This window comes from Cavia porcellus, unplaced genomic scaffold (assembly GCF_034190915.1).
Source record: "Cavia porcellus strain 051 isolate PalLab524CR breed Dunkin Hartley unplaced genomic scaffold, mCavPor4.1 scaffold_15, whole genome shotgun sequence".
In the NCBI taxonomy this organism is placed as follows: Eukaryota; Metazoa; Chordata; class Mammalia; order Rodentia; family Caviidae; genus Cavia; species Cavia porcellus.
Genome location: NW_026947498.1, coordinates 6,668,417 through 6,738,753, shown reverse-complemented (window position 1 = coordinate 6,738,753; position 70,337 = coordinate 6,668,417). Strand labels below are relative to the sequence as shown.

Here is a 70,337-nt window from a genome sequence, read left to right as displayed (position 1 = left end):
ATGCTGAATGAACAAAGCTAGACAGGTCTGCAGACACCTGGGCACAGATGAAATGCCCAGGATGGGGAAATCCACAAGACGGAAAGAGGACTGAGTTAGCAGGGCCGAAGCGGGAGAGGATGGGGAACTGCCCTGTATGAGGAACGCTTGAGGCTGGCGGGAGGCGATGGTGGTACACACAGCACCTAGTGCACAAGGTGCCGGGGGGCTGTGCGTTTTACCATGGCAAACTGTATGTGGGGTGAGCCTGACTTCAGTCTCCAAACATTGATGAAGGGAAGCTGGGTGTCACGGTGCACACCTGTACTCCCAGTGCTCTGGGGGGCTGAGGCAGGGTGAGCCCAGCCTGGGCGAAACAGTGACTTTGTGAGGTCCTGTCTCAAAATTAAAATTTTTAAAAAGCCTGGGGATGTAGCGTAGTGCAAAGGCTGTGGGTTCATTCCCTACTGTTGAGAAGGAAAAGTGGGAGGCAATCAAGGGTACCTGGGAAGTACAAGAACCAGGACTCACGGTTACCATGAACCTTCCTGCACACTGCGTGTGGCTGTCCTGTTCCCAGGGGGTCTGTTTGAAGCCTAGGCTGCTGTCCGCTCACACTTTAGGGACCTTCAACATACCGTGCCTAATATGTTAGCATGTACCCAATTCCTGTTCTAAATGTTTTTTAATGCAAAGCAACTAGAGGTTACAAAAAATCCCTTTAAAAATGAGTTGGCCAAAAGTGGCCCATTTCATCCATTGTACGTACTTGAGGATTCTGCGTTTAGGTGAAGTGAGAGAGCGGAGCTCACAGATGGTTTTCCGATAGAGGAATCAGCATGCATGCCAAATTCAATGCCTAATAAACTGAGAAATGTCAAAGTTTGCAAACATTTCCCTGAAACAGTCTTCGGTTCACAGTTTTCTTTCTCATCGAAGGAAAGGAATATTTCCTTTCTGATATTTTTATAAGCTTGTGGGAAAATGGGAAGGGCAAAGTACCAGCACCTCGTGCCTAATGGATGAATTGGTCTCGTATCAAATGCCCTTTGATATTGGTCCTATTAACTGCACATTTCTTTGTATAGTAAACTCTTTCAGCCTTCTGAGTAGAAATATTTTCCCGTTCATATCGTAGCGGTCTCTGAAGCTTCCCACAGCCCTGGTTCCTGAGAACTGATGTTTGGTCTTCCACCTACAGGACTCACATTGAGCTACTTTGGTTGTTAACATCGGCACCATTCAGGTGGTGCAGGCAGAATCCTGTGATTACAGTAAAAGAATAAACCTGTCTGCAGCCTTAAACCAAGGGGGAATATAAGAAAAGCAAGATGTCGGTTGTGTCACTATTAAACATCACAGCTTTCAGCAAGGCTGGCAAACCTCTTTGGGCGTTTAGTGATACAGGCAGCCTGCTGCAGTGTGTGTGCCTCGGGTTCACCATCACTGCTTAAAGGGAAGGAGAACAAAGCAGATTCTGGGAGGCTTCAGGAGAGCTGTGTGTGGGGAGGGGTGTGCAGAGGAGATGGCATTTGTCCTTGCTATGGAAGGACAGCCAGGCGATTTCCCTCTTCCACATTTAGACATCTGTATGATCAGACTGATCTCCCCCTGCATAACCAGGGTAATCCTGTCATCTCAAAATCTTGCCATCTGATTAGCAACCTTAAACTCATTTACCACCTCAAATTCCCTTGGCCATGCAAGGTTCCTGGGATGAAGATGTAGACATCCAGAGACAGTCATTATTCTGTCTACCAGACAGAGGAGGGAAGCTGGCAGTCCCAAATGTGACTGCATGTCCCACATTGACTCCCCTAAAATATCATTCAACATCCTGTGGCTAGGACAAAAAAGTCTGGGTGGTGTCATCCAGAGGGAAAGCCAAGCTGAATATCTGTAAGATTTGCATGTGGCTGGTCTTGCGGTATGGAGAAAGCTGGGTTAGGATTGGACAAAGACCCTGTCATGATGGTTTAGGAATGAAGCCAACAGAGAGAAAATAAAGATGAGGTTTTCAAGAGCCTCAAGAGTAAGTAACCCTCGGTCACTGCACTGCAGAATCGAATAGCTTGATGGTCATAGAAGTGGATTTTTTTGGCAAGTTCATGAAGTTAACAATGAAGTTAGTCCTTTTTGTTTTCCTGGGCAAGGGCTTCTTAGCCTAGCAAAGCAATGCTGAGTGTGCAGGTCATAAGGCCGTGTTGGGATGGCCTGCTTACCAGGGAGGTGGTATCATCCTGGGAGGGAACCAGAGGTGGGGATGACTTTTGCTACAAGGGAGTCTGAGGCCCTGCAGGGTTTAAGTGGTGCTTTGAAGAATTTGGACTGTATTTGGCTGAACTCCTATAATCAAAGGTTGTCTTGGGGAACAATGCACCTAGCAGCAACTGGCATAGACACGAGATGAAAGGCAGAGAGGGCAGGTTGGAATAGTTTAGGTGAGAAGGAGCAAGGAATTTGATGACAGTGACTGTGGCACCACTGCACATGTGTCACACATCCTGATGTTCTGCTGGGCTTCCTCAGCATCATCCTGCTGGGGTACTTGGGGATCAGCACAGGTAGGACCTGTTTCTACGATGCTAAGGTGGGCCTTGTACCATGTGCCTAAGGAGAATGGGTGACTTCAGCCTCTGCTCAAAAGCCATCTGAGTCTAGGACTGACTATTGTGGCAAGTTAAGTGTCATCAGGCTCATAGTAGAAGTCATCTGTGTCAGTGTTTTAAGCCTGTTGGGACAAATGACAACAAACTTTATGGTTTAAAACAGCATGCTTTTAGTATCTTAGTTTGGGAGGTCAGAAATCCTAAAACCAAGGTGTCTGCAGTACTGCGTTCCTCCTGGTAAGTCTAGTGGGGAACCCCCGTCTTCACCTGGTCTAGCACCCAGGGTCAGTTGCATTCCTTAGCTTAGGACCCTATTCTGTCTTCTAGAGCTTTGCTTTCTATCTCTCCCTCCCTCCCTCTTTCCTCTGTCCCCATCTTCAAGTCTTCCCCAAGTCTGCACTCTAGTCTTGTAGAGATGTAATTCCACTTAGGGATCACCTTGCCTAACCCAGGGTCACCCCCATCTCGAGGCCTTTTGTTCCATCTTACCTGCAGAGCTCCTTTGGCCACAGAAGGTAACAGTCCCAGGTTCCAGGGATTAGGGCGTGGATGCACTCAGAGGACCATTTCCCCACCTGCACCTTCCTCCAGGACTCTGCCTCCTGCTTCTCCCCTGAGCCCTCTTCCCCTTCCTTCTCAAAGAAGTTTCCACTCCATCCATGCTGGTTCTGTCTGCCTCTTGCCCCACGCTCTTCCTGACCTTCAGAATTCTCTCCAAACGTCGTTCCTCTCTTGGCTTTTCCAAGTTCCAATCATCATTCAGGGCCCCTCAAAGAAGCCCAGCTCCCCTGGGAAGCTCCCGCAGAAGTTCTTATGCCTTCCTTCTCCCCAGGTTGCTGGCCTTCATGGGAGCAGGTACCAAGGTCTCATTAACACCTGAATTAACATATTATCTCTCCTGGGGGCAAAACTGTGCCCCAGCCCTCCAGCCGTGGAGTTGAGTGCACCATCAGGAATTGATGCATGCAGTAAATAAATTTGAAAGGAATGTCTTTACCTGGAGCATCTTTAGGGTGGGGAATTAATGTGATTTCCATAACCAAATAAATGAGGACTTGCAGAGTAGAAACTGTACCAGAGAACCGAGGGAAGATACAGCCCAGCAATGGCCTTGGCGCCACGCTTGAAAGGAGCTCCTCCTTTGGCCCCCATGTCTTGAGTCACCAAATTACTTGTCAGGGCTGAAGAATGTCACGGATGGTTGCATTTAGGAATAAGGAACAGACGCTCGCTCAAGGATGATCTGAGAACAGCTGTGCTTAGAGTTAAGGAAGGCACTGAAATATTCTTGATTTCTTTCGCCCCAGGAATCCTACATGACACGGTCCCCAAGGGAGCCTCACTTCTCTCTCCACTTCTTTCCTTCTCCACAGCTGTGCTCTTTTGGGATTGATTTTGAACTACACACCTGATCAGCAAAATGCCAGACAGCAGAAGTCTCAGAAGCAGCCGTATGGGTGGCTTAGCTAGAATCCCAGCAACTAGAGGGCGAATCAGGACCACACACACAAGCTGCTATAACAAACCGCTGAGTGGCTCAACAAAGGTTTGTTCCCACTCTCCACAGTCCGGTGCAGTCTGAGGAGTTCTCTTGAGCTCCTGTCAAGTGGAATTCTGTCGCCGTATGCCTTGTGAAGCCACTATCTGCAGTATGTGACCTTTGAAGTCATCCTAGAGCAGGGAGAGTTTGTTGAAGGTCGCTCAGGAGCTTTTTGGCCGAGCCTCCAAAAAACCCCCATCACTTCTGCCTACTTCCCACGGGCCAGAGCCCAAAGCAGTGGCGGACTTTGTTGCAAGGAAGGCTGAGAAATGGGGTCCTCCTGTCTGTCCAGGGACAGCGCAGAGGGCTGCCCATTGCTTCTCTGCCAGGTCTGCACACACCAGCGTGGGCCCATGGCTTCTTTGCAGTGCCTGGTTATTGTGGCGTTTAGCTTCAACCAACCAGAGCCTGATAGCATGGAGACCACACCTTCAGCTTAGGGACTGATTTTGGCTTCCCAGTGACACAGCTAGCAACCATTTGCAGTTGCTGATGCTTTGCCCAGCCTGTCCTCACAATGGGTGGCAGTGTCCTATCAACAGCAACACTCGGGTGCAAAAGAGCGGAACCTTCCTCCTCAAGTGATCCATAACCTGTGCTTTGTTGGAGGTCCTTTTCGCAAAGTTCAAAAAAGAACTGAATTCCAGATCCTTTGGCTCTATGACACACGACACAAAAGCCAGGCCTTTGGTTGACCATGGCCAGGGGCGCATTTGCTGGTCAGAAAGGCAGGTGACCTTGCCCTGTCCCGGTGCTCCGAGTCCTGGTTCTCCGGGTCCCAGTTCTTCTTCGCCGGCCTGTGCTGTGGAACCTGGGAGACTCTGGCAGAAACACGCTTCCAGCTTGTTCCTCTTCTAGCACAGGCACCGCTAACTCCTCTGTGCAACAACAGCGTCTTCCCTCCCTAAGCTAATCCCAGGAGTCGGGGAGGTCCTCGTTACACTCTTACAGAAGGCAAGGGAGAGAGCTGCTTCGGAAGGAGCGGAAGGAGCGGGTAGAAATGTTCACCATGTGAGGTGTGGCATGATGGTAATTAATGTGCATGGCCTTTGTCTAATGCCTCTGCTGTCAGTGTGTGTGTGACATGTCTCCAGCACCGTGTCTGCCACACCAACAAGTGTGCATTTTTCTATTTATAAACAACACTTTCTGCCCGGTTCCGGTTTCCTTCATAATCTCCCTGAGAACGTTCCTCCCACATAAAATGCAGATTTGCTGGTTGTTTTCTGATTCTGGGTCCTTGCGTGGAGAAATGAGAGGTGGTGGGGTTCCCCCCCCCCCCGCCGTCTGCTCCCGCTTCAGAATCTTGCTTGCTTCTGGGTCCTTCTCTCATGCATGTCAGCCTCACTTGACCCCCAGTTTCCCGTGACTTATTTCCCAATGCCTCCCACTTAATTCTTCCTGAAATAATATTCCGAGGCGGTCTGGGCAGAGGAGTCTTCAAATAAATCAGTGCATGAGTAACAGGGCGGCTCATGGCTCAGGCCTCCAGAGTAGCTTGAGGGAGGTGAGTGGCCACCCCCGGGGCTATGGGTGCCCCCACACCTGCGCCCCAGCACTGCGCCTTTTTATTGGGGAACAGAATGTTCTTCCTTCCACCCGTCCTCGTCATAGCCCCATGGAGATTCGCTTACGGGGGAAGACTCGAAAGCCAAGATGTCTTTGAACTCAACTGTTTGGTGTGTTTTCTTAGTATTTGGGTCTGGGACATCTGTCTTTGTTTAAAAGCAAATCTATTTATATCAACAGCCATTTACACAGGGTCCTTGGAGACCGACTCACGCAGATGTTGCCTGCTGTGAATTTTCTTTTTTCTTTTTCTTTCTTTTCTTCTGTTTTGTACAATTCACTTTGGGAAAAATGTGGAATTTATGTCTGCCCTGTTCTCTTCTCAATAAAATAAAATCCCAGAAACCTGCAAACCTTCCGTTCCTGTGTACACAAGAGGCGACCTCTTCCATGGCATGTGACTCATAGTAGAGTGATGGGGGCCGGATGAATCATTTTGGGACCATGAGGGCTGGAGACTGAGAGTCTTAAGGGAGTCCGCCGGTTTCAAAGGTTGGCAGTGGGATTTCTCACTGCATGGAGGCCAGCAGGAAGGCTGGGGTGAGCATGCTGGATGCCAACTTTGTGCAGCTACTACCTTGGCTCAAAGCAAAGGATGTGGGCAAATGGGATGGGATCGCAGAATACCGGGGGGGGGGGGTACATTATGGAGGCAATGATGTCTGGGCATCAGCCTCTCGTCTCCAGGAGGGTTGTTCCAGCAGGAGACTAGGCTCCATGTCCATCTAGAAGTCACTCAGGCTCTCTGCACAAGACTTGGAGCACTTGAGCGGAAACACTGTGGTGTGTCTGCTTGGAATGTGTTGGCTTCCGGTGGGAGGGCTCAGGGACCCTGGGCAGGGGTGGGGGGCAGCCTCACGGACCGTGCCACCATGGTTGTTGCCCGCTTGAGTCTTCTTTTCACTTTCTGTTACATTCATCTTCCTCTTCTCAGTTGTCTTATTGGTGGCATCAGGACAATTTCACCCCACCCAGCTTGTATTTGCTTTGTGTTTGTCCCTAAGCGATGGAATACAACCTGTGAAGACACTGTTTTCTTTTTCTGCAAAATGGGACATGCGAGTCTCTCCTCCCATGACTTGACTCCCAGAGGATCATTATACCAAGGAAAGTCCACTTGCGGTGAGTTGATTTCCAAGGGGATTGTGATCAGTGAGGAGAGAAACAGGATGGCTAGAGCTAGATCTTAAAAAACAAAGCTTTAAATTATGCAGTTTAAGAGCCTAGGAGTTTAAGGCTCTGACATTAGCCTTCTGTGTTTCCCATATTTGGCCTTGCCCTGGCCCAAGACTGGTGTGGGGTGTTCGTGGGGCTCCGGGTCAGCTACTTCTCTGCATTGTTGGTTTGCTATAGAGTATTTGACAACTACAGCGGCTTTGCTAATGCAATCCTATCAGAATATCCTAACTTGAGAAAAAATGCTCACATAAAAATGGCTTCTCCTTTTGCCTTTCAATTGGGGCTTATTACATGAAGACACTTTATCACCATCCATTCATTTAAACTCCATGGCAACCCAACAATTTAAAAACCACAGCCCACTTTTACAGATGCAAGTCATTCACAGCTCAGAGAGGCCCAATAATGTTTTTTGAAGCCACATAGCAAATCGTGAGGGAGACATTCCTGATTCTAAAGCCTTTAACCCTAACCTACCTACTTTGCCCAAGTCAGCTATGCTGGGTGACTAAATACCTAATGGTCACATCTGTCCATAGACTGTGACCATGTCTTGATTCTCGAACTTTCCAACCTCTGACCTTGGGAAAAAAGACATCCTTTTCCATGCAGCAGAAAGTGAAGGTCAAGGAATGGGACTTAACTTAGGTCACACTGGAAATGAGGTTGAATTTCAGCCCCATCTCCTGCCAGTTCTCTTCCCCTGTCACGGAGCAGTTTAGTCTGCACACCAGAGAGCCAGGAACATATTCTCACAGGGAGAGTTCGTTAAAAAGAACAGAGTCCCTACTCCGGAAAGGACTTCTATGAGGCGTTGATTTTTCACCACTGCGCCTCAGCGGGCTGAGGTCTGCTCTGACCGCTCCAGCAGTGGTCAGACCAACTCCCCGATGGTGTTGTGCTGTCATGCTGTGACCAGCCAGCGCAGGAGGCAGTGTGCAGCCAGGTGGCATGTGACAGGCCTTGGGAATAGCTTCAAGTCCTCTGTGACTGTGGAGGGTGCATGTGCACTGCAGATGGGCTAGTGGAGGTGGGCAGGTACAGGGCTGAGTCACGGTGTGTAAGGGCGGCCTCTGATTGGTTGTAGGTTGCCCCGCCCATGTGGCCTGAACCAGGCTGTGGGAAGAAATCAGATTTCCATTCTTGCAGATGCAATCCTAAGCAGATTCGCCTGAAGCCCACTTCTGCCCTGCGAGACCTTGCACTGGCCACCTAGCATTTCAGAGCTCCATGTCCTCAGCTCTGATGTGTAAGAAACAGCAACACTGGACTGGGCTGGGTAAGGACTGAAGAATGTACTGTCAGCGATACAGCGCTGATACCTAGTGAAGGGCTGCAGGGAGAGGTTGGATTCTGCAGAGGAGATGGGTGCCTTGTTTGTTTTTACTTAGGATTAGCGCTTCTGTATGATAAAATCATTTTGCCATGTTAGAAGACGACATCTGGGATTACAGATCCAAAAGAAAATCAAAACCAGCACCTCCAGCTCAGAGCATGAAGGAGACAGGCTTACAGGGAACTTGACAGCACTCCTGAGAACTTACCCCCCGGGGCTGGTTGGGCTACATCCCAAAGGACTTTGACAAACAGCCCGCTTCACCATCTGGGTTATCAGAAAAGAAATTTCTTGGATGCGTTTCGGCTTGGTGTGCACCATCATCCCATTACAAACCCCTACTTAGTGATCTAAATTCCAAGCCCTGTTAATCATCAAGTAAGGGTGTATATTTGGATGTGACGTATCTACAATTAGGCCTAATTAAAGCCACCCACTTTGAGCGTGCTGAAAGACCAGTATTTAGAAAGAGGAGCTGAATAATTAGGGTCATTAATAGGAACCAATCATTTAGTTTATGATAGCTTAAAAATAAATAAGGATCAGCAGATCTCTCGTGTCTAATGGGACCTCAGAGGGCAGAGCTGAGCTGATTTGGAGGGAACCCTTCATTTACCCCTCTCCCTCATGGTTACCATGCTGCAGGCCCCCACCCCCGCCTGCCCCCAGCCTGTTCACCTTTGCTGTTGACAGGTAAACTGCTGCAAAGCTGCTGTGGCTGGTTGGGGTGGAGGAAAATGTTCCACCTTGCAAAGTAAGGCCAGGTAGGGACAGACTGGATTCATTCCCCAGCCCCAGGAGGGGTTTTCTTGTCCCAGTAGAACTGCACCCTGGAGGCGTTGGCCCTCCTGGGGTGGAGGCCTCCTGCTGAGAATTCCCATCATCTCCATTCTGTGGTGACCGCAGGATTATTCTGAGGTCTCAATTTATCATCCATGCAACTCCTGGCTTACCCACAGTCTATTACTACCTGCCTTTACATAAACAGTTTATGCACACCCTGCTGTGTTTCCCCAGGGGGCTCCCAGCACATCCCAGGGCGCCCTCAGACAATGGCAACCTTCTGGGCAGGTTCTGGATGAGGCAAGGAGACATCTAGCAGGCTCTGCAGGGGGAAACCCAGGCTATGGGTGCCAGCTGGGGTGTGGGCCTGCTGGGAACTGGGTAGGAGCCAAGCAGGACTCAGGCATGATCTGAGACCAGTGTGCACTCCACGAAAAACACAGGATGATTTTGGGGGGTCATCTGAGCCTTGAGCTGGATTTTATTCCTAAGAATCTAGTGCATGCATGCAACCCATATACATGTGTGTGTATCTTACCAGGCTACTAACCACAGGAAAAGCTGAGATCCTATGCCTGCCCTTTAAGCCTGTGGTCTCGGCTCAGGACACAGCTTGGACTTTCATGCTCCCAGCAGGTTTACAGTGAGTTGAGGGTGTGTATGTCTTAGTTACCTGGAAGCCTCCCCCGCACCCTGGGGTCTGAAGCCATCTCTTTCCTGCCTAGAAGATAGGGTGCTATTGGTTAACCTCATCTGTGGCTTTACACGTGAACTCACTCTCTTAAACATTTTCACTCTTGCTTTTCTTGGGGGAGGGATTAGAGTGGTTTAGAATCATTGGTTATGTTTCACGAGAAAACAATGCAAGCTCAGTTTCAGATGTGTCTTCTGAGTGACTGCATAGAGTTTTGGAACTGCTAGGAAACAAGACCCGACCGACCCCTTGAGAAGCGAGGCCACTACTGACCCTGGGGCTGGGTCACTCCGTTTGCCGGTCCATTGTGTGTGGCCTCTGCCCACCGACAGCAGCAGCACCCCCTCCTTCCCACCCCCAGATCTGACAGTCGGGGATGTTTCAAGACACTGTCAAACGTTCCCTGGGGGAGAGCAGGCAGAATCGCCCCCGGCTGAACCTCTGGCATGACATGATTCATCAGAGTGGGAGAAATGAATCCTGCCCTGCTAAATGTCTACAGCCGCTAGAACAAAAAGAAATTTTTGACACCTGTAAGGAATCACAGAATCTCTCCGCGGTGTATTTCTCGCAAGATGACAGTCTCTTCTTTCATAATCCCCACTCCTTTGGTCTTTTTGGTTTTCTTCATGATTTGCCTTCAACAGTTTTCAGACTGGAGAATTTAATGGTAGCTTGGTCTTTCTTGTAGGATGTACATTAAGTCTCTCTTGTGATGCATGATAAAAATGTATGATTTCCACCAGCTTTTCCATTCCTTCTTGTGGTGATACTTTGTGGTCATCTGCAATTAGTGGATATCACCCAGACTTCCCCAGTGGCCACTTTCTCCCAGTTGCAGCAGAGACACTTGACACATTTATGGTGAGGAACTTCAGCTTTAAAATTAGCTAGTGATTTTGCATCCTTCTTCAGATCTGCTGATAGCGCTGTTCTGTGATGTGCAAATCAACGCCGTGCCAGCTGTGTGGCAGAAACAGGTGACTGCGGATGACAGCAAGCTGCACTCATGGTCATTTACATCACCCCGGGGCTCACGGAGTACGCTCAGGGTACTTTACTTGGGATCACTTTCTGAGCTAGAGTTGAATTTCTCCCCACACAACTCCTTTTTTGGGTATGAGGATTAAGCCCAGAGCCTCCCCACTGAGCTATGTGTCTAGTCTTTTTAATGTTTGTGATTTTGTGGCAGGGTCTCACTAAGTCACTCAGTTTCCCAGGCTGAGCTCTACCTTGCCATCTTTCTGCCTCAGCCCTCCCAGTGCTGTGGTTACAGGCATGGGCCATTACCCCCAGCCTGGTGAATCTGTATTTCTGATGCAGAAAGACACCTGCAGTGAAGGAGAAAGCAAGTTCTCGAATGCTATGATTTTAAACTAAAATGAAACAAGGCCAGAGCACTGTGCTAGGCGTCTTGGGCAGCTCGGCCACTGGCACCCAGCACTGTAATGACAGCTGTGCCCGGGCCAGGCTGAGGAGGTGGGGGGACAGCAGGGGTGGGGCACAGGGCCTGGGGCATCCTGGCCGTACTTTCACGTGCTGGGTAGTTTTAAGGTTTTGAATCAGCAGTCCTATCGTGAAGCTTTAAATGAGCGAACCTGATTTCCCCTTCTTTGCGTGCCCTTGTGAGGCCGTCTTTCGGTTTCCCTCTGAACTGGAGCTGTTTCATTCTTGTCTTGCCTTCATTGGTGTCTTAGTTGGAAACTCTGGAGTTTCCCTTTGCCCTGCTCAGCCTGCCCTGGGTGTCACTGCCCTTCAGGACTAAGCCTGACAGCGCTCTCTAACTTCCTTTGCAGGTGGCAGCTGGGATTGGCACATCCCTGTAATCCTAACAGTCTGGGAGGCTGAGGCAGGAGGATGTCACATTTGAGCTGTGCCTGGTGACGTAGCAAGATCTGGTCTCAAAAAAAGATACAATATAAAAGGACTTGAGGAGGTAGCTCCATGGGAAGATCCTGGCTTCAGTCTCCAGCACTGAGAAAAAAATAAAGGAGGAAAGGTCCAGAAGGAAGCATGTTGAGGCTCTGTGTAAAGAAAGTCACAGAACCCTCAAGAACACTGCTCTCTGGAGCACTCACAGCTGCACGCCTTGCTGGCCTGGTGTGCACCTCCTCCTGCACAAGGACCCAGCCACCATCAGAGTGGTCCTTATCCCCGCTGGCCATCTCTCCCCTCCCAGCCTCACTAGGCCATGCTGCAGGGCCACCTGTGCCAGAGCTGCTGTGTCTACATACAGTCGTTAAGGTGCGGGCTCCACAGTGGGGAACCCAGAGCCCAGTTCCACGTGGTCCCCTGCAGGTGGGGACAGGTTACTCTGCCTGGTAGGTAACCATAGCAATGTCCCCTCCATTCTGAGGAGGATTAGCAGAGTTGAGTTAAACATGACTTTCCATATTCGATGCAAAACACCACTAGAAAGCATCCCAGGTAAACGGCGAAGAGGGACATCTGTGCATCCTCAAGAAAGCCGAAACAAAACTCGGTAAACTTCCCAGGCCTGTGGCAGGGAGAGGGAAAGGGAGAACAGATTCCAAAGGCCAGAGCCCAGGTGGGTGCTGGGCTTGACGCCTCAAAGCCACAAGCTTTGCACAGGAAGTGCAGAGCGGCTGGTGGGTTTGCACCCGGAACATCTCCAGAAGCAGGGCTGGGGAGCCAGAAAGGTTGCTGGAGAGGTAGTGGGGTCTCTCGGTGACGCGGCCCTTGCTGCTGGAGAAACTAGAGCTGGAGCTGCTGAGCTTGGGCACAGTGGCCTGGGACACGCAGCAATAGGACACCCAGGGGAAAATATCCGGGGTGCAGAGCCCTGTGCTCCCCAAATTGGCAGCCAGGCACTCAGCTACCAGGCAGCGGACTGGAGGTGCCTTTTCCGGACCCCTAACCCCTCCCCAGTGATAAAACACAACAACCATGACAACAGCAAACAGAATCACATGGAGCAAGCTCAGGAGTCCCCTACCACAGGCCAGCCAGACACGGGACAGGTGTGGCCTGGCAGATGGGTCCTCAAGGGGGGCCCTATGCCAGTGTGGGAGACTCCAGCCTGCTTCTGAGTTTGCCCAGATTAAAAACGAGCACAAAACCAAAGCAGCAAAAGACTGACTGAGGACCAGGCACTCATGGCGTGGGGTGGGGCGATGAACATGGGAGTTGACTGCACACTTGAAAATTTGAAAATCCATGTGAACTGAGTCTAGAAAAAACGTGCTCAGTGTTTTTAGACCACAGAAAAGTGCAAACCAAAGCTACACTGAGCTTGCACACCTAGACCATAGCAAATTATTCCCAGTAGCCAAAATGTGGGAGCAATGCAGTGTGCTTTGATACATGAGTGGAATTTCATCAGCATCCAAAATGGAATATTACTTGGCCCTAGAGAGGATTGGGCACACAGCACTGATTTCTCTTCTAAAGAGGAGAGATCAGGTAAGTTTGCAGAGACAGAGAGGAGAGTGCTGGTTGCCAGGGGCCAGGGAAGGAGGGAACAGGGAGACAGGGTTTAATGGGGACAGAGCTGAAGTCGAGGAAAGGGACAAAGTCCTAGAAGTGGATGGTGGGGTTGAAGGCACGACCATGTGAGTACTCACAGCCCTTGGACTGTGCACCCAAAATGACTACAGTGGTCAATGTTCTGCTATTATATATTTTAGCACAACAAAAACATGTTGAGATACTATTTTGCCCCTCAAGGTAACCATCATGAAAAAGACAGAGACAAGCAGTTGTTGACAGGATGTAGAGAGACCAGAATATTCCCCCACTGGGGACAGGGATGTGACACAGTGTGACATCCTTGCAGGACTGGGAGGCATCCGATAGCTCCTGAAACGGTTAAACCTGCAGCTGTCGCATGACCCATGTGACCCAGTCTCGCTGGACCAGAACATGCACTGCTGACCACCAGGTAAAATAATACAATACGGTGCAGCTCCTTGAAGGAGCTTATGTCATTCTGTCACCTACCAAAGGAACAAAGTACGGATCCCCACCCCACCGCGGATGAAATCTGGCAACAGCCCACCCTTGAGGCAGCCCCTCATGAAAGACCAGCTCGACTGATGGCTCAGGAGAGACAGAAGTGGGCCTTCAGGGTGGCCAGGGACCGGAGCTGGGTGGAGGGCAATGACCCTGACAAGTTGGGGGCTTCTACCTGAGGTCCTCAATGGAGAGTCCTGCGGTGACACAACCCTAAAAAAGGCCGAGTGGGGTGCCATGAGAGTTATAACCCAAGACAAATGAACAACCTGCAGGCTTCTTGGGAAAGCCGGGCAGATGAGGGCTTCTCCTCAGGGGTCAAGGATGGGAGACCTCAAAAAGGCTACGGAGACTCCCCAAAGGGACAGGCAGGTGCTGTGGCAGTGAGGAACAGACAGCGTGGCTGGAAAATAGGGTAAAACAGCACAGAGAGGAGGAAAGGGAGAGAGTGTAAGGGCTGGCAAAGCTGCTCCCAGGGCACAATTTCCAGGAGGATGAGCAGAGGAGATGAGGGCTTTGGAACCCAGCTCAAGACCTCTGTCCAGAGGCAAGTTCAGCAGCCTGGGGATCAGAGGGGCCAGGGCAGGGCAGGCAGGGGGACCCACACTGAGGCACCCTGCTGTGTGACTTTGGTAATGTTTAAGGGTTAGTGGGGCAATCAGAGCTGGGTGTGATGGTGTGGTCCTGTAACCCGAGCTCCCTGTGGGGCTGGGGCAGGAGGACTGCAAATTAGAGCTGAACTGGGCAATTTAGTAATTTAGACGCTGTAGCCAAAAAATTAAAATGAAAAACAGCTGGGGAGGGAGCACAGCGCCTCAGCCTTGGGCTCAATCCCTTGTACTGGGAGGGGAGAGGCTCACAGGGATGACAAAGAGGCAAAATGTAAGGATGGGGTTTCCCGGGCAGCCCTGGGAGGTCCAAGATGTTTGGAGCCAACTTCCCGCCTGCAGTGCTGCGTTATAGAAAGGCCCGAAGGACAGACAGAAGGAAGGACGGAAGGAAGGAAGGAAGGAAGGAAGGAAGGAAGGAAGGAAGGAAGGAAGGAAGATATTTTCAGGAATTTGGGGGCAGAGATTAGAAGGGAAATAGTCACTCTGCAAAGAGGCTGGGTCTAGGAAAAATGGCCCTGAGGCAAAGAGGTGGATGTGAAAGGAAGAATACAGCAGCGGGAGACCTCATAAGCCTTCCCAGATGGGTGCCAGAGGGAGAGGAAGAGGAAAGGAGACAGCGGAGGCAAGGTGAGGAGGGCGGGGAGGAAGAGGCAGAGCCCAGTGGCTCTGGTCCCATCCCTGAAGGCATTCCAGGAAGTGCGGCCCACTTCCCAGAACCTGAAGATTTCCCCTGAGAAGTGAGAACCCGCTCTGCCCCAGGCCCCTTGCATAGGCCTCAGTGTCCGCTGGGGTTACTGAGACAACCACAGATGGGGGCTTAACCATCAGCCATTTTTACTTCGTTCATTTATTTTAATTTTTATTGCTGTGTATTTGCAGCACACAGTGATTCCCCTCCTCGTGGGGGAGGTGGTGCACACGCAGGACACCTCTTCCTTCCTTTTCCACTCTCTTTCCATTTCCCCCCCACCCCCTCCAGCTCTTGGTCCTCTTTCCTTTTGCAAAAGATCTACCTCACTGTTCCTGTGACCTATCTTTGATTTGCTATTTCGTTTATTTACACATTGGGTTTCTCATATAAGAGAAACCACATGATATTTAAACTCGTGTGTCTGATTTACTTCACAGCGTTCTGGTCTCAAGGTGCCTGCATTTGCCTACAGATGACTCGAGCGCAGGCTGCTTCACGCAGAGTGGTGCGCCACGGTACATAAACAGCACACTTTTTATGTGTCCATCTGTCGATGGACATCTGGGCTCCTTCTAAGACTGAGCTGTCAGGCCACTCGTGTGAGCTCTAAACATGGGCGTGCACATCACTTACACAAAGTGACTGCCTCATATTCTGGAGGCTGGAAATCCTTGTCTTGAAGATGGCATGTCTTCCCGTGTCCTCCCATGCTCATCCCAATCTCCTCCTCTTCGAAGGACATCAGTGAGCAGGGTCAGGGTCCCAACCTCATGACCTCTCTTAGCTTAACCACTGGCTGTGTATGTACCTACAGCCAGACAGGCCAGGATTCAAGCGCAAAAACCAGGGGCGGGGGAGACCCTGGCCCAGGACAGTGAACCTGATAACCCAGCAGGGCGTTCTGGCTTCCTGCATGTTCAGTGCACACCACTGAGTTCCCCAGGAGGCCAGGGGCAGCAGGCCAAGGGAGGTGAGTGCCTGCCGTCCAGGGAGAGAGCACCAGGTGTGTGTAGATTGTGATTTCTGCACGCCGAGGAGGAGCCGGCTTTCATCCCAGGTCTCTGTCCTATGCACTGTTTGACTTTCATCAGAGTAGAGCATTCCTGGAACCCTCCTGGCTTCTAGCAGAAACCGCAATAACAGGGTGTCTACAGAAGAAATGTCTCCGCAGGATGCACCTCGGAGCATTCCCTCTGGCAGTGGGCCTCGCCTTCCGATGAGCATGGTTTGCTTGCTCTTTCTAGGTCGAAGGAGCCTCTTGCATGATGTACTCACTGGACACAGCTCGTCACCTTCTTAAGACGCCTTTGCCCAAAGGAAACTGGGCTTTTCCTTCAACATAAGCAGATGCACCCATAACCATTGGGAGCTTTTCCGTAGGTCTGAAGCAAAGGCGCCTGTTTTTATTTTTGCCAAGCCTGGCATTTATCTGGGACCATGAAGAAGCCCCTTTAGTTAGCTGCAGAGGCGTCTCCCAGGCTGGCTCCGGGTTCTGCTGTGGAATCTGGTACCCAGGAGGAGTTACTGGGGAGTCTGTGGGGCTGTGTGAGGGGACCTTTCTCTCTCTCTGTCTCTCTCTGATGTGAAACGTGTCAAAGTTGCCTGGCAGTGTGGACGGGGCTGTGCTTATATACTAACTGGAAACTGGACCCAGCCAATAAAGCAGCTGTCCAGGGCCCTGTCCTCTGACGTTCTGCAGAGCAATACCAGGATGGCTTTTAGGAAGACCCCTCAGAGCACTGGCCAGCAAGATGCAGACTGCTTCGGGCCAGCGGGGGCCTCAGAATGTTCGAGGTATTTCCAGAAACAGCTGATCAGCCACATGCAATGCATGGAGAACCCTGAGAAGAGTTGCTGTGCTTGATCAAAATTGTGCCAGTCCTACATTTGTGTTTGGCCTCGTGGGAGCACAAGCTCCCCTATTTAATAAGGACACCCGGTGAGACAGATATTGTCACCATCATTGGGGTCTCCAGGGAAAAGGGTGTGTGCTGTGTGAAAAGCTTCAGGCAGACAGGACAGTAGGGGGCTTTTCTGATGGTAACACAAGGCAAGGCGGGGTGTGTATCATTCTCTCCTCCACAGCCCTTTCCTGAGTGGACTTTGCCCCTCACTGTAGACTTTATTTTTCTTCAGGATTTGCACCGTACACGTTTGTCTGTTTGTCATGAGCTGGTTTTCTGCTCCACTGGGCAGGCAGCTCACCAGAACTTTTCCTCATTCCCAGCACTTGGAACCATGCCCAGCACTTGTTGGGCACTGTAAAGTCAAGAAGGAGGACTAAATAGACCAGTAGAGGGGTGAAGCCCTGCGAGAAAGAGTGAGAATTTCAGGAGCCCTCAACTCGAGGTTTCTAAGCTGAAAACTCGCAAAACCACAGACCTGCTTGTGTGCCATGATGAGAGATAAAATCTCAGATTATCCAGAGATTGATTCCCAAACCACACTCACTAGGTAAAAAACACGAGCGGTCAGGGGCATGAGACAGAGAGAAACACATTCACAGACTCAGGCAATCGTGTTAAAAATCCTGACCACTGTTTGATCCCTTTCAACATGAACCAAGTGCATAGGGCTATGAGCAGTGTGGACTGTGGCAGAAGCTATAAAGTAATCATTAAATAAAATGGGTATTTAATGCTAGGGTGCAAAAACCGCGTCCAAGGAGGAAGAGGAATTCAGGCCACCTGCCTTCTCTACTTCACCCACTGGAGCTCTTTAAACTTGGTTTACACAAAATAGAATTAAGCAGTGGGCAATAGCATATATTATTTTCTAAAGCTACCATATTGAATCATCGACTTAATTAGAACCAGGACCCAGAAAAAAACTGCAAGAGATAGAAATCATTCATTTTGAAATTGTACCCCAAAATTCTGAGCAAACTTTTAAAGAAAGCAGAAGTGCAGTCAGTAAGAATTTCATGAGAAATATTCAGTCCTTTCGACACTCAAAGAAAGGGGAAATTAAGGAAAGACCGGTTTTTACTGTAAAATTCATAGTGGCAACAAGAATTCAGGTGTCCTTTCTCCATACTGACCGGAATGAGGTAGAAAAATGCTGAAAGTAAAGGTAATTAGCACTGGGCTGTGGGGTGCTGATGGAGCTATCGATGGTATTTCTTTTGTTTGGTCTTTATGTATTCATTTTAGGGTTTTTCCCCTTAAAAGTGGGCCTTGCTGCATAGTTTAGCCTGGCCTTGAGCTCAGTTCCATCCTCCAGCCTCAGCCTCCCGGGGCTGGGATTACAGGTGTGCACCGCCAGGCCGGGCTTGCTTGGTCCTTATGAACTGTTTCATTTTGTGTATGCACAGGTACGGAGATGGCACCAGCACCTAGGGGAACTCCCATCTAGGCTGTGGCAGGAATCTGCCAGCAACAGCAGTGCTTCACAGGAATAAGGGAGGCAAGGACACGAGCAGAAACCTCCTGACCTTTCTACTATCTTGAAAACAGTAACGTGGTTATGCTATGGCTCACGGTGAGACTGACGTCTCTAACTGTGGAATCTGCTGTTACTTTTTGGGAATTCCTGGCACTTGTGCTATATATGTATATACATATATATATATATATATCTCACTATGTTGCCCCCAGACTCGCCTTAGACTAACAATCCTCCTGCCTCAGCCTCCCAGGTTGTTGGGATTGCAATTGTGTGCTGCTGTGCCCAGTGGAATTTCTGCTTCTTAAGTTTACTCACTAGCTTGTAAGAGCATGAGACAGACTGGGAGAGTGACCCTAATACAACAGCAGCCCTAGAAAGGTAGGATTGTGTCCCTAGTGCAGAAAGTGAACTGAGACCAGAGCCAAGTTCCTTGGTCGGGCCGATGCGGTGCTGCCCTGTGCTCCTGTTTGGGTGGTGGTGGGAACCCACTTTCAGCCTGGCTCCCATTTCAGAAGTGGCTTTTACAACCCCAGGGGTGAACTCAAACCACTGCCTTCCCCTGCCTGTCACTGAGGCAGCAGAGAGCACCACTGGCTCAGGGTTCCTCAGTTTAAGGGCAAAGCCTCTTTCTCACTTGAGGACCTACTTACAAGAACACATATTCATGAAAGTCAATCAGCGAAGACTCGGTCACTGGAGTGAACGGCAGTCAACGGCATTAGCAGAGTCCAAAAATACTCTGCAAGCAGAGGTGGTGGATCCTTACAGGAGAAAACAGGCAGAGCCAGTGCGTGGGGCCCAGGGGCGCTCGGGGTTCGGTCATCGCCCAGCTGAGCCCGGTGAGGAGCAGGGAAAGGACACCGTTCGGGCTCCAGCAGATGGGTCTTAGCACTGGCGCCCCGGAACACACAGGCGCACACACGGGCGAGACCTGGAGGTGCAACGCGGGGAGGCAATTTAGGGTGCTTAGAAAATCTGGTTAAAGTAGTGAAGAGCGATCGTCTTGAAAACATTACGAAGGATTCAGAGCAGAGAGTAAGGAGGCCTGGGGGCCACAGCGGGCTTAGGGGGCTGGGGTATCTTTTCCTGCTTTGCGCAGGAAATCCAACTGGCTGAGGCGTGAGCTTGCTCCTTGATGGAGTGGTTGGGACTCAGGGCTTGGGAAGAGGACGATTAAAAATCAGGGCAGCAGTCAGGGAATGCGCACTACGGCTGGGTAACAGCACTCAGTCAGGGAACTGCATAAAACCAAAAGGAATTCTTGTGAAATTGATAGATTCCTTTTAAGACTATTGCAGGGGGAAAGGGAAGGAAGAGAAAAAGGAAAGGAATTGCAAATAAAAACATCAGGTTTTAATTAATTAATTTGGTACCAGGGATCGAACTCGCCACCTTGTGCTTGCTTGTGCCACTGAGCTAACTCCCTGGCCCCACATCAGGATTCCGAAGGGAAGTGGTACTGTGGGTTTCACAGTGGGGGATATGATGGCTAATTTTGTTGCAAAACATTAGAAATAAAGACAATAATGGACAAATTCCAAGAAAAATACAACCTACCAGAATAACATTTTTTAAAAAATCAGAATCAGGCTATTCCTATTAAAATAACGGAATCCAGAATTTAACACTGCTCCCCCCAACCCCAATCCCCGGGAGCAGATGGCTTCACCACTAGCAGATCTAACAGGTATTTAAGGAAGGAATAATCTAAAATTAAACAATGGCTCTGTAGAACAGAAAAAGAGAATCACTTCTCAACTGCCCGTGGGAGCAGATGCCTGATATTAAAACTGGACAAAGACCTCACACTTCATGAGAAAAGAAAGCTGCAGGTTAACTTCATGAGCGAACAAACACAGATGAAACAGTCCAAAGCCAAATCTTAATAAATCATGTTCTGCAGTGTAGAAATAGGATTGCACATCATGACTAAGCTGGGTTTAATTTAAGAATGCAAGTTTGGTATTTTAGTCAGCTTTGCATCATGGTGAAAAAAATACCTGAGATAATCAGTTTAAAAGGAAGAAACGTTTACTCTGTCTCCTGGCTTCAGAGGCTTCAGTCCATGGCTGTTTGACCCTTCCGATTCGGGCCTGTGGTGGCCCAGAACATCATGATGGGAGTGCGTGGTAGAAGAAGCCCGTTCATCTCATGGCAGCCAGGAGGTAGAGTGAAAGAGACAGGAAGGGATCAGGGCCCCGCATCTCCTTCAAAGGCACACAGTCAGGGACCTAAATTCCGCTTCCTGGGACTCACCTCTCGAGGGTTCCATGGTCTCCCAATAGGACCCTGGGCTGGGAGCCAAGCCTCCAACCCATGTGATTTAGAAGACATGCAAACTACAGCAGCTGGTAAGCACTTGCAAAGTCAACCATTGTCAATTTAGTGCATTAATAGAATAAAGAAAGAAAATAACATGAACCCAGTAGACGCGGGGAAAACATTTATTACAACTCAACACCCATGCATGAGAAAGTCTTAGCACACCAGGGTGAACAGGAGTGGGGTCTTGGGTTGTCAGTGGACACCGGCAGAAAGCATCCAAGGTGAAATGTTTGAGATTGACGATAAACCAAGGACATCTACTATTGCTCCTCCACTGCACTGGCAGTCCTGCAGGTCCTGCCCAGAAACACAAAATGTAAGATTTAGAGGAGAAGAAACAAAACTGTTAATATTCACAAGTGATGTGATTGTACATACAGAAAATTACAGAGGAATTAGGATTCAGCTGAATTACTCATGTCAATAAGTAAGTTTAACATTTCTTGGTATGAGATTTATATCCAAAACTTCTAACCAACAGGAAAAGGGATAAGACTTAAAGATGTTGACAAAGAAGAATATTCCAGTGGCCAAGAAATACAGGACAAGGTGCCCAGCCCCACTGCTAATCACATGTTCGGCCTCACTAGTGATCAGCAAGTGCAAATCAGAAACATACTGAGCTCCAACACCACGTTCACCTGAGTAGCTAAATTAAGGTATGTCCGTGTCATGAACTGGTGAGGGCTGGCGGACAGTCTCCCCGTACCGGGTCCCAGGAACTGCAGGAAGAGGCGTGGCATTATCTACTAAGCCTTGCAGGTGCAGGCGTGCCTTCTTAGCCATCCCAATCCTACCAGGAAAGCATGGCTGTGTTTACCAAGTGACAGGCGCTGGGAACTTTGTGGCAGCATCATTCACAGTAACTTCAGACTGTAAACAGCCCAGCTGTCACCCACAATGGGATGGACTCAGTAAGATGCTGGTTTCATGGCACGAACTCTTGTACTGCAGCAAAAATCAAACCACAGCTCCATGAACATGGATGTCCCTCACAAGCATCATACTGAGCAAAAGAAAGCTCAAAAAAAAATACACTGTAGGACTCCACATATATAGGTTTCAGGAAACTGAAAGGGTAACTTAGAGTACTAAGGGCACCACACTCAGGATAGAAGAACAGAGAAGGAAGAGGCGCGGTATTCACTGAGTCATACATTTCTGATCTGCACAATTTGCTGCTGGTGTAGTTCACGGCAGAGGAGCACTGCGCCCTTTCTGAATTTTGAAGTGCAAAGTTATTTGAGTCTGTGATTGGTGCTTGGGCAGGGAGTGGTGACCCTAACTGCATAAGCAGCAGCGGCATGGCGGAAGGGAAGGGTGTTGAGGGTGCTGGGTGTTACGTTACCATGGTGATCAGAAGCCCCTTTCATTGATTGGAGCAGGGGGTCCTGGGTCAGTCCCCAGGCTCCTCCTTTGTTTTTAGAACACTGAACAGAAAAGGAAGGTCAGAGACAAAACGTTTCCAACACAGTTGAAAACTGAATCTGATCTAAAGGAAAAGCAGTGTTAGTGTGAGACAGCTTCACAGAGTCTGGTAGAGAACAGATTCTGAGTCAAGGCCACAACTCTCAAGGCAAAAGGCACACATTCTGCAAGTCGCTGAGCCGACCCTGCCCCAATCTCATACCTATAGGCACAGGAGCAGGTGGGCAGTCTACACTCGGGGCAATTCCTCCCAGGGGTTCCTTGCACGTGAGACGCACTTCAGATGCCAGGGAGGCAAGGTTCTTGCTGTAACCCTGGTGACGGGAGACTGGGGTGATCAAGGTGACTAAAGTCACAGGCAGCAGGGCCTCTGTTCTCTTGACCACGTATCATTACAGTGGCAGCTGTGGTCTGCGTGTGCGTGGCCCTTTGGAGCGTGGATGTTTGTCTGCATACATCATCATCTTTCTCTGATGCTGCCTTGTGGGGGAGGAGATGAGGTATTATTTCCCTCACCTGCTACACAGGTAAACCAAGGCTCAGGGAAATGAAGTGGTGCTGGCCAGGCTTACATCGATGGTGCAGGGTCAAGCCTACAGCTGTATGCTTAGGACTCCAGGTCCTTGAAGTTATTCCTAGGGGCTCTGGAAATTCTAACGGTGATTAAAGGATATCTTATATACATATGTACTCTGTTTTTAATTTTTATTTTGACACAGGCTCTTGCTAAGCTACTCAGTGGTGCAAGCTTGGCTCAAGCCTCGGTGGCTGAGTACTGGAATGACAGGTGTGTGTCACCAGATTTTTATATGCATGAAAGTATTGCATATAATAAAAGACAAAATCTCCCAGGGTCATTCCTGAAATCACAGACTCTTATCACCAGGTTCCTTGACAGATTGGTAAGTATTACTGAGTACCAAGCACGTATGTGCTCAGTGCTCTGGGTTAGGGAACTGAGTAAACAGACTCAGCCCCTGTCCTCTTGGAGTTGAGTCTTTGTTAAGAGACAACAAATGAGTCAGATGATAAGGAAAAAGAGGCCATCAGGGAGGGGGTGTTAGATGGCTGCTTCTCCCCAAAGCAGAGAACTCCAGAAACCTTGGACTTCCCCCAAGTTCTGGACGGCAGGAAGGAGGGCCGGTCCCTGGGAAACTGCTTTGAAAGTAGAGGCAACAAAAATTGTCATAAAGCACTTTTTCTTGATTCTGCTAAAACTGTAGTCCGAGCTTAAGAAGCTTGAGACCTGCATTTGATAAACCAGGGAGAAAATTCATAGAATTTGGATTCATAGAATCCAAACGCTTTTAATGTGTAAGAGCCCTCAAAACTGTTATCTTAGGTGTTGTCAAAAAAGAACTGCTTTTACAGACAAAACTGTCACCGTTCTAAATTTAGGACCTTGAACATGCTTTAAATAAAGAAAATAAACCTTACTGAGCAAAATGTCAACACTTGCAGTATTTGACTTTCTTACCCGGAGAGCACCGGCACTTTCTCAGCCTAAGGATCATGCAGCTGACACCTGGCCGAGGAATGCACGAAAGAAACAGCCCCATTTAAATTTTGCTTAAGAACAATTCAGTGCAGACCATCTTTGCTTTCAGCTACAATCTCCCAGCCCCAATCTTCCCTAATTGCATAATAAACCAGAGGGGGCGGGCTGCGTGTGCCTCATACTTGAGATTATTGCCACATCAGGTTTACAAGCTATAGCTTGTCTGCTAACGTAAAGCACATTCGGTTGTAAACTGAAGCTGTACGGAATGTTCTCTGGACTTAGAAACTCAGTGTACTTTGCTTCCTTCCTTCCCTTTTTAAAAAAACTATTGTAGAGCTTGTCTAAACAAATTCAGCACGGTCTCTAACCCCAGCTAATACTGGGGAATGATTAAGTTATGCGCTGTATTAAAGGAAGAGGGAATCTTATTTTAGTAAAAATTAACCAGACAGCCCCTCCCCCCAAGTCTTCTGCAATTGCCCATTGTGAAACAGCCCACAGTGGTAACAGCGGGGATTGTCACACTGTCCCTTTCCAGAAGAGGTGGGGCTCCTCCCCTCGGCCCCTTCCCCTCCACGCGCCTCCTGGTTTCGGCCGGCCCGTCCTCTCCTTGCACTGCCAGGGACTTGCACTTGCTGCCGCTCTGCCAACCACACCTACTCACGTGCTTTCCCAAAAGCAAAAGCTATTCATTTTCCCCAGCGATGGAAACAGCAGATTCTGGGTGAGGTGTGTCTTGGAGTCCCCTCTGTGGACCACTCCCAGGGGGAGGTTGGGTGGGGCTTCAGTATGGCCCAGCCGGTAGTCAGCACCCCGGCCTCCGGGAAAGAGTGCCCCCTGCTGGTGAATTGGGGCTTGGCCAGATCTGAGCAGGGGGCAGCTGCTCTCTAAGGATGGCCTTTGAGGCTAACCAGGGAGACAGTGGGCACACAGAGGTGACAGTCCTGGAATTGAGTCGGCACTAGTCAGGGGCTTCTCCCTGTCAGCCATGCACACAGGTTTATCTGCTCATCCCAGGGAGCCTTCGCCGCACCGCGGGTGTGTGTTACCCTTGTTTCAGCTGGGGGAAACTGTGGCTTCCTGACAGGTAGGAGACCAGGGGCATCTGCAGGCCCTGGGATGGAAGCTGCTATCCCAAGTCGCATCCAGTGGGATCTGCAGCAGCAAGGCCCCCCGTGCAGGGCTGAGACGGGGTGCAAGGAGAGACTGGGGGTAACGATCTCATGTACATGCCCACCTTCCTGGCCACAACCATGGATAGCAGAGAGTAGCTGGTGGCTTGGGCTTTCCCTGCAGCAGGTGACAATGTGCTTGTCCTGGCCTGAGTCCTCCTGGGTGTGATTAGGTACGGGTCTCCACTGGCCTTCTACAGGCTCCCTGCCAGCTTCCCCTCTGCCAGTGGATGGTGACGTGTGTGGATGCCATAACTGTGGCACCTGGAGGTTAGGAGATGACGCTTTGCAGAATGGGATGCGTTGGTCCAGTGGAGCTGAGTTGCAAACGCTGGGCTGGGCTGGAGAGTGGGCGAGCAGGAGGGGAGCCAAGAAGCCTGAGAGGGGCACGGAAGGATAGGGTGGAAGTTGAAGGACTGAGGTATCCCAGAAGTCCCCAAGTTGGCTTTTAAGAATCTGACGAAAAGACAGAGGAATGAAAGAAACAGAGTATCGGCTCTGTTCTGAATCCCTGGCCCCTGAACACACCTGCAGTATTTCTGGTTCAGACTCCCTGTGTAAACCTCCCTTCCCCTCTGCTGGGCCTTTGCTCTCTGTCATGGGTGGAACTGAGACCTCCCAGATTCATAAACTGGATGCAGGAGGTTTGGGAGAGGCCAGTCCACTGTGCCAGTGGAACACAGTTCCCTAGCCTTGCCATTGGGACCAATCAGAAAGCATGAAATAAAGCCGATTTCTGATTGGATAGCATAGAGCCCACGTCAGCTTGAGGATGGAGGGGGAAGTGGGTGGGGCTACAGACAATGGCTGCCCTTAACCTGTCCTGTGGCGTGGTTGGGTGTCACCCTGCTTGGCCTGCTTCTTTTCATACTGTTAACAAATGTAGAACCTCACTACTTTTCCTCTGTGTTTTTTGTCCAGTTCTCTGGGACACCAAGAACCTGGGAAGAATCTCTAGAAGTTGCCCATAGCACCCCAGATGCCAGTACCAGGTTGAATTCTAACTTAGGCATTTAAGAATGTGATTCTGTAAAGGTGTGAGCAAGGGAGCCGGGGTCTAAGGGTGGATCCTAACCAGCACGACTGTGTCCTCACAGGAAGCAGAGGTCAGGACACAGGCATACTCACAAGACAACTCTGAGGACCCAGGGAGAAGATGCCCTCTGCAAGCCAAGGAGCGAGGGCCCTCCTAGATCCTGGCTCTTGGACTTCCAGCCTCCACAACTGTGAGACCATCAATGTCTGCACCCCCAAACCAGCAGTGGTTTGTTACTGTGGCCCAGCAGAGTTATGACCTGGTTCTTATTCTGCTCTAACCACATGGTTTCTCAGCCATTCCCAGACAGCCAGGCACACTCCTGCCCCAGGACCTTGGCACAGGCTGTCCCCTGCCTGGCTGCTTACAGCTCTGGCCCTGCCTGCTTCAGGTCATTCTCAGATACCTTGCCCTTCCCCAATGCCTTCCTTGGTCCCAATCTCTGCTCCTTCCTGACTTCTTGGCATCTTGTCTGTCTTCTTTTGTTACTGTCTTCTTCTCACCAGATGTGGCCTCTACAGGCAGTTTTGTTTGCATCCCGGGAGGGGAACAGGGCTGAACCATCTCATCACTGCATCATTTTTTGTTGCTGAATGAAGGAACAAATGAATGGAGTGAGCTGCTCGGGCCGTGGATTAACTCCTTCCTCACAAGCAAGCATCCTTGTCATCTCCTGGGAGGAAATAAAGGTTAAGTGAGGAGCCCAAGGTGACACCTGCCGTTGGCATGAGAATATGGATGAGCATCCCAGCAACCTGACCCTGCACGTTGGTCCTGAATCCCCTCTGTCCCTGGGCCAAGGAGGGGGGGCCTGTGCACTGCCATGTATGGAAAATCAGCCAAAGTAGCCCCTGGGTGGATCTTGGGCTCCCTGGTTTGGAAAAGCAAAGATCCTTCCTGCACTTCAAAAGGAGGCCATAGCTCCCAGTGGATATGCATATACCCAGTTACCGATTAATGGGAAGGAATTGGTATGTGTGTGTTTAAAAATGAGTTGTTTTATGTGTGGTGGTGATGCTGAGTATTTCTGAGTGTGCAGACAATCAGCCTTGGGAATGCTTTCAGAACCAGGAAACTACAATGCACACTATTTGAAAACATGATGGGATTTTTCTGAACGCCAAATTTGGTTGTTTCTGAAGTCAATAAATACTGTGTTTTGTACAGAACTAAGTAGATAGTTTTGTTTTTATAGTTTTCAGCCTTCGAGGGAAGACCACATTCCTTCATCTAAAGTATGTTTTTGTATTTTGTGAGTAGCTTGTGACCAAGCCCAGTGGCTGAGTGGACCCTAGGTGGGGACATAGAGGGTTATCGTGGGGAGAGGCCAGACCACCCGGCTCTGACCCTCACACCAAGTCTTTCTGGTGACTGAGGGAGGGATCCACTCTCTGTGTCTCAGTTTCTTCAGCACATTGATGGAAACACTGCTTTCTCCTCCCTGTGGGAGCTGTGACAGGAGGATACAGAGGGTGACAAGCAAGCAGGTGCTCTACACACGGAATGCTCAAAGCTGGATACAGGGAACCAGGAGCAGCTTGAGTGGTGCACGTGGTTCAGGGGTGTTAGAAAGAAATGGAGCCCAGAACCGGAAATAGGGAGGCAGGAAGCTGGGTATAGAAGCCTGGCTGTGAGGAAGGAGGGTGCAGGAGAGAGAGACTACTTCCGGAGATGGGAGCCACCCCAAGGCGGGCGGCCAAATAGCAACCACCAAGATAGGAACATGGGAGGGGATGCTCTGGTCTTGTATCCAGGTCTGCTGTGGAGGAAATGAACCCATTTCAAGTGTACAGATGTTTAGCTTAGAGGGCAGTTTGCGAAAGTCACAGGACCATGAAAATTATCATGCCATTTGGTATGGTGGTGTAGGACTGTAATCTCAAAAATCTCTGGGAGGCCGAGGCAGGAGGATTTCTCTAGCCCAACTGGAGCAAGCTAACAACTTGGTGAGACCTTGTCGCAAAATGAAAAATAAAAGAATGGCTGGGATGCAGCTCAGTGTGAAGAGCTTGGGTTCAATGCCCAGTATCAGAAAAAAGTCATGCAAGCTGAAACTATGCAAAATGACCTCAGTAATCTGTGGGAAATGTTACAATCGTTTTGTGACCTTGAAAACATTGGGTCGTGACACTGAAACTTGTCATAAAAATTGTTTTAATGTCAGTTGTAAACAGGAAAATGTAAAAATTGTAAAATTAATGTCTTTTATATGCTGTAATTTCAGCACTGGAAATGCTGGAGATTAAAGCATTTTGTGTTTTCTTTGTAAAGAGCTCAGTGCGAGTGCTCTGAGTAGCTCACCCGCTCTTCTCCTGGGTAACTCGCACCCCTACCCTGGCCTCTGCTCCAGCCTTGGGGACGGAGCTCCTTTCTAGCTTGGGACAGCTCCTGCATTGTCTCCTTTGTGCTGTCAGTGTGGCAAAATCATTCAGTGTGAGCCTGGTGGCCGATGCCACCCTTCCTGCAACGGCCATTCCTGGGCTGAGTCAGTCACCCTTGCTTGGCTCCTTGGGCGGCACACCTGCACATGTGTTCCAAACCACGGCAACGTCACGTCCCCAAGGTCAGCTAGCTCTTCTGGGCTCCATGTGTGAGAGGGGATCAAAAAAACAGCAGAGGGGCAGGGATATAGCTCAGCGGCACAAGCATACGCCTGGCAAGCACCAGGTTTGATTCCAATACTAAAAAAAAAAGAAAAAAAAAAAAAACCCCACAGCAGATGTTTAAACTGAAAATAAAATTTTATAGTAAAAGATGCTTTGCCATGAATCCCTCTCAGTGTCTTCTTCCTCCTTGCTTCCAACATACTCATCCCACTATCCTGGCCACTTCCTGCAGCAGCTCCAGAGTCCTCTTTCCTGAGGGTCTTTAGTTGCGCTGTCCTGCTTGGCTCAATGTTCAATTCAAAATGCTTCCCTTTCGCGATCATTCTCACTTTGGGGAAAAGCCAGAAACCGCACAGCGCCCGATCCAGGGACTAAGGTGGCGGAGGACACGGTGTCGTGCTTTTAAGAGCTGTCTTTCTCTTGGATTGTATGCCGAGGCAGCATTCACTGTCTTTTTGATCACAGCTCATACGGACATTCAGGAAAGAGGACTGCAGAGCTGCTTGGGAAAGCGGCAAGCAGGATGAATGCGTGTGCTCAAAGATAGGGAAGGAATCTGAGGAGGATTCACGGTAACGTAAATTTTCTTTGAACATTGAGCACGTGTTTTGATCAGACCTCACACAGCTCATTTGAATTTCACTGTCAGCCTTATTGCTTTTATCTTTCTTTGCTGTGCTGTCATTATTTTAGCCATGCGCCCCAGGTCCCGCCTTTGTTTTCTGTAGACCCTTGCGGGCTTTGCCCAGGAGAGACCCAGGAAACAGGACCTAGCGCTGCAAACCCAATCAGCACAGGCAGCATGAAAGCCGCGACGTGATTGGCCACTGATCCGAGAGCACCTGTTACCTCGGCGGGGATTTGCTAACTACAACAGCAAGCTGCGGAATTGTTTTCTCTATTACAAGCAGTTAGAGAGCTGGCCAGTTCAGATATAGCGCGCGAGACTGAATTCTGCAAAAACAGGAAGGAAGGGAGGACTGCGTGCACGCCTTCTCTATGTGGCTCTGAGGATAAAAATTAAGGGCTTCTCGGCTGGCTTGGTGGTGCCCTCCTGTCATCGCAGCACTGGTTGGATCACTTTGGACATTACTCAAACTCTGAAGCCTCCATTGCCTCTTCTGGGGCACAGAGATAGAGTGGGTGATACCGACCTAGCATCCCCATGTGGTTCCGCGGGTAATGTACCGAAGTGTTCACCACAGCGCCTGTTGATACCTGGAAACATCTATGACTGCGCGAGCCGTCATTTTGTTGCAATAGCCAAGCTTGGGTATTTCCTGAGCGCTGCAAAGTGCCGAGTGTGGTACACACTTCATCTAATTCCCTATCAATTCTACAAGCGGGTTCTATTAACTCCTTACAGAGGCAGAGGCCGAGGTTTACAGGGAGATTTTAGTTTGGAGACATTTCTCAGGGTTCGTGTAAATTCAGGTGACCACACTGGACCCATGTGCATCTGACTCCAGAATAGTCACTTTCGATCAGTTGGTTCTCTGGGCTCAGTCGTCAGGCTGTAGGCAGAGCTGGCTGATAACTACTCTTGATGGCTGTGCGAAGTGTCAGGTCATCTTGTAACTGGCTCACTGTTGCCACCAAATGAAACCTGATGAACCTCACCACCCCCATCCACCCCCATCCTGAAAAGTAGATTTCTACTCCCTTGTTTATTCTTCAGGGTTTATATAAATAAGCTGATACAGGTTGCACCATCTTATCACAAAATCCTGAGCTCGTCTGCTTAAAACGGTGGAAATAACTTAGCTGTGTAGTAATTTCCAGTCAGCTTCAGATTAAATTGTTTTTCGCTCTCCTGGGAGGTGTAGCACTCCTCCTGGGGAATCACTGGGTTCGGCTTTCTGATTTGATTTGGGCAGAGTGGGAGTGAGGGCTCTTTTCTCCATCCACAGCAGAGCCCTTGGTGCACTTGGGGGTGTTCAGGTTCGGAGTAGTGGTTTTAATCAGTCACTTTACCTAATTGTATTGCCTCTTCACTAATAAGAAAAATCTTACCGTAATGGGCTAAATCTTTCTAAATTATTTTCTGGTTTTAATTGTGCCGGTTCCCACAAGCACCTAATTCAATTACAAGATTGTAATGCTTTTCTGTGAAAAACCTGCCTGCACACTAGGAATGCAGGGTTTCACATGGGTAGAGGAGGAAAAAAGTATGCTCATGTATTTTCTGGAGTAAAGAGAAACGCACCATCCAGGGCTCCGCTGTCCAGGCTGTTGGAAGGTGTGGGATGGGAGGAGGCTGAGAAAGACCCTGGCTCTGTCCTGAGTGCTGGTAAGGCGCTGGTAGAAGATGTGAGCTGTCAGGGCTGAGAAGGGTCCCCTGCTGCGGTGATGGTAGACCTGTGCGGGACTCAGGAAACCTGTGCTCCTGAACAATTAATGCCTGGGAGTGCACAGTAAGTACTCATTTTTGAAACATCTTTAAAATGCAAAATACCACATGCCAAAAAAAGGAGGTGGGGAGCAGAAAGAAAAGGAAATTTTCTTTCCCCTGGAATGGGAGAAATACAAATCTTCTTATGGTAGGAAGGTTTTATCTCTGAGATGCCCTGGCAGGACAGAGCTCCAACCAGTGTGACTCAGTGACCCCGTGTGCCTCTGGTCCAATGCATCCATATGCCCATATGTCCATAGCCACTGGGGTTGGCTCAAGGCCTGTGGGAATGGTGGGTGCACCCACTGGCTTCTCGCTGGGAAAGTAGGAAGCTGTCCATTCTCCTCCCTGGCTTTGCCCAGTGTGTGCTTTGAAAGACACGATCTGCAGAAAAACAGCAAAAAAAAGAAATCTGGAAGAAAGAAGTGAGATTAGCCCATGTTTTTTCTCCTTCTCTGCATTTTCTGGTTCAAAAATCTGTTGTCATGATGACCACACATCATTGCATGTGCGTGGAGGTCAGAGGGACACAGAGAGCGGGAAGGGACATCATAGTAAGATGGCTGTTGATCATGATGTCAACAGTTTGGGCTGAAATAAATTTGAGAAGGAGAAAGTCTCCTGAAACAGGAAACTGCAGGAGGAATAATAGATTCTGCGCTCTTCCGAGTCAGGCGAGGAACCAGGCAGCGTCATAGTTTTTATTCCTGTCTCCCCAAGGCAGCATCCTTAGAAGTATTCCTAAAAGCTCTGTTCCTCAGCAAAACCATCTGCAAATGCGACCCATGAGAGAAATTTTTATGGAGTGACACCTTTATGGACTAGTTTTGAAAATGCTCACTGAATCTTAGCATGCCAGAGATGCTGTACAAAACAGGATATTTGAGAAGGTACCGTCTTTGTGTTCTACTTCTTACTGTCCAGCTAAGGACCAGAAAGTGGACCTTAGAGTCCAGGGCTCAGGGCCAACACTGTCACCATGATGCGGAGAGGTGCAGGTTCAGGTCAAGGGCGCTAAGAAGTCCTGTGGTCAAGAAATGAAACAAATTCTTTCTAATCCTGCCGAACCTTTCTCTTTACATCTGCCTCCCACACCAGGGAAGGACCCGCTGTCCCTTATCAACCCAGCAGTGCAACCACAGCAGAGCATCTGCTTCCCTAAAGCAAGTCTGGAAGCCCTCATCGTTGGAGACTTTGGGGCCACGTCACTCTGCAGCACGGAGAAGCTGAGTGGCCTGCTTTCCCCTTTCTTCTCCATGTTTTCCTCATGACTTCGTCTTCGGTGGCCGCAACAGAAGCCAGACAGCTTTGCTCCTGCGGGGGATTAGACACGGTCACCTACAGGGCTGGTGCCCGCCCGTGGCAGAATGAACGACGTTGCAAGTTCGCCAGGGGGGTTCTCTGTGCAGGGGTTAGGGCAGACCAAGGGGCCCTGGAGCCTGGACCTTGTGGATAGAGGCAGCTCTGCTCTTTCCTGCACTTGCTACACAGATCCTGTCTGCCTTGGGGATGTCGTCTTGTGTCCCTACCCCATAGTGACCTCTGGGTTGGGATCCACCGTGCCCTGGCCAAGTCCTTCCGGAACTGTCAGCTTCTCCCTCCTCGTGCCCCCTCTTAATGCCTCTTCCCTTGCTCAGTGCATGCCCCTTCCCTCCACCCTGTGCTCCTCCGTTTCCTGTTTCCTGCTTCCGAGTCCCCTCCTGGAGAACAGCTGTTGGTTCTATTGTGTCGCCATTGGGAATTCAGACTCCTGCCCCAGCCACATGACGTTCCTTGGGCCTTCAATGGTTGTGGGCTTTCAGCAGGTAGCAGAGGACTCAGCAGGACAGAGAGACCTGTGAGACGCCTGTTCGCTTATTCCCCAGTACTCACTGCATCGATGGGTGACAAGGTTCTTCTGTCACCAGGGGTGTCAAGAAGAGGCTGAAAACCCCAAGAGGAGGATTTGGGGCTGCAGGTGGCAGTGCCGCATTGCTGGGGGTGTGGTCAGTGGGCTCCTCTGTGTTCTGTGACTGGTACAGCCTGGCGGGACACCAAGAAGGAAGAGTCCATCCTGGGCACAGGAGGTGGACAAAAGCAGCTCCCCCACCCCCACGTCCCGCTGCTCCAGCACTGCCGTGCCCGAGGAGCCTCTGCTCTGACAACTGTCTCTCCCTGTCTCAGGCGAGGGATTCGGGGCCCGAAGCACGAGGGATATCCTTGGAGCCCAAGCCTCGGAGACTCACGGCCATTCTGTGGCTCTTGGGGTCTAGCTTCAGGGCCCCAAACCCACTTAAAGAAAGACACATTGTACTCAACCCTGGTGCTTCCTGGCAGTTTTAACGTGTTTATTAGGACACAAGGGAAGAAGGAAACAATCAAAGAAGGAAAGAAGGAGGGAAGGAAGGAAGGAAGGGCGGGAGGGAGAAGGAAAGGAGAGAGCAGAAGCGGAAGGGCTGGAGGTGGGGAGAAGGAAGTTAGGAGGAGGCAGGAGGAAAGAGGTCTTGTCATCCATCTCTTTGTGCGCCCTCTTGGGAGCCACGCAGGACTATTTGTGCCATTCCTGCCTCCCCCGGGCAGATCCTCCGTGCCGCCAGCCTGCAGAGGAGTGGGAGCCTTCCTGTTTTCCCTGGAAGACTGGGAGACAGGAGCCATCCCTTGGCACAGTCTGAAAGGTCACGGGGAAGCAATCTGGAGGAAAAGAAAGCCTCTGATGCAAATAGATGAAGTCCAGCGGATTCCTTCAGAAACCACCGCTTGGTGAAGCTGGCTACTGGCCGGTGAGTGCCGCTTCATGAGATAGATGGGCGAGCAGAGCCCAGAGGGAAGCCAGGAGAACAAAGTTCTAGGTCAAGGTTCTGCTGAACCAAGGAGGGCGGAGTGGCCTGCTGTCAAAGAGCTGGGCATTCTCCATCCTCAAAGCGCATGGTCTCACGGTGCGGCTTGTTTTGGGTCTAATGCTGGCACACAGAATGGTATGGATTTCCCAGAACCTTTCACAAGCTTGGCTTGCTGGGCTCCGCCTCCAACACCGTCCAAATGCCCGTCCACCCTAGTTCACCGCCATCGAGACTTCCAAGAACTCCCTGCCTGGTGTTTACTGTCTCCAAAGAGGCTTTGTTGCCAGCTGATGCTGGATGGCTCCCCGTGGCCTTGATGGCCTGTTTCCTTGGATCTAAACATTTGTAGTGTTGGTTGTTTTTTTTTTTTTTAACCACAGACTCCTGGACTGAGCATGCCTTTGAAAGAAGGATTTGCCAAATGCTTCAAGCATCATTGGTGATCGGTGCATGGAAGATGGCCAGCAGACATTCCCTGAGTGAGGATGTCAGCATGGCAGTGTGTGGAGGCCGACGGCCTTGACAAATGGGGTCTTGTGCCAGTGGGCAGCAATTCTCTCTCCAGGGCTTTGCGTGCTGTGCTCAAGACGTTAAATCAAATGCATTTTTAGGTGAAGAACTCGCTTTTCCACCTTTCGGCTTCAGTTCAGAACTCTGGTCCTGCAGAAACCAGAAAATGGAATCAACCTTGGAACGTATGAGTCTTAAAAGGAAAGTCAGTCTTCATTGTTTGCAAAGCCAGCTTTCTGGCAGGCAATCCAAGGAGCACTTTAAAAAGAAGGCTTTGAAGGACACTAAGGGTGTTTTGTCCTTTGTGGTTCTTTAGAAGGTAAATCTGGACTTGTGTTTCCAGAAATCACTTTCAACAAACTATTTGGAAGGAACAATATTTTAGAAAAATTCGAAAGAAGCCATAAAAATGTTACATTGTTTAGATAGTATTTTGGGCTATAAAAAAACCTAAATCCACAATATGTGTGAGTTTATATATTCTAGAGTAGACACCATAGTTTTGTTGAATTATTTGTCTGATGAAATTAAATTAATTAAAAATAACTTTTTTCTCATTTAAAGTGATACAAAGTTAAATTCTTCAAAAAAACTTTTTGTGTTTTTTTCTTTTGATTTCCAAGGTTTGTGTTCATGAAAAGGCAGCACAGGAGTTAAAAACATCCTAGAATCAAATGCATCTTAAAATTCTGGCCACTCCGCCTCCTCAGGGTACAGCTCTGGGCAAGGTTTTTATCCTCCTGCTCCCTCAGTTTTCCCCCATCTGAAAAATGGGAGCAGGAAGGTTGCCTGTGCACTATGAGTTTTTGTGAGGCGAACATGAACGGAGGGACACTGCCACAGCGTTTGTTTGTACCGGTGATTCCTGTTGAGATGTAACCTCCGCTGGGCAGTGTTAGAGGTTGCTGGGAATGGACGGGGCTCAAGGACAGAGCGGGATGTGCGCACTAGGGAAGGACTGGCTTCCACCTCGACCCAGCTTTCCAGCCTGCAGATGCGTGAGCCATGCCTCTGTGTTCGCTGCAAATTACTCAGTCTGTTACAGTAGCACCAAACCAGACAAAGGCATTCAATAAATAGATCTGTGTGGTTCCGAGGGTTCATGTGCAATCAGCCTTGTGGCAAATCAGGCAAATCTAAGACAGTGCAAGGCAGAAAGCTAGCTTACCATTTCCACCCCGCCCCACAGCCACAAATAGAATTTGACCTTCAGCCTTTTTCTATCCATTTTTTCACCTTTCATGCAAATATTCATGCTTTTTTTTTTTTTGCTTAACACACCAGAAGCATTCATTTGTAATTGAATTATTTTTAAACATCCTCTACCCTTTCCACAATTTTCATAACCAGTTCCTTTTTCATTGGACAGACAGGGTGTTTCCAAGAACATCAAAGACACATTTTAAAAATCTTAACTGCTCTGCCCTCATTGTGTGGAATTTCTCCAAAGCCCAGAGCCAGTTTACCTTCTGGGCTCAGGCAGTAACACATGTCTGAAACACTGCATAGAACCTGGCATTTTACACACGGCTGCTGAGGCACCATGGAAAAGCAACTCTTTAACTGTTGAGAAAAAAAGTTTGAGGCAGAAATAGCAGTGCAGTAAAATACATTCAGTGAGCACCGCCTGTGTTCCAAGCATGGCTCTATTCCCGATATTCACCACTCACAGCCACCTCCAGAGCCATAGCTCTCTTAGGATCCCCATCTTACAGAAGAGGAAACTGCGGCCCTGAAGAACTAGATGGGTCAGCGCTCATGGTAATGCGGGAAGATCGATGCCCCCTCCAGGACTCTCTCTCTCAGCCACTTCACTGTTTGGTGAAGGGTGTTACATCAGGAATGCTCTACCCCCGTTTTTCTTTCCTTATTCTTTGTTGGGAAGACAGCAGAAAGATGAAGTAAACATTGATAAGTGGATACTTGCTTCCTGAGCCTAACAGCCAGAGCTCAGATGGTTTTTCTCATGACGATCTATTTAGGCATTAGTGTTTTGGACTCTCCTGAGAGCTGGATCAAAATATCAGTGGTTTGCCTCCCCCTTTATTTTAAAGTGGGCTATGGAACTTTGGAGAGAATGACCACATTTTTTCTGAAAGCAGCATTCTTTTTTTACACACCAGGACAGTTTCACAGACGTGTGCATCTGCTGGGAAGGGTGTGTGGCTGGAAGAAACAGGAAGGTCCACTGACAGTTCGCGTAGGTGTTTCCCGATCAGCTTCCTAAGGTCATCTGAGCACGAGTCCCATTTTTCTTTCCAAATAGCACAGTTAGCAGTTATGGGTGCAGCGTCTATACGCACTCTCAGGGCTCCGGAGAAGCTGAATGAGGGCAGGAGGGGCCACGTGGGGAAGAGTTAAAACAGGGAACACCTTACCTTTTGGGAGGGCTTAGCTTTCTGCTCTAGCTGGAGAGAAAAGCTTGGCTTCTTCCATAGCAGTGAGAGCTTGAGTGTCAGAAATGTGAGTTGCAGAGAATTTTCCAGGGACTAATACAAAATGAAACAGAAAATTAGGAAATGAAATGACAGAGGGTCCGCTCGTGTCTCCTGCTGCAAGGTCTGACCTGCACTATTTCTCGAGCCTGGATGGGTGTGTGCGGTTCTTCCTCTGGTCGTTTCCTGGTTTAACTCCTAAAAGTGGTTATTTTCTGAGAATGACTCTTGCTAGGGGCTATTTAGGAATTGGGAACGAATCCAACTCTACATGTCTCTAGATAGCTTTATTTCCTAGAAGGCAAAGGTGCAGAACACGATTTATGGTATTAAAAAGATTAGATATTTGCCTTTTAAGTTTGGGGTTTCAGATAGTTCCATTTTAGGTCTTTCATGGAGAAATATGTGGCCTTCAGCAAAATGTACTTGGCCTATCTTTCAGAACTTCCTTCCTGAAAGCCAGTGTTTGCCTCTCTGGCCCTAAGTTACTTTTTCAAGTTTATTTAAACAAAAAACGATACCCAGGTCTGGCGGTGCAGTCTGCAATCCCAGCACTCTGGGAGGCTGAGGCAGGAAGATCACCATTGGGAGTCCAGCCTCAGTGAGAGCTTGTCCCATAAAAATAAAAAATAAAAACGGGCTGAGGATGGAGCTCAGGGTGCAGGTCGTGAGTTTAATCTCCAGTACTCCCTCCCTCCATAAATAAACAGGAAGGGCAAGCCCTGTGTTTAAACAGTGGCCCAGTGGACAGAAGATCTTTTGCTTGCAAAGCTGACCCTGATTTGGTGAAGCAGTAAGACACGGGGGAAAGCCTGGGTCCGTCCCTAAATCATACAGGCGGGAGCGGGAGAGACTGTAGCACACAGGCCCAGGAGGCTCACCGAGGCCCGGTCTGTGATCAGCTCGGGCGCTGCCTCTGCCCTGCAGCGCTGGGCCGTCCTGCGCTGGCCCCGGGGGCCTGGCTTCCTGCAGCCCGACACGGCGCCCTGGGCCGAGCCTCCTGGTCTCCCAGCTTTGAGCCCTTTCCCCAGCTCGGGCATCTCGGCAGGGCGGACTCGCGCAGCAGAGACCCCGGCTCCCCGGTGCCCCGGGCCTCACCACGCGGTGCAACTTTGGACCCGCGCGTACCCAGCGCCTCGGTCCGCTCGGTCCGGCCCATTTGCCTCTAGCGCCACCGCCTGGGCAGAGCGGGAACAGCCGGGCGCGGAGGGCGAGCAGAACCCAGGCGCGATTTCTCCTTTCATCATCCCGTTCTCCCTTTTCTGTCCAGAGACAATGCTTAAATTTACCCATGCGAGTTAAATGCAATGTGCACATCTCCCCTGCAATCTTTGGGTTAAAAGATACCGAAACGGCCTCCACTTAAAAAAAAACCCAAGCAAAAACACAACACAACACAACAAAACAAAAAACACATAAACCGTGTCTTTTTATAAAAGAGCTGGATATAATGCTCTTTGGTGACATAAAAATACAGTCGCAGAACCAGGCAACAAATAGTCTTTTCTCATCCACTTTTTGTTTTTGTTTCTATTTTGTTTGTTTGGAATTTTTGAGGTAAGATCTCTCTAGCCGGGAGCCCAAGCTGGCCTTGAATTGGACATGATCCTCCTGCCTCAGCCTCCTAAGAGCTCAGGGATTCTCACCGGTTTTGTTTGCTTTATTATTCTATCCAGTGAGAACTGAGAGCAGCAAAGATAGGTTAAAGGCTGCTGGTCTGGTGAGGTTTATCTTGCATTTAACACACACACACACACACGCACACACACACACACACACACACACACACACACACACGCCTTCCCTCACCACCCAGCCTCCCAGCTCTTGGTGCTCCTGTCTGATGCCACTGACCTGGGCTCCTGGACAGACTGATCAGAGGTTGCAAAAGCTGTGTTCACAACCTCTGGTGTGAGCATGTGTCCACATACACTCCTCAAAGCAGTGCCCCAGAACACTGAAAGAGGACATCAGGATTTCTGTTCCTACTTATTTCTACCCCAGGTACCAACACTTCTATCTTATAACACACTCGGATGTCTGTCGTGATACCTCTGCACTGCAGTGGACGTCAGGTGTGTGGGTCACAAGACTGGCCTTGGCCTAGGTGGTGACTGTGACAGCCACAGCTTCCTCTGAGTTGAGGTGGGGTGACTGGCTCTGGGGCTCCCTTTGGGGGTCCCCTAGCTGGTGAAGTGGCTCCTCCTTGACCCTGTGTTATGGTGTTACATTGTGTCAACTTGAGAAGTTGAGAAGTTTAACTGAGACTCAGCAAGGAGCCAGGGTCCTTACTTTGTAAACATCCTCAGCCTATACAAAGGAGGGCACCGAGGTGGTGGGAGCACTGTACCCCCGAGTGGGGGAGTGGCCTGTGTACAATATAAGGGAGGAAAGGAGGCTTGCTCTTCCCCTTTTTTTTGCTCTGGCTGCTTTTGCTGGCTGCTGCCTTGAAGTGTTGCCCAATGCCGTGCCACCCTGCCTCGGAGCCAGCTGATTACGGACTGAAACCTCCACAAACAGTAAGCTAAATAAACCTTTCCTTCCCTAATTTTGGGTGTCGGATGTTTTGTCCCAGCAATGAGAGAAAAGTACCCAAGATACCTTGTGCTCTGAGATTGCACAGTGCAGAGATGGGTACAGGAAGCTGACTGTCACCTCCCCCCAGGCTCCTCCCCAGCTGGTGACGTGGTGGCTGGACTATTATAGGAAAGCTCAAAATAAAGCACACAAGCAGAATCGACAGGAAATGGCCTAAAGTATCTAAAAGAAGATGAATGGTAAAGCCTTCACTTCTATAAGACCCTATTTTTTTGTTTTCCAAAGCTTGTGATGCGAATGTATCTTAATTGCCCTCATCAGTTCAAACTCCTGGAAATTACCAGGTCAATCAGCTGATACCTATCTTGGACCCATCCCTTCCCCCAAGTGGTGGTGACACAGAGTGAAGGTGTGCATTACATCTGCAATAGATTGAGTGTCTAAAATGCTTATGTCGAGGTCCTGATTCCCACACGCTGGTGCTGTATTTGAGTGTGAGGGGCCCCTGGAAGCTCATCTGTTGGAGGATTGGTCCCCAGCCTCTGGAGATTTGGGAGATGCTGGGATCTGTGGGAGGTGAGTAGAAAGAAGTTACATCACTAACTAAGGGTGTAAGCGGGGAAACTCATCTCTTCTTTCTCTTTTGCTTCCTGGAGCCATGAAGTGAGCAGCCTTACACTATCTCTCACTCCCACCACCATGATGGACTGGGCAGTCACAGGGCCAAGGCACCGCGGACCGGAACTGCTGAAATTCTGAGCCAAAAATAACGCTCTCCTCCTTAGAAGCTGGTTATCTCAGATGTTCTGTCACAGTGACGGGAATCTGAGTGATGGTATGTGGTGGCAGAGCCCTTGGGAAATGATTAGGCTGCATGACGGAATCTTCAGGAGTGAGGAGAGCCCAGAGAGGGCTTCCTGGCTCTCCTTCTCCTCCACAGAAAGGTGCAACCGGAAGTTGGGAACCCACCACTCAAAAGACACCTTCCTCAGAACTTGGCCACAGTAGTACTTGGGATTTCATACTTCCAGCCTCCAGAACTAGGAGAAATAAATTTCAGAGCCAGGCAGCACTCTGAGAGGCTGGCTGGCAGAGGAGGACCCCAAGTCTGAGTTTAGCATGGGCAAGCTAGGGACTTAGCAAGACTGTCGCAAAATATAAAAGGGCTGGGACGTAGCTCAGTGTGATGTCCCCACCCACACTTAATGGGTCACTCAGCTTATGATGTGTTCAGCCTAAATGTACAATGTTTTCTCTGAATGCACATGTTTTTCAAAGTGGATGGAGAAAACAAAATTAATGACTCAAGACCCAAGTTGCTATGTTGTTAAAAGATTATTTTTGATATATCTTTGGAAAAAGAAATAGGACCTCCAACTTCTAAGAGATGCGGGAATGTTTTACTGTGCGAGCCTAGCTCTGGAAGGTGGTATAAATCACTCTCTGGGTGACACTCCAGCTAGAATCCTAGCGCCAGTGATGGTCTCACACCGATGTGACCCAAGCCACTGGAGAGTGGAGAATTCCCATCCTGTTTAAGACAAAGGCAAGAGACAAAGACCCGAGTTGTCGGTTCACCTAGGACTTGCTGACAGCTGCCAAATTTATTATTATTTGTATTTTAGATTTCAAAACAGAGGCTTCCCCTTGGGGTGGCTGGGGGCCAGGACACTTTATTGCTGTTGGATCTCACCCACAGTGGGCAGCTCATTTGTCATCACACGGCTCATTTTGTGACTGGGCGACAGCGGTCACGACCCCCACGATTCGACAGTGTCCCTCAGGTTCCGGAGATTTCGGGAATCACCGAAGGCATAGCAATCTGTGTGTGCATTGCAGGAGCCCCCCAGGCCCAAAGACTGGGGGTACAGTCTGGGCAGAGAGGGGACATCCTGGGCTAGGTATCTGTGCCCATAGGGGTCTGCTGGGTCCTGATCTCCTCCTCCTGCGCTGTTGATCCTGCCTGGCTTTGTTACTAAGCTCGGGCAAGTCACCAAGCTGGTCTGGTCTGGGTTTTATTTTCTCATCTGTAAAATGAGGGTTAGAACACAGCATGTGTTAGCCAAAAGGCTTTAGCAATGGAGTTCTGGAACCTTATCCACTGCTGGCTCAAGCTAATATTGATTGAACCTTTCTGAAGCACCAGGTAGAAATGAGATGAATGCGTAGACCCTCTGGAAGTTCTACTGCTAGGAATTAGTCCTAAGAAAATAACCCAGTCATGGAGACAGAGCTGTGTGTATACATACACTTACTCCCAAAGAAAACTTAAGACCAGCTAAATGTTTTCAGAATAAGAGCATTTCTACAGGAATGAAGGTAGTCTGTTCAGTGTAATATTGTGTACAAATTGTGCTTTCAAAACATATTAATTCAACAAATGTTCATTGTATAACAACAAAGCAAAAAAGACAAAAAATACATTTCGTGACACTAAGTTTGCATCAAATATCTGAGATACACATTTGCGTGGGAAATCTGGAAGAAAACAGCCATGTACACTATGTTCCTAGGCGATTTACTATTTTTATTTTTTGAATATCTAAAGATCCTACAAGGAATACATATGGCTTTTATAAATGGAAAAAGTTAAGGAAAAGTAAATTCCAAACCCCAAAGTACGGAGTTGGTGGCGTGATCCATGTGTTTTATATGTGTTCAGTGCGACTGTGGGTAATCCTGGGTCTTAGGGACAGAACAGCAAAGTGTTGCAGAATGCAGAACCAGACCACTGGGTGCAAACTGTATCTCCTGTCCCCTTGGTTATGTGGCTGGAGTGACTGCGAAGCCTCAAGTGTGGAGGAGGCCTCAAGTGTGCCTTCACTTCTGCAACTGGGAGGTAAGGCAATGGGCGCCCCTGGCAGACCCCCCTGATCCATGGTACACACATATCAATACCTGTGAAATGGAAAACATTAACCTATTGTGTGCCAGGCATTGCCTTAGGTGCTGGGACCACACAGCACAGCTGTGTTTTAGACGATGCTATAGTTTAGAATGTTCCCTAAAAATCTCATGCATTTGGAGGGTGATTGGATATTGGGGGTGCTCCAGTCATCACTGGATTCACCCACTGATCAGTTCATGGCTGGATATGGTGTCAGGAAGGGGGCCTGTCTGGAAGAGGTGGTCCTGTGGTCTGGAAGGGCCCCCAACTCCTTTTCACTCTCCCTGCCTTATGACCGTCATGAGGTGAGCATGCCGATTCTGCCTTGGTGCCAGCAAACCATGGAGCGAACCCACTGAAACCGTGAGCTAAACGAATTCTTCCTCCTTTAAGCTGTGTGTGTTAGATATCTTGTCAGAGCCAGGAATGCAAAAAAGACTAATATGGTAGAGAAGGCAGACGACAAGTGTCCACAAATGTAAGGGAAGGCTGGGGAAGAGTGCTCGTCACGGAAGCTCTCAGGTAAAGGATCATCTGAGCTGAGACCCGAGCGAGCCACTCAGACACCAGGAGGAAAAGCATCAAGGATAGAGTGAAAGGTCTGAGTGAAGGGCATATTTAAGGAACAGGGAGGAAACTGGATTTTCCTGAAAGCAGACTCAGAGACAGAAACAAAAAGAGCTTCTTCAAAAATCCAGGACAAGACATGGGAAAAGCTGCAGTGCTGGTGGGAGCCTTTCCAAATCCTCTTTCTAGCTGTGTTTTAAAGTCACATTTCACAGGTCCTGGTGGCTCCAGGTGGAGACCTCATACATTAGAACCACAAGACTTGGGGATGGGACCTTTTGTTACTCACAAACCCTCACAAACATGTCACCAATGTCACAGTCACTTCTTTGAGCCATAGTACTGTGTGGATGTTTATACAGTGCCATGCGAGGAGATGGCATGAGTTGAGATCTGTCCACAGAGAGTGGTGTAGGTACCGTAATAGTCAGTGCTGTGAGTGTGGCTTTGTGTGGGAACAGAGTCTCTGCAGGTGGCCTCCTGGTCCAGTGAGGTCATCCTGAGCAGGGTGCGTCCTAACCCAATGACCAGGGTCCTTAGAAGAGAGGGGAATTTACACAGACATAGGTGCATATTGGATATTTTGTCAGGGGAGAAGCTGGAGATGGAGATGCATCTAGAACTGGAGGAAAGCCAGGGACTATCACTGGTTACCAGAAGCTAGGGAGTCACAAAGCTTCTCCCCCCAGACTCCTCAGAGGGAGCCTGGTCCTGCACACAGCCTGCAGCACAGCGCCTTCAAATCTCACTGAGTCTGACCCCCCCACACACCTTTAAGGTCTTGGGACCCCCTTGGGTCCCCTCAGATGATCCAGTGACTTTCCATGTTTTATGGTCAGCTGGCCAGCAGTCAAATTCACCTTGCCTTGTGACCTAATATTCACAGAATGTGGACACAGCATATGGGCATCTCTAGGGGCTGAGACGCTACCTCTTCCTAACACCTTTATTGTCTTTTTTCCCTCCTCTGACTTGCTACCTCACTTCTGATTGGTCTTGTATCTCCCAAAAGCTCTGCTACAAATCTGGGCCTATGCAGAAGCTTGAACTAAAATACAGTGTAAAAGGGTTGCTGGCCTAGGCACTTCCATGGGTCCTCAGGATATGGTTTTTTTTTCTCTTTCCTTCCTTCCTTCCTTCCTTCCTTTCTTCCTTCCTTCCTTCCTTCCTTCCTTCTTTCCTTCCTTCCTTGCATTTTCTTTGCAGCCAGTAGCAAAACAACCAAGGTGTCCCCAGCTGAGCTACCAAATGTGCACACTTAGTTTCATTAGGAAAGGAAGTCCTGAGATTCACTTTCATTGGGGCACTTTAGGTCATGTGTCTCTCCCTGGGATACATTTCATTGGTCCACTTTAGGTCACATGTTTCCCTGAGACTCATTTTCATTGGTGCACTTCAAGTGGTGCATCTCTCCCTGAGCCAATCCTCCAACTGGAGGAGTAGGGTACTTGATTGGCCAAGCCTGGGGCTGGAAGGCAGACAGATTGCATCTGGGTCTCTGCTTTTCCATTTATACCTCTGGGGATTTTTGCCTCACTACCCACCCACTTTAAGCCCAGTTTCTTTCTCCACTATTGTTCTTCTTAGAGGTAGATGAGACCAAGTTGGGCTCTATGCAAAATTCAACTAAAACATCAATTCCATTCTTCCTCAGGGTCTATTTTACCTTTTGGCAAAGTAGGATCCAAACTTCCTTTCTCTATAACGTTCTTTGAACTTGGTAGCGTTAATGCAAAGGACGTATCGCGACCTACCATCGCGCATGGATTCAGTTTCGATCAAAATCTAAAAAGTCATTGCAAATCTCAAGGTGTAAAATGAGGACCCTTTATGGCCTGAGTCAGGAGGTGAGAAATGGCAGTGCTGGGTGGTTAGTTCAGCCATGCTGCTCAGACTGGGGTTGGGCAGGCCAGCCCCCAAGTCTGCCCCTGCTGTTGGTAGGAGGCCTCCAGGCCTGTCTTTGTGAGCCTCCACCTGGGGCTTTGGCTGTTGGAGTGGCCTCAGGACATGGTACTGCCTTCCCCAGAGTGAGGAGGCAGGAGAAAGGGAGAAAAGGAGAAGCTACAACGTCTTTTTGTGATCGAGACTCATATGATTGTTGTGTTAGCCCAATTTCAGTTGCTGTAATTGACTACTCAAGTGCAGGCAATTTATAAAGGAAGGAGCTTTATTTCATCTCATGGTTTTTTAGAGCATGGCAGCGACTCCTAGTAGGTGCCCGTAGAGGAGCTTTGCTGTGTCAAAAGATGGCAGAGGCCACCAGATGGCAAGACAGAGCAAGTTCACTTTCGCTTTGTAAGAAAGCAGGCTCGAATCAGTTTTGGTGGGGACGTTCAAACCACAGTCTTGCACCTGTCACTGAGTTAAGCCTGGGTGTGAACAGCAAGGGGCGAGGACCATGGGGTAGCTACCAAACCCAGAGGGATCATCCTAGGATTGACTCGAGGTTTACCAAGTGCTCAGTCCATGACGACAGCTCAGTTACTCATGAGTTCTGGTCACTGTTGAAATCAACAAGTCTGTTGCTTGGCTGGCACGGTCAGAGCATTCCTCAGTTCTTCTTGAATGAGTTTGCTCATGGTTCATCGGTGCAAATGCCAAACCATGTGACTTACACTGACACGAAAGCCCGGGGAGCAGCTGCTCTTGTGCTCGGTCTACAGTGGTCAGGCCAATGAACGCTGGAGAAAATATGTTCCTGATCGTATTGCTCTGTTAACAGAAGCCCCAAAGACGAACGCACATATGCTTTACAGATCGGACTGCTGAGCGGGGAAGGTGGGATCTGTGTAGCTGCCAAGCAGTCGGTGCGGGGCGTCAGCCAGCAGGGTGTTCACAGCATAAACCCAGCAAGCCTGGCCGGGGTGAGGAGGGCTGACCTCCAACAAGGCGTAGTTTGCTTCCAAGTAGAGCAGGCAATCAGAGATGCTGCTTTCATTATGACAATAACGCTGGTGGCAATGATTAATAAAGTGACTTAATAAAACAAATGTCTGACCACTTCAAACGCCATGAGGTGCTAATGTGCAGACAAAGACCCAGGTTGGGAATATTTGGGCCATTACTTTCTTTTCTGAGCATTGACACCAGGAAAATGTGGATCAGTTCCCTCTCCGGATCATTTATCATACACACTGCCTAAGACGCAGGCATGGGTGTGACACTGTCCCTTTCTGAAATATGTTAGTGAGGTTAGTCGTAAATCAACTCTGTACTTCGTGGGCTTCGTTTCTGCACAGATCGAGCTCCTCTCGCATGACCGAGGCTGTGATTAGTTATTAAGTGGATTCTGAGTCTCAGTGATTTGATCAGCAGCTATAGTACGCTCAATCTTCACGTTGGAGGAGAAGTTTCATGGCCTGAGTTCTCCGGCTGTCATCTTTAAAACACTAACAAAGACAGAAATGATAAAGTTAACCTCTAAATGATTTAACCCCAGGGGTCCCTGGTGGGGGTGCAAGAGGGTGCGAAGCTGTTGCTCTCTGCTGTTTTGGTTGGCTGGGTGATGTGCAGGGATCTGGAAGTCACAGGTTCTGCAGATTGCTCTCCACTACCCATGAGTGACAAGCCCCTGTTGGGTAGAGAGTGTATCATGCTGACAGTGGGCAAAGGCAAGATATCTGGGGGCTGGTACCCTGGTCTGGACTCTGGGCAGCTGGGCAGGGGAGACCGTTGGCACAGTGGGAGCCTATTTTATTCTGACATTTTCCTGCAGTTTTGTTATCTGTGTTGATTGAGCTCACAGTGACTTAGAACACACACAAATTCAGTGTAGCATCTTCATGTGTTGACTCATTTCTAGGTCTGTTTTAGTTCAATGTAGGAAGAGCAACAGCACAACTGAATTGCGTTGCTTAATGTGATTTGGTAAGTTTGGGAGGAGAAGCAGGCATCACAGCATATGTGTGTGGTCCCAGCACTCTGCCCGGGACATGGCTGGGTCAGCAGGGCCTGCCCGACAAAGGCTTTCTGGGCAGTTCCTGGTGATGTGGACAGCAGGCTGATGCTCCCTGTGTCCCACTGTCACACATCCTTCTCATCTGTTCTGCGCTGTGAATTGGTCACTGCTTTGTCACCTGTCCTTCCAGTGATGACTTCCACATCTACTATTCAAACGTACTGAAGAGGGAAAAAAATCCCTTAGGAAGGGAAATGCTTTTATGAAGCAAGCTTTGCAGAGTTTATTTAAAGATTATGCACATTGTGTTTGGCTCTTGTAGGCTGCTAAAATGCTCAGAAAAAGAGGAAAGTTGGAACCTTTAAGCCCTCTCTGGTCGAATTCCAGGGTGCAAAGAAGGGGTCATTGAAAAGTGGTGAACGCATTTTCCAGGTGGGTCACAGTGTAAGGACAAGAGCATCGGTCCTGGGTCTGCATGCTAAGGAGCGGTGAGCCACGACCACATGTGTGTGTGAGTGTATGTGTGTGTGCACGTGACACACCCTCTAAACAGTGCAGGAGCTGGGCCACCAAGGGCAAGGCCAGTAGCAGCCTTTGCAGGTGTGAATGGCCTCTCCCGAAGAAAGCAATCTGGAAACACAGACAGATTATCTCCTCTCTCTCCACTAGCGGCTGAGGGAGGAGGAGGCCGGGTGCAAACCCCACAGGCTTTTGGAGCTTTAATGGGGAGGCAGGCAGGAAGTCTCCAGGGCTCAAAGAGTGCATTTTGGCACCAAGAAACAAGACTGGCAGCAACCAGGGAGGGCAAGTGACAAGGTTAATTAAGGTCGTGGTTTAGATCTTCCATGTCCCCCAGATCCCGTGTGTGTGGAAGGTGACCGGGCTTTGGGGGTGCCTTCTCATTGGAGGAGTCAGCCGTGGATGAAGAGAGTGGCCCGCGGTGCTGTGGGAGGCGGGGCCTGGCTGGCCGTGACCTGGAAGGCTGTGTCTTCCTCCCAGCTCCTGGTTCTCTCTGGCTCTCTGCTTCCTGGCCGTCAGGGGCTGAGCACCTTTTCCCTTCCATGCTCCTCTGCATCCTGTTTGTGTCTTGGAGGCAGGTGACTTTGGACTGAAACCGTGAGCCAAATTAACCTCTCCTCCTTTAAACTGCGGGTATTGGGTATTTTGTCCCAGCAACAGGAAAGGAGGAAGATGGTCAGAGTCTAGAATTTGTGTTCGTTTTACCCCTTGAAGTAAAACTGGCAGCAGACACTGCATCACAGTGCTTCAAAAGGAGGCTTTTCGGTGGTTGTGCTGTATAGACTTGCAGTGCGCTGTCTGTACTCCCCTTTGCCTTTCTTCCTGACATGGCTCCATAAGGGCTGGAGGCCTAATATGCCTCTCCAGAGAAAACCGTGTACCCAGGCAACCCTGGTGTCATGGTTTATGTTGGTGGCCCCAGGCCTCATGCGTTTGCATTGTGCATTGGTGACTGGTTCATTGCCTAGTGCTTGGATTGATGGTGTTAGTGCTGCACCCGCTTAGGGTTGGGGCCAGCATACCATGTAATGGCAGGAAGAAGGTGTCTCTCTCTCTTGCTGGTTTCCACTTTGTTGTTTGCAGCCGCCATGAACTGCAGCCCCGCCATGCCACCCTGCCTTAGAGCCAACTGAGTGTGGACTGAAACCTCTAAGAACTGTAAGAAATAAACCTTTTCTTTCCCAACTTTGGGCATCAGATATTTTGTCTCAGCGATGAGTAAAAAATAACTAAGACACCTGGCTACAGAGTAGCTTGGCCATTGGGAAGCAGCTTCATGTTCCAGAGAGGGTAGCACCTTCTAGAAAGAAGAGTAGAAAGAAATTGCTTTCTGCCTCTGGTTTGCTTTAATTTTCCTTTTTTCCTGCTGGATGGTGGCTGTGGGAACTGTGAGCACAGCAGCTATCTTGTGCTCATGAGGCCCAGGGATAGGGACTAGAGTCTCTCTACTAAGCACAGAGAGATGGAAATGGTGGGGTGGCACCAGGGAGATCCTGGGAAGACCTCCAGCTGTGTGCACAAAGCAGCCCCTACATTCAACTAGTCAAAGCTGGGCTTTCTGTTCCCTGCAGCCAGAAGCAATCCAAATGGATTCACTGTGCTTCTCTAAAGGAAGCTTAGTGTTGAAATAGCAGAAGCAGCATTGTTGAAAGAAGTCCATGTGGCTCCTTGAAGGCTGACTTTACAAACCCAAACATTTTTAATGGCATGGCTTGCAAGGCCAGGGTTTGGCAAGTCTCTTCTGCAGAGGGCCATATAGTAACTATTCTCAGAAGCAATCTGTGCAATGACCTAACTCTGCCACTAATAAAACTTTATTTATAAAAAGTAACAGAAGGCTTGATTTGGCCCCTGGCTATCATTTGTCGTTTGTGTCACGCCATCAACCTACCAAATTGAGAACTAGAGAGTGAGTTTGTGCATTTAGAAGACATTTATAAGAGAGGAATCTGTGTGTTGGTGACTCGTATTAAAACCTATGACCCCTGTGTCACTGCTGCTTAGAGTTGCCCTCAGTACTGATTTGGGCTTTAGAAAATGCGGTATAATATCTTCTGCAATATTGCAAGGCTAGTGGGTGCTGGGCTGTGTTTTGGTTTATAGCTAGATAGTCTCTTAAAGTCTCGTGTGATCCCAGGCAGGACCTTTGGAGGGCAATTGGATTATAGGGGCTCATAGCTGACTTGCTGTCAGGAAGTAGGGCAAAAGAGGGGCGTCACTATGGATGTGGTCTGGTTGGGTTCATCTCCCAACCGACACCTCCCTTAATTTCTGCTTCCTGTTTGCCATGAGGTGAGCAGTTCTCCGCCAGACCCCTCCTCAGGCCTTCCTTCCAGAGAGCTGGGAAGCTATGGACTGAAGCACAGCCATAGGAAATCTCTTCTCCTCTGAGTTGTCAGCATTATGCACTGTGTCTGATCCCCAACAAAGTAGCTAAGACAGGCTGAAACACTTGGAGAAGTTTATTAAACAAAAGGTTACAAATACTTCCTATTTGGATCTTTAATTCTATAGTATATCCAAGCTGTAAATAACTTACTAAGAATATTCCTTTTTCAAAAAATAGTCATCAGACCTTCTAATTAGATTAATACACACACATCATAGAAAAATGGAAAACCCTTGTAACTATACAGAAAACCACTCACTGACATGAAGACACAGGGACGTCAGCAAAGGTAGCCGGAGTCTGGTGGAGTGAACCTCTCATCAGACCCCACTGGCCCTGGGGCTGGCTCGTGGGGTGCAGGGCAGGGTCACAGCGGCAGCCAGCACCAAGCAGGAGGCCCGGGAGCAAGAGGACACTGGGGCAATGAACTCCTTGGCTGTCCGAGAGACCACTGCCCTTAGAGAGCCACTTTCTGCATAAAGAACTCAGAGCATGATGCAGGGAGGCTACTTTGAGATAGGACAGGTCATACACTTGGCCAAATCCACTGTCTTATGAAATAAACGTTTAAAAATTATCATTATTGCTAAGTTTTTAAAATGTACTTTGATTCTGTTTTTTTCAGTGACATAAGTGATTACTATACAGAATTTAGAAATACAGAGTCGAATACCAAAAATGTATAATATTTTCGCTCCATATCTGAGATGACTCTTGCTATGTGCTGACGCATTTCCTTCCCTTTTTCTATGTGGACATTTCCCACTAAACATTTGAATATACTATATCTAAAATTATAATTTTTTCCTGAGAACTATTACTTCACATGTTTCTGTGCATGTAGAGTTCTCAGTTAGGTGGAAGAAGAACGTTTCATCCTGTCAAAACGAGCCCTTCTGTTGTGTGAGACATGATAGACCCTCGGCTTCTTACTGCTGTGGATAAATTGCCCAGTTTATTTTCTGAGGGTGGATCGTTAGAACAAAATGACAAATCAAGTTGTATAAAAACTGCAAGGTGAAACTACTTCACATAAAAAGCTATATATATATACACTATTATTTACTTCAGTAAAACTGAATATTATTCAGTATTGGGGGGATTTATTATTTAGCTATTATAAAGAGAAATTGGCATGCATACCCATGGCTTCTCTATGAACTTTGAACTTTGTGGTGGCACCAGGTGAAAATGTGGTCTCGATCTTGCAGTCATGAACACATACATCTAGCTTGCCTTCCAGAAAGTTGGTGCCAGGTACTGGGCTTGTAGGGAATGTCTGTGTGAGAATGACTCGTTCCACATTAGGACTCAGGTTTTTGTCTTCTTTGCCAAATTGACAAAGCAAGATGTATTTTCTTAGTACCCCAGTTTGCATTTCTCATCATTTTATGAAGTTGAACATTTTCCTATGCCAATTTTTATATTTCTTTTGCAGTGAAAATTCTTACATAGTTCTTCCCATATTTACATCAAATTGCTTGTCTTTAGTTTTGACATAGTTAATAAGTATTCTTCACATAAAAGAATTTTACATAAATTCAGTGCATCTCTGTTATAAAAATATTTCAATCAGGTTGGTAAACTTTTGTTAACAACTTTATCCACCTTCTCTCCCATTTTTTGTCTCTTCTCTTACACACACACACACACACACACACACACACACACACACAGTACTAGGAATTGAACTCAAAGACTGCTGAGCTACATCCCCAGTCCTTTTGTCCAATTTTATGTTGAGACAGGATCTTTCTAAACTGCTCAGGCTGGGCTTGAACTGGCAACCCTCCTGCCTCAGCCATTTAAAGCATGTTTTGACAAGAAGAGACTTGAACAGCTATGACATCAGATCTGTGAAAAATTTCTTTTATGATTCCTGTCTTTGGCATCACTAATGTTTTTTCATCAAGTTCCAAGAACAGTTTTGTAAGTCTTTTTTAATGCTATCACAGTTATTACCCTCTATTGTTATTTGTTTTTAAACCAGAAAATATTTTTTGACTTAGAGTGTTTAACATTGTTATTTAGTCAAATCGGTGATTCCTTGTGATTCTTGTCCAACGTCTTTATACTTAGAGATTCCGTCCACCAAGGTCAGAAGTCATTACATGTATCCAGCAGAGCTTTTAAGCCTGGGCTGCTGGGGCAAAGGCTGGTTTCTGGCACCAACACATCATGAATCTATTAGTCAGTTTCCCCATTTCGGGGACAAAACACCTGACACCAGGAACTTAAAAAAAGAGAGGTTTAATTTGGTTCACAGTTCTGGGGAATTCAGTTCATGGCTGGCAGCTCCACAATGGAAACATCATAAAGGGAGGAGGGTATGATGAGAAATGTTACTAACCTCATACCAGCTTGGAAGCAGAGAGAGAAAGGAAGAGCCAAGGGTAAGAATACCTTCCCCACATCATGCGCCAGTGGCCCACCCCTGCAACCAGGCCCCATCTCTAATAACACATTCAGCTATGAACTCATCCATAGATGAATCCATGGATGACTGACTATAGGACCCCCACGATCCAATCATCCTACAAACACATGAGAATTTGGGGAATATTTTAGTTATAAACAGTAACATTCCACTTCTGGCTTCCAAATGCCTCGTTATGTAAAATATATTTAGTTCATCTCTAAGATTTGCCAAAGTCTTAACAGTATTAACATTGCAGAAAAGTCCAAGCCCAGAGTATGTTCCAAGACTCAAGGGAAACTGTAAGCTCTGAGTCCCAGCAAAATCAAAAGGGAGTAAAATACTTCCAATATTCAATGGCACAGGTAAATATTCTCATGACAGAGGGAGAGAAACAGAAATAGGACTAAAGTGAGGCCATAATCCAGTAGGACAAACATTAAGTTTTATAGCTTCACATCCAGGACAAAAGGCATGATGTGGGGAGATGTGAGCTTCTGGGGGCTCAGCAGTCCCACCTCTTGCTCCTGGCAACCCACATGACTTCTCACTTGGGATGTCTCTGCTCACTGGTTTTCTTCAGCAGATGTTCCAATTTTCTAGTATCTCCAACTTTCTGGGGTCTCTACTGCACCTCCAGTTTCACCCTCACAGCTTCATGCAGTTTCCTTGCAGGGGTATATTGCTTGATCCTCTGCCTTCCTTTGAAATCTGAGTGGAAGCCTCCCTGACCCCACAAATCTTGCATCCCACATGCCTGAAAATACCATAACGATGATCCCAGGGTCAAATGCAAGCCTGAACAGTAGTCAGGTTCCCTTGGGCATAGCTGCAGCATCCTCTGAACATCTGGATGACTCAGGCCTGGAAAACGATTTCCTGGGCACTCCTGAGTGAGCCGGGCTTCCTGGGACTCTCTTCTCAAAGCAGTGTCCTCAAGTTATTTACTCATTTACACCTTAAAGCCTATGTTTGGTGGGGGCTTGCTGATTTCTAAGATGCCTTCACACCAAGTTTTCTATTGTCTTGATGCAAAGTACTTGTCTTCTTTTCAATGCTGGTTTTTCAGCAATCATGTTGTTCTGGACTCCAACTTGGTGGTAAAACTGCAAACTTTTCAAATCTGCTTTTGACTTCTGGTTTTCACTATGGATCTCACTAAAGCATCCCGAAGCATGAATGCCACATCCTGTGTGGTGGGTGCCTTGAAATTTCTTCTGCCAGATTAGTTTGCTCATCATCTTTACAGTTGGCCTTACACAGAGTCTCAGGATATGAACAAAACTCGGACCGGCTCTTTGCCAGAATGAACTATCTGTGACCTCTGGCCCAGTTTCCAGTATTCCAACGGAAACCTCTTGAGCCTGTTGTGTACTGTTTGCATTCCTACAGCCTTCCGGCTTTCCGATCTCTGACTAGACTGTCTCACTAATTTCTGTTTATTGTATTTTTCCTCCAGCCTGGACACTGAGGCACCCCCAATAACACACTGAAGACACTCAGGAGAGAGTACTTCAAAAACAACTTCAGACTGGCAGGTGTGTTTAAAGGCAGGGCGATTATGATGCTAGGCCTTTTATATATATTTATTCACTGTCTATTCTGACCCCTCTTTTATTTGTATCACTAGATTGAGTTTCACTCTAAACAGTGTGGCATCAGGTGACACTGCAAGTGGATTCTGATGGAACAGGACAGACAGCTGGGAGGGTCCAGCAGAACACAGGGCCTACATGATATGTGTGGAGTCTACCTTGGGGGCTCCAGGGGCATTGGAAACAAACATGTGTTTTCCTCCAGAGTACTTGAGACAGAAATGGGAAAACTCTGTATGGGTGGCATTTGTGAAGAAACATGTCAAAACCTGCGGACGCCATGGACTGAAGAGGAAATAGTGGTCCCCACTAAGCCACAGTCACTAGGAGACTGCCAAGCACAGACATAGATTTATACCTGGTCTCTTCGACATGGTTGGTCTATGCAGTGTGAGCTCTTCTGAGTCACACAAGTGTGAATTACCTTCTAAGAGCTGAGAATGCTCGAGAAGCTTTGCTGGTAGTTTATGGGAGTTCTTCAAAAAACATGGGGAGTAAGTGAAAAAAATATTACAGTAAAACATACATTGCTATGACTCCCCTTCCATGGCTTCCCCCTCACTGTGAACACACCCATCCCATCATTCTTGGCAATGTGCCTTTTACTGTTTTAAATATTTCCTTTTAAATATTTCCTTTTTTTTGGTACTGGGGATTGAACTCACAACTTCGAGCTTGCAAGGCAGCTGCTGAGCTAAATCCCCAGACCTTGTAATGTGGTTTTAAAAGTGTGAAGAGTCATCGGATTTTTCTACCACTTCTTGCACAGGTTTTGAGGAAGGCAATCATGATAAAGACATACAGAAAACAGGACCACAACTATGCAATCCAACCTGCATTTCCAGGCCTCTGTCTTTCCTGCTCCTCTGTTGCAGAGGTTAGAAAATGAGCCCTCTTTTTCAGCCTTTTGTGCAGTGAGGAGGCCCCATAGCATAGTCCTAGTTAAGGGTACAGGAGTGGACATGTTCGTGGGGCGTGTTTGAAGGAAGGACAGGCACAGCCACCTCACTCTCCTTCCTGACTTGGAGAAAGATGTGGTGCTGGCTCCTTGGCACCCTTCTTGCCTGCAGGAGTCAGTCTCAGGCCACAAAATGGGTGGAAAAAACTGTCATGAAACTCTTGCGCTGTTTAGAATTTAAACGCAAGCTCCCTGGACCTGAATCTCTCTCTCTCTCTCTCTCTCTCTCTCTCTCTCTCTCTCTCTCTCTCTCTCTTTCATCATTCTAAGTCTGATTTTCTATGATTTGTCATTCAGCGCTTTCCTGATAAATACACAGTGCACAGTAGGAAACACACATGGCCCTTAACATAAAGACTTCAGCTTTTATAGTGATCCAGAAATGAAATTAGGCCAGGGTTGGAACAGATGATCACACTTAGGGGCTGGGTGATCAATATTCCCAGCCCCTAGTGGTGGCATCATAAATTGAGAGGTTTTTCTCAAAAAATGCCCCTGGATGTATGGAGAGCCTCGGAAGAGTTGCTAGTCTTCAATGGTGTAATTCAAGTCCTGGGAACCCACTCACAGGAAATAATGTTATGAACAGTGCTTCATATTGTATTGTATTGTAATCTGAATTTTTTTAAAAAAAGAACATGCTTATTTGTAAGTACCACAAAAGTTACTTAAAAGGAGGCTTCGGTTGTCAGAAACGACTGCATTTGTGAAAATAATACCGAAGCCTCGTGCCAGAATTTTTGTCCCTAGGTTGTTCTTGTTTTTTATTAAGTCTGTAACTGTGAGACCACGGGGACTGAACGGCAGCAGCACGTACAGCTGTGGGCACAGCGGTGCCCCGGCAGCCGTGTCACGATGCCCTGGTGCCAGTTTTTACTTTTATGAAAAGAGAAAGAGGAGAGGACCCTCCCCAGGTCGTTCCCCTGTGAGGGGTGGAGCCGGAGTCTACCCCCGGCTGCCTGCTTCTGAGCCACCAGCTCCTGCCTGGACCCCGGGCTTCTGTCCCATCTGGGTGGGTGGCACCCATCTAGCAGAGCCGGGGGGCGGGGGGGGGGGAGCCTGCAGCTGCAGCAGAGACCAAGGAGAGGGGCTTTTGCCCAGACCCGGAAAGGGCGAGGCTGCCAAGAGCACTCTGCCCTGGTACAGAGGCTCAGGTGCTCCATACACAAACCCTAACCCAGCCTCGTCCGCGGCCGCGCAGTCTCCACGGTGCAACCACAGGTTTTCCCGCTTCGGAGCTATGCGCTGAAGCAATCACCGCTCGAAGAGTGACCTCTGAGGGCGCCGTTCTACCGCCCGGAGTGGGGTGTGGGCGGTGAGGTGGAAGGGGTCGCAGGGGAGGCCGTGGAATCGCGCTGCTACAGAGCAGCGGGCAGATGCAGGCCCAGGGTCCCGTCTGGGTGGGTTTCCACTCTTTCTGTTTATAGATGACGCTGTGACTCAACTCTTAGATTCTGAATGACCTTTTCCTTTTGCAGCAGGTGTGATAGGCTATCTCAGCCCCTCCTTCTCCTGTGTCCTCAGACTCCCAGTGGCTGCCCAGAACTGCAGCTGGTAGGTGACTCCCTAACCAAATTCCCTTCCGCCTTAACTAAACACTTGTCACCAAGTGCAGTGATCGATACATTGTGTCAACTTGAGAAGTTTAGTAAAAGGCCAAAGATCTACACAATCTGAAGAGAAACCAGAGAATGAGAAGTTTAGAAGTTTAAGCGACCCAGCAAGGGGCCAGGGTCCTCACTTTGTACACATCCTCATCCTGTGCAAGAGGAGGGCAGGGAGGTGGTGTGAGAGCTGCACCTGCTCTGGGAGGGGGGTGTGGCCTGCATAAATATAAGGAAAAGAGCTTGCTCTCTCCCTTTCTGAGCTTTTGTTGCTTTTTCTGTGTCCTGCTGCCTTGAAGTGTTGCCCCTGTGCCCTGCCACCCTGCTTTGGAGCCTGCTGATTATGGATTGAAACCTCCACAAACTGTGAGAAAAATAAACCTTTTCTTCTTTAGTTTTGGGTGTTGGGTATTTTGTCCCAGCAACTAGAGAAAAGTAACTGAGACACACAGTGACTGTGCTTTTACAGTTTGAGGCCCAACAGCAAAACTAGCACAAGTGTCTTTTGTCTTTGTGGTTTCAAGGAGAGATTCGCCAAACATGTTAGCAATCTCTGCACATGGGTTTTTAATTTTTTTCTTTTTGCTTTAAATAAAAAGTCAGCATGGCTACTCTGTCACTTTGGGGTCACTAGTAAGTATGCATGCGATGACTCAAATGCAAGCCCTGTAGTGTCACTGCTCAGTTGGTACCCAAGGCGGTCCCGATGAGCGGAGAGTGTTTGCTGCTTGGATACAGAGGGCAGAAGATGGTTTACTATCCAGGCAGCATGGAATGGGAGGTGTGAGATTGCCTCACGCTCCTCAGATGGGAACACAACTTAAAACTTGTGGATTGTTAATTTCTGCAATTTACAACTTGTTATTTTCAGGCCAAGGTTACCTTTAGGGGACTGAAGACCTGGCGAGGGCACTGTAGACTCTTCCTGGTAAGACTAAGGCTACAACGTCATGTTGTCCGATTTCTAAAGGAGAAGGAACCGAATGCCAATATGCAAAGCAGCAAAGAGAGCTACTGCTAATTATCAGTAATCATTACTAAAATTCTTTCCCATTCAATCACAGGAAACCAACAAATCCTTTCTGAAAGAAACCAAGCCCAATAAAATGATCTTCTGTACATGCGGTGTTCAATGCCTGACCCACTTCCAGTGCAGCCCAGCCCAGCCCAGCGTGGCCCAGGCCTGGCCGGGGGCTTTGCTTCCCACCCTGCCTGGCCACGGCTGTCCTGTCCCACAGGTCCACTCACAGCAGACATAGACCGGTGAGAAGCAAGAGGGCCGGCTGTTCAGTGACTCTATGGACTGCTGCCCAAGTCTCATTAAGCTAATTCAGATTTATTTTACATCCTGGACACCTGAGTCCGTACCTAACTTGTCAAAGGATCATTCACAAACGGGAAAGCACGGCTTCTCCACGCACACAGACCTCAGTCCCCTGCTCACTCTCCAGGTCTGTTCCCTTGCCTCTTCCTTTAATTTATTACTTTTTAAGTGTCGTTTAAGTAGCAGATGTTTAAATACTGTTTAATCAGGGAAACTGTGTGGTGTAATTGCCAGGTTTGGCAGCTGCTGCACTCAGAGGCCCTGGCTGGCTGACACACCTGCTCATCTCCCTTCAGGAGCCCTGTGACCGCCCGGACCCCAGCACCCTCCGTGTCGGGGTCAGCAGGAGTCCCTACCCTCCTCCACTGGGTTGGCTTAGCCTGAAGGGGCACATAAGGAAACCATCAGCCCCTCCTGTAGCACAAGGAGGCTGTGTAGGCTGCGGCGTGCTTCTCACGTTAAAATAAGGCCAATTTGCACTGTGGGAGGAGGGAGAGTGGAGAGCTCAAGTCTGTTTGTCTTTTGGCTTGATTGAGAATGCAAGATGGAATCAATTAGGCCATCCCGAGTCATGTCTTTCAATGCCCAAGTGCCCTGTCTTTTGGCAGCTGTGATGGCCTGGGAACCTGCTGGGGTCCATGCCATGGGGGAGACAGCCCTGAAAGAAGGGAAAGCAGTCCTTGACTCCATCACCATTTGTCTGTTCCTTCCAGATTTGCAGTGAAGAGTGAACCTTTCAAGATTAACATAGAGACAGTAGGCGTCTACCTCCAAAATGATTGTGTGTGTTCCCCATCCATCTTCATCCCAGGTGACCCACAGAAACACGCTTAGGTGTGGCCCAGAAAAGAATCCACCTATCCATATCCAGCCACCATCTATCATTCATACAACTCTCTGCCTTCCTACCCATCCATCCATTTTCCAGCCATCAGCCCATCTATTTACCCATCTATCACCCACCCATCCATTTTCATCAACCCTTCTATCCATTCACACATTATTCCTCCATTCATCCACTCTTCTGTCTATTCACTGACTCATCCATCCATCCATCCACCCACCCATCCATCTATCCACCCATCCATCCACCTACCCATCCATCCATCCACCCATCCACCACCCATCCATCCATCTACCCATCCATCTATCCATCCATCCACCCACCCTCCATCCACCCATCCATCCACCCACCCATCCATCCATCCATCCATCCATCCATCCATTCATCCACCCATTCATCCATCCATCCATCCATCCATCCATGCACCCATCTACCTACCCATCTACCCATCCACCCATCTACCAAAACCCCTACTGGGGTATCCATCTAGAACTTTACTGTTACTGAGGGTATTAGTCTAACCCACCCAGCAATATGGCAACATGGGTGCAAAAGAAAGACAAAGAGAATATTCTGCCGCTGAGGAGTCCTGGGATGACCCAGTCATCTGTGGAACAAAAGAGTGTTTGTGAAAAGTTCAGTCTCAAGCTGATCCCATCCTACCAAGCCGGGCCTCTGAGCTTCTTTGAACTCTCACTGTAGGTAACTGTGTGGAGCCTCAGGCATCCCATCGGGATCCCTTCTGTATCTATGGCTCCAATTTTGTTTGTTTTCTGTGAGACTGAGGTAGAGGCAGAAGAAATCATCTCTTGCTTTTAATGTCATACTTGGTCTACTCGTTTCTAGCTGGATGCTGTGCAGGTATGACCATGTCCCTTTAAAAACCATGTTGCAATTTAATTCCTGGTGCCACTGCGTTAAGAGACGGGCCTGGAGGAAGTGACTGGACTTTGAGGGCCCTGAAAATACTCAGGGGGTGGAGTCAGCACCATCCTAGGACTGCAGAGGGAGAGAACCAGGCCCCATGGAAGGAGATCCCCGCCCAGAAACCATCCTTGTTTTGTTGGGTTGGATATTTATTTTCTTTTGATTTGTTTATGTTAAGTCTGATGGCATGAGCAGCTATTTAAAAGATAGCAAGGCATGTTATGGAAGCTGTTATATATTTACTACTGGCTTGTTTTGATGTCCTTTATTGCATCCATTGTTTTGTTTTTATTTTTTCTATTCTATTCTGTTCTGTTTGATTTTTACTATGTCTGAAGGTGATATCTGAGCTATTCTGAAGACAACAAAGGCCTTGTGGTAACTATTGTTGATTTCATAAGGTTTGGAAGTCCTGTATCACTTATTCTGGTTTATTTTGATTGATTTTATTCTTTTTTATTTTTCTTGGTTTTATCCTCTTTAAAATAAAATAAAAAAGTACTCAGGGGGTGATCTTCCTGAAGGTGAGGTCAGTATTCTTTCTCTGAAAAATATAGCACCAGGGTATGCATTTAAAATGGACCACAACCCTCACCAGACCCTGAATCTGCCAGCCCCTTGACCATGGATTTTCCCACCTCCAGAACTGTGAGAGATAAATGTCTATCATTTATCAAATATATATGCAGACTAAGGGATTCTGCTACAGTAGCTCAAATGCACCAAGACATATGCTAAGGCCTTGACTCCACACTGTGACATCCTCTGCCCCTCGCAACCTCCCTTCCTCCCTCCTTTCCTCCCTCTCCCTTCCATCCATCATCTATCATTCATTAGGATGTTCAGGGCTCAAGGGGTCCATCCACAGAGCTGGTGACACAGGGCTGGGAAGCTGGTGTGTGAGGCTAGACTCGGCGCAGGGGTGCAGAGGCCCTGGGAGGGGCTGGTGGAGGAGGAAGTCCCGCTCCAGGGCCTGTCTTCTTGCCTGCTGTGCAGGACTGGGAGGTGAGGTGCAGTGGGTGAAGGCGTCCCTGCCGCTGGGCACCTGGGTCTTGGCCACCTCCTACCCTGAGTCAGGACACAGAGGCCTAGAAGGGCGGTGTGGGCCTCACTTCACCTCCACGCCAGGGATGTAATGCCTGACTGTGTCACCCGCAGGAGATCAGGGGCTCCTGTGAAATGCACTGGGCGTGTGAACAGGCTCAGGAAACGTGAAGCTCATAGGAAACTCTTCTGCCTGCTTTTCACCCGAGTCCTCTCTGTCCTGGATTGGTTCCCCTGGGCCCCAGGCAGCAGTAGATTAACAGGTGTCCACTAATGATGGGCAGCGAATTTGGACCTGAAGGATGAGGATGTGAATGCTTTTGCCATAAAGCTTCATTCATGAAGGATTCTGGCATTGGAAGCTTTACAGGAAGCACATCAGGTATGCGCCCAAATAGAACACTGCCTGCCTCTTCCTGCAAGGTAGATGGGCCACTTACCTTGCCTTCCACTGTCCGGGTGGTCGCATCCTGTGTCAGGACATGGTGTTCGGCTCTCCCAGTCTGACTGCTGCCCGCAGACCCCAAGCTCCAGCCCCACATGCGAAGACAGAAGCACCTGCTGTGGCATGAGGTCCTCTCTGTGACGCCTTTGCATGCTCGGTCTCTTCCTGGTGCTTCCTTTTCTCGGATCAAACTCTGACTGATGTAGGCGAGGTCGCATTTGCAGCACAGACTGGGCCTGGCTGAGCCTTTATAAACCAGAGGTAGGAGGGGCGGGGGGCTCCAGGCCCTCCTGCTGACCTCGGGTTTAAGGGCTTATGTCATCCCCTAACTGCTCTGTGAGGCTTGTGTAGACCGAGGTCTCTGCCAAGAGTCAGTCCTCTCAGCGCTTTGCTGCCTGATTCCTGTGTGGATTCTTCTCGATGTTCTGTCTTTGGAGATAATTGAATAGCATCTGACCAGTGGCCACTGTCTCTCAGGTGTTGGCCAGGGTGGAACCAAGACTTTGGACAAGCAGCACTTGACCAAGTGATATCTGGTAGCTTCACCTTTGCACCACTGGGCTCCTTGTAGGGTTGCTGCAGTTCCGGGGCCAGCCTTCACTTGCACCGTGCGTTCCCGCCTAAGGTGGGCTCAGCCCTGGGCCCTGGTGGTCAGAGGCGCACTTCCCCAGACTGCCTTGGTGGTGATCTCAGTGTCTTTCCAGAGGACCCCTGAGCAAGCTGTCAGATTCACTCCTCTCCTAGGGGGCCCACGGGAATCACCAACTCCATGGGCGGAGGTGGACCTCATACCCATCATCCCCAGGCTTCATGTCTCTGTCCACAGCCTACGACTTCTCAGCATGGGCTCTTCACACAAATGCTACATGTCGGTACTCCAGGTATTCCAATCCTAGGGCACACACAGAAGTAGGTCTTTCGGCTGGAGATAAACACCCCCTACTCCCAGCACACACTATTTTGCTTCCAGCCATGGCACATTCCAAACTTTCTCCAGAAAAAAATCTTTTTTAAAAAGCCTTCCATCTTCCAAGCTTGGCCTCTTTTTATCCTTGATGTTGGCCTAACTAGTTCTTGTTCACTGACTTAGCCTATTTTCTGAGTCTAGGTAATTTACAAAGAGCAGAAGCTTATTTGGTTTGTGATTTTGGAGGCTGGGAAATCCAACTGCATGCCCCAGCATCCTCTGAGCATCTGATGAGGATCTTCCTGCTGCCTCATAACATGAAGAAAAAGCGATCACCCTTCTTCAGGTCACTTGTCATCTAACATAGCAGATGTCATCTCTGGGCTTCACTCTCATAATGGATGCTGGCCGAACTATCTTTTAGTGAAGGAGAATGTCTTCTTTTCATGTAAGGGGTATGACCCACCTTCTCACTGTTGGAACAAAGTACTCTGCACCCACAGATTAGAGGAGGAGAAGTAGATTTAGTCCATGGTGAATTGGCTTCAGGGCAGACACTGCATGGAGGAAGCCTGAGCCACCACAAGAAGCACCGTGTCTCCACCCTCTGCAGTCTCCAAAGTGCAACAGTGTGAGACTTTGCTTTGAGGAGAGCACCGTGGGTCGGTGGCGTATAGACGATATAAGGGACAGGAAGCGCCTTTTCTTGTGCTCCTCCCTTTTGGTGCTTGTTGCTTGTGCTGTCTTCTGCTGCCATGAACTGGTGCCCTCTGCCATGGAGCCACGCTGCCTTGGACACAGAAGATTATGGATTGAAACTTCCCAAACTGTGAACTAGATAAACCTTTCCTTCCTTAATTTTGGGTGTTAGGTATTTTGTCTCAGCAATGAGAGAAAAGTAACCAAGACAAGATCCTTACTGATAGAGTCTTCTGACCACTCTCTCTATATACACGAGCTTTGATCTTGAACCCTGGATCAGAAAACTGGTCAGCAATGTGCCCTGAAGATTCTCAAGGCTGGGACTATGCATCAGTTAGCTTTTATGTTGCTGGGATAAAATACCTGACATGCACAATTTAAACGAGGAGAAGTTTACTTTGGCTCATGAGTTCAGGGATTCAGTCCATGGTCGGCTGCTCCAAAGCAGAAACATCATGGCAGAAGGGTGTGGGAGGGGAAAGCTGCCCACATCATGGTAGCCAGGAGGCAGACTGAAAAGAAAAGTCCAGTGATGTTGTCCACTCCTGGCTACCTACCTCTCCAACTAGGTCCTGCTGACAGCCCGAACCGTTAAGAAGTCATCGGTGGGTTGGTCAGCACTCCTGTGATCTAACCAACTTCCAGGAGCCCCGCCTCTGTATACACAAGGCTTTTGGGAACATTCCAGATCCAACCCTTAAGTGTGTCTTTGCACTGAGGATCTAGAGGACATGGGAGTGTGGAGCAGTGAGAAGGAGGCAGGAGCAAGCCCTGGGGGGCCCCGCTGTTGGACATGGCTGCTCCAGGTCTCCCCCGTGAAGTCCCCACGTGGCCCTCCAGGAGTAGCAGGAGGCAGGAGGTACTAAGGAGCCACTCTGTAGACAGAGACCTGGGGCTCACCTTTCCTCACATCCCGCCGCTCATAGAGTGCTGAGGCTCACATCTGAGCCAGGGGGCTCTGTGAGGAGCCCACCTGGAAGCCTACCTGGTACCCAAGCAGCTTTGCAGCCTGGTCCTGCTGCTCCCTGGCTCTGCTGTTGGGACGAATTGCATGATTTACAGGAGTCCCAGTTTCCAGACTGAAGGTGGGGAACGCTTGGTTGTATGTGAAAGGGAGAACAGGGCGCCAAGGGCCGGCCTGCAGAAGAGGCTGTCTCTCCTCTTGGGAGCCCTCCTGTCCCTCTTTGGCCCCGTCATGGACACGGATATTGTCCACAGATTTTGGTAGAAGACACAGGAATCAGAGATGCAGGTTGTGAGCCTGACGCAGGGCTGAACCTTGTGGCCAACGGAACAGACTTGTGTCCGTGCTGCTGTGGGGCGGGGAGGATGTGGGGGGCTGGGAGTCCAGCGGGGATGTGTGTCCTTGTCTGGGCCAGCCTGGGTCATTGTGTGAGGACGCCTGTGTTCCTGCTGCCCTTCCCACTCATCGCTTGTCCCCTTTTCACTGACTACGACATGTTTTCCCTTGGAAAATAGCTTTTGATTGATTTTTCTTTTTTAAAAAATATGTTCACTGGAGAAAAGTTTTAGAAAGCACAGGTAAGCAAAAGTGAGCAGTTCCAAAGGGATCTGCTCGTCCGCCTCCCATTGTCCCGCACCCCCATGTGCCTGAGTCAGTGGGGGCTCTCTGGGCCTTCTCTTTTTTGTTATTTTGGCCCACATAGATCTGCTTCCTCACTCTGCTTCATGCTGTCTCCTGCCCAGGTCCTCCCTGAGGTGGGCAGTGCAGCCCAGGGGCCTTCAGGGTCTGCACCCTACCTCTAGCTGGCCTTGCCATCCCCAGGTGGCCATGACAGGCAGGTGAAGGGTGTTGGCCTCACTTGTCCTGTTGTTCTTGATGACGGTCCAGCCTGTCCAGGTCATGTCTGTCCATCCCTTCCCTCCCCTCAGTCTCACCGTGGTCTGCTCAGGACACAGCTGGGTCTGGTGCAAAAGGTCCCCCAGCCACCCCTTGCCTCTGTCCTGTGCCCTCACGTTCCTCCTTTACTCTAGAGGGGCTGATGCTCATATGATCAGCTCACCCCTGCTGTCAGAAAGCCACCCAGGGCGTCCCTCTGGATGAGGCTCAAAGCCCTGGGCTCACTTCCCCAGGCTTTCCAGCCTTGATCCCCCCACTTGGACTCCACCCTGAAGACCCCAATCTTTGCAGTCATGGCTTTGCCTGGCGGTCACCTTCTCTCCTTTTATGACTCCATCACTGCCCCAGGAGGCCACCGGACATCAGTGTAAACACTGCTTTCAGGCTTCACAGGCCGTGAGGCTGGGGTCTCTGCTGAGCATCTGCACTCCCTGTGACTCTGTCTCCAAATAACAAAATCAGTGCTGAGGCTGTGTCTTCACTCCACTGGCTCTGTGCCCATCTTTCACCCATCAGGGACTTGGCTCCCTGTTCTCACTGACCTCCAAGCCCCAAGGTTCCCCGAGGTCTGGTCCTTTGTCTTCCCTTTGAGACTTTCCCAGGGAAGACCATCACTGTTATCCCAGGACTGAGCCCTTCCTGGGATACAGGACTTTGCATGCTAAAACCTGGAAAGTCAAGGTTGGTCACCGTGAATAACATCTGCTTGGTGGCCGTTCCCCAAGCTGCGTTCCACAGGTCCTGCAGCTTCTCCCCCTTCGGACTCGGGGAGCCAGTCTCAAGTGTGTGCTGCATGTGCCACAGAATTAGGGGCACGTGGTGGGCAGAGCCCGGCTCAGGCTGCCACAGCATGCTGGCTGGCCTAACGTCCGCTCTCCTGTCTACCGCACCTCGCCCCCGCTGCACCCTAGATCACTGGACTCCACTGATCCTCAGCACACCTGGCTCCTCCCAGCCCCAGGACCACACCTGCCTATTCTTCTGCAGGGACCTGCCCTTCTGTCCCGTGCTGGCCTCTGTCCTCCCATCTCTCTGCCTCTGGCCCAATGGCTCCCCCCAGAGTCCTTTCCAAGCTCAGATGGCTCTTGCTTTCTGCCGGGACCCAGCAGATCACCAGGAAAATGGTCTGCTGTTAAGCACATGGGCATCCACTCCCGTTTCCTCTGCTCCCGCTGCGGGTGCCCTGGGATGTAACCAGGAGGTGGGGTGCGTGGAGATTCGTCCGCTTTGCCTGGCCCATAGCAGACTAAAATGAAGCGCTGAATGAAAAACTCCCTGCTCCATGGGAGTCAGGACCTGCTTGAGCGAGTAGTTTAATAATACAAGTCTGTCTGTGAGTGGGGGCCTCTGACACAGTGTTGCCCCTTTCCTGCCACTTAATCTAACTATTCACCCTCTTCCTCTGTGTCCCGAGGATCAGTCCACCATGAGTGGGGCATCTCCAGCCACACGCAGTGGTGAGGAGGTTTGTCACTAGCATTCGATGTATTTTATTTGAGGACTTGGACCTGGGACTTGTTAATATTTAAAAGAAGAAACACAAACTATAAAGAGCAAATGTTTTGTGTGATGTTTCCAGACATAGATATCATTGTTAAAGTTTAGCAGTTATACTTTGGCCTTTTGGTTTTTATTTTTCACCAAGTACAAGTAATTTAGTGTGTGTGTGTGTGTGTGTGTGTGTGTATTTAAACCAGGCCAAGTGCAGAATGAACATGTTTCCATGTCCCAGATGAGGGGTGAGTGTAGTAGACTGGTCACTGGTGATCAGTTTAAACCCCAGCTGAACTACATCAGCCTGGTGCTGAGCGAGGCAGACCCACCTGAGGGCTGTTGCCAGCATAAAAAGGAGAGCTGGAGAGGAAGGGTAGCATTGTGGCTTCTCCTAAGTGTTGCTGTTGTTTGGAGCCACTGGCTTTCCACAAGCTTGTCACGCTGGCTTCCTGATATATTCTTGGCTGTTCTCAAGGTCAGAGGAGCTGGGGACCTCGCTGGCGCTGAGGATAGCTGTGCTACTTTTCAGGGGAGCCCTGATCTTTATTTTGAGTGTTGTTTCTTGGCTCCAGTGCAGAACCCTCAACCCAACAGCACAGCTCCTTCACCCCACTGGCACAGACTTTGTAGTTTCCACCCCTGACCTTTGGGCCTTCCCAGCACAGATATGCAAAACAGACTTGCATGAGTCATTGTTGTGGGCTTGGGGCCTCCATTTGGACTTGTGGGAAGCATTGTCATGAGCTCTAGGTTTTCAGTTGGACTCATGCAGGACGTTGCCGTGGGATCCAGGCCCTTGGTAGGATTTTCTGTAGTGTGTGGACAGATTTTCTGCACTTTCTTGTGTTTAACTCTGGGTGACCATCATAAACTAATAAGATAAAGTCAGTGTCCGGTATGTAATTGTTGTCCTGGCAACCCCCAGTTACAACAGTCAGCTTGAAGAATCTCTAAACTGCGTGTGATTAGAGAGACTCCTCAAAAGGAAGCCAGGAGCCACAAGGCTGGGGAGCCCCTTGATAGCACCCTGTCCAGGTCACAGGTACTTTCACTGATTCGTTCACCCAACATTTATCTAATGCTTTTTGTGCCCAGTGCTCGCTCAGGTTTGGCTAAAGGAAAGAAGCCAGCAAGGCAAATCAGAGGGAAGCCTACAGGCAACAGGGTGGACTCTTAGGAAGCCTCAGAAGGATTCTTGGAAACGGTGCCTCGGGCTGGGGCTGGAAGGAGGTGCAGAGACCCCATGGCAAGTGATGCAGGCACAGGGCGGTTTGTAGCATCCACATCTCACCCATGTCTTTTGAGAGTGGACTCCTGATGGAAAACCTTTCCGGAGTACACCATTGATGTTCTGCCTGGAGCCCCAGAGCTGCTTCAGAAAGTGGCCAGAACAACAGGAGCAGTGTGGTCAAAGCCTCAAAGCCGTGGGGAACAGTTAGGGGAGGAACTAGTAGAAATGTGCCTTTTTTTTTGTCTTTTTGAGCCAGGGTTTCCCTGTGCTGTTCAGCATGGCCTTGAGCTCACTTTGTAGCCCAGGTTGGTCTTCAACTCGAAATGATCCCCCTGCCTCAGCCTCCCGCGTGTTGGAATTACAGGCATGCACCACCAAGCTTGGCTAACACTTTAAAAACCTGATGACCTGATGGGGTACATTGTGGTTTTTACACCCACACTGGTTGTCATCAAATCAGGCGTCGACATGGACACAGAAGAGATAGGACCATAAGAACCGAGACCAGAGACATCTCCACACTCAGGGTTCAGGAGGAGGAAACAGCTCCGGTGGCAGGGTTTGCGGCCATGCGGACTGCAGGTATCCAGGGCAGAGAGGAGAATGTGCTGCTGAACAGGAGTGGACTGAGCAGGGTGAGGACCGAGAGTGGGGCAGTTGATTGGCAAAAGGAGGTCACTGGTGACCTCAAGGAGGACCAAGGCCAGGCTCAGCCGGGGCTGCAGGGGGCATGAGGTCCCGGGAGTGAACCACGGAGGAAGAGGGTGAAGGGCATGGATGGCTTTGGATGTCTTTCCTGAAAGTTGGGGTTTAGGCACGGGAAGAAACAACTGAAAAGTTGTACAGGAAGAAGAACTGTGGCAAGATTCTATCTGTGTCTGGAAACGGTTTTCCCTCTCCTGTGTGTGTCGGGCTTATGTGCCTGCCCTGAACCCCCTTTGTAAGTCCATGGAAGCCATCCCAAGGCTGCAGTTGCCGTAACTGTGGGTCCATTGTCTTTTCCTGCGGCTTAGAAAAGACTTCACATTTTAAAAGTGTCCAGCCAATTTGGATTTCACTTTCTATTTTGTTCAGTATTTTCAAAAGAGCTGGTTCTAGAATGAAATACATTTACTCAGGAAAAATTGGAAAGCCATTAAATATTTACCTCGTGGATTTTTAAATTCTTATCAGTGTTTCTTTCCAGATGTGGCCTGGGAAATTCTCCTTTGCAAAATGAGTTAAGTGTTGCTGTCAGTTAGCCCTGTGAATTGGACGTGTACAATTTTACCCAGATTTTGGCCAGCTGAATTCAAAACAAGAGCTATAATTTCCTGGAAACATCTGGTTCTCCAGCTGCCATCTGGCATGATGTTGGTAACTCTTAACTGTTATTTTGTGCCATTTTATCAACCTTTAGTTAGGTTAGATTATTCATTCATCTTGGAAAGGGATCCTTACTTATCAGAATGGATTTCTTTCCTGTTCTCTTTCCTTTTAACAGCACTACATCCAACTCTTATTTTTGTTCTAAGAAAGCAACAAAGATGTTTAATACTTAAGCTTTTAGGCCATAATCCTTTGGTACAAAGGAGTTTTTGAATATATACTTATCCTCCAAAGAATTGTACAAGTTTTTTCTTTGGTTTTATTTTTGGGCTTTTTTTTTTTTTTTTTTTTTTTTTGAGACAGGATCTCACTATGTAATCCAGGCTAGCCTTGAACTTGTGAGGGCAATCCTCCTGTCTCAGCCTCCTGAATGCTAGGATAACAGGCATGCAGGACCATGCATGCTAGGGTTTTAGGTTAACTGAAATCATATGGACTTTCTGATTTCTGTCAGGATTGTAAATTTGTGCAAATCCTTTGGAAAGCAACTTGGTGGAACCTACTAAAGCTCACAGTTCACAAACCCAGTGTCCTCACAATCCCGCTCCCACGTATGTGCCAAGCAGGAATATACATCTATGCCCACCGAAAGACAAGTACAAGTGCGTTCATGGCACACTAATTCCGACAGCCCCACTTGGGAACAAATCAAGTACCCATGGACAGTAGATGGGAGAAAGTTTTGTGGTGCCTCCACACAGTGGAACACTCTCTAGGATAAGAACGAATAAACTACAACCACCTGTTGCAGGATGATTTGCGTGGGTCTCTAATGCATGGTACTGGGCAAAAGCAGCCAGACACAGGAAATTACATACTTGTATCTAGCTCTGTTTCTATACAGTGGACCCTCACGTTAGACTGGCCTGACATACAAACAACTTGGGTTATGACGAGAATTTCGGTTTTAACTTATGAGCACAGTCTGGAGTTGTAAACCAAATGCTGCTTGTGCTTCCAGATTGTCTCAGATTTAATCCTTGGAAAGTTCTGGAAGAAACAGTACAACATCCTTTGCTGTATGGGGTTCATTGAGGAATCCAGGGCCAATGCCTCTCTAAGGACACGGAGATCTGCCTGTGTGCAGGGGAGAGATGTTGAAGGTTGTGTCGACAACCCTGAGCCTTCAGCTGACAACTTGAAATACAGCCAGCCCGTGAGTTCATAACTGAAGGGTCCACTGTAAAGCTCTCAAAGAGGCAGAGTGATTCTGTGGCATTGGAGGTCCGGCTAGTGGTCAGCACTGGGAGAAATGGTGACGGAGAGGATCTCAAGGAGGATTCTTAGATGACAGTCATGTCACCTCTTGACCTGGGTGCTGGTTCCTCTGGGGCACTAACTCTATGCAGATTATTCATATCATGTATTTTTGATTTGTTCATTTTTTGTGCGTATTATATGTCAGTTATAAAGTCAGGAAAAAAACCCACTTAGAAAGCACCAATAGAAACAAAACATCAGAACAAAGTGTAAGCATAACAATAAAAACAAGTGAGACAAATTTATCTGTAAAAGAAAAGCACTCTTAAATGGTGAAATGCTGTTTAGCATATGCAAGGCTCTGAATTTCTTCTCCAGGACTGCATACTAGGCACACAACAACATCAGCAACAAAACAGCCACAAAAACAATAGCAAATTACTCTGTTCATCTCAGACAAAGCTGTAGTTTCTTAGTGGCTTCATATGACCTTAAAGCATATGGAGTTTCACGGCTCTAATCACACTCTCCTTTCTGACTTAGACCCAAAGCACCCTAAGCGTCTTCATCTCCTCTTCCTTCCAGTGATATTTCTCTGAGATTAGTGGCTTGGCTTCTGTGTCCTCCCTCCGTCTTCTCAGCCCTTCCTGGCCCTCACCCACGGCCCTCCTACTCCTGACCCCCTCACACGGGCAGCTCGCTGAGCCCGCTCCCTCCTCTCCTTGTCCTTGCCAGTCTCTTTGGCTGTAGCTCAGCTCTTGCAGAAAAAGGAAAACTGGAGGGCCAGAGCCTTTCCTCCTCCATCTTTACATCTGCGGGCCCCGCCTCACTTCCCTGAGCTCTACACACTGTGCCTACAGGGCTGCCACAGCATGTGCACTGCATTTTATTTTTCGGCATTGTCTCATTTGGTTAACCCAAGACCTCACACAGAACTGCTGCTGCATTTGCTGTCGTTTCTTCTTCCTTTGACTGCAGCCCGAGAGGCTGGAGCTGGGTGAGGATTGCTGCCCTTGGTGGCCTTCCACAGGGAGAAGGAAAGTGT

At 48.9% G+C, this 70,337-nt stretch overlaps 5 long non-coding RNA genes across 13 annotated transcripts; 4 read left to right on the top strand and 1 right to left on the bottom strand.

Moving 5' to 3' along the window:
• The first annotated feature begins 6,085 nt into the window (after positions 1-6,085).
• LOC134470429 (uncharacterized) lies at positions 6,086-12,807 on the top strand. Of its 2 annotated transcripts, none has more exons than XR_010039308.1 (5): positions 6,086-6,237; positions 6,702-6,819; positions 8,026-8,155; positions 10,605-10,741; positions 11,486-12,807. It is a non-coding gene; the product is annotated as an uncharacterized LOC134470429 (long non-coding RNA). The 2 variants fall into 2 exon arrangements; XR_010039307.1 differs by having other exon boundaries at positions 7,964-8,155.
• A 7,971-nt stretch (positions 12,808-20,778) lies between these two features.
• On the bottom strand, positions 20,779-24,420 carry LOC106026275 (uncharacterized). Of its 7 annotated transcripts, none has more exons than XR_010039303.1 (6): positions 24,269-24,420; positions 23,581-23,628; positions 22,306-22,583; positions 21,496-21,623; positions 21,317-21,397; positions 20,779-20,972 (listed from the first exon to the last, which is right to left on the bottom strand). It is a non-coding gene; the product is annotated as an uncharacterized LOC106026275 (long non-coding RNA). The 7 variants fall into 7 exon arrangements; XR_002789812.2 differs by having other exon boundaries at positions 22,306-22,417; XR_010039306.1 differs by lacking the exon at positions 23,581-23,628 and having other exon boundaries at positions 22,306-22,579; positions 24,182-24,420.
• Positions 24,119-26,981, top strand: LOC106026276 (uncharacterized). Its single transcript, XR_001199888.2, has 3 exons — positions 24,119-24,333; positions 25,698-25,768; positions 25,874-26,981. It is a non-coding gene; the product is annotated as an uncharacterized LOC106026276 (long non-coding RNA).
• Positions 26,982-39,553: 12,572 nt separating this feature from the next.
• LOC134470549 (uncharacterized) lies at positions 39,554-56,304 on the top strand. The gene is made up of 4 exons (XR_010039493.1): positions 39,554-39,688; positions 53,248-53,326; positions 55,820-55,895; positions 56,245-56,304. It is a non-coding gene; the product is annotated as an uncharacterized LOC134470549 (long non-coding RNA).
• A 252-nt stretch (positions 56,305-56,556) lies between these two features.
• Positions 56,557-59,463, top strand: LOC134470548 (uncharacterized). Of its 2 annotated transcripts, XR_010039492.1 has the most exons (4): positions 56,557-56,873; positions 57,010-57,396; positions 57,504-57,607; positions 57,983-59,463. It is a non-coding gene; the product is annotated as an uncharacterized LOC134470548 (long non-coding RNA). The 2 variants fall into 2 exon arrangements; XR_010039491.1 differs by having other exon boundaries at positions 56,557-57,396.
• The last annotated feature ends 10,874 nt before the right edge of the window (positions 59,464-70,337 follow it).